At 41.4% G+C, this 72,089-nt stretch overlaps 2 protein-coding genes across 4 annotated transcripts; one reads left to right on the forward strand and one right to left on the reverse strand.

Moving 5' to 3' along the window:
• Positions 1–246: 246 nt before the first annotated feature.
• MDH1B (malate dehydrogenase 1B) lies at positions 247–21,776 on the reverse strand (the record flags this gene model as incomplete). Its single annotated transcript, XM_079783100.1, has 13 exons — positions 21,736–21,776; positions 17,798–17,906; positions 13,601–13,735; positions 13,257–13,399; positions 10,898–11,394; positions 10,102–10,243; positions 8,573–8,736; positions 6,812–6,951; positions 6,453–6,504; positions 4,857–4,919; positions 2,952–3,026; positions 1,648–1,713; positions 247–275 (listed from the first exon to the last, which is right to left on the reverse strand). Exons 1-13 carry the CDS (start codon positions 21,759–21,761, stop codon positions 247–249), a joined length of 1,641 nt encoding a protein of 546 aa, XP_079639226.1. The 5' UTR covers positions 21,762–21,776.
• A 277-nt stretch (positions 21,777–22,053) lies between these two features.
• Positions 22,054–38,908, forward strand: FASTKD2 (FAST kinase domains 2). 3 transcript variants are annotated; one of them, XM_079782508.1, is made up of 12 exons: positions 22,054–22,135; positions 22,798–23,624; positions 26,544–26,647; positions 27,324–27,432; positions 27,717–27,840; positions 28,120–28,259; positions 29,378–29,550; positions 33,204–33,367; positions 34,256–34,468; positions 35,948–36,035; positions 37,682–37,796; positions 38,712–38,908. In XM_079782508.1, exons 2-12 carry the CDS (start codon positions 22,896–22,898, stop codon positions 38,829–38,831), a joined length of 2,079 nt encoding a protein of 692 aa, XP_079638634.1. In that variant the 5' UTR covers positions 22,054–22,135; positions 22,798–22,895; the 3' UTR covers positions 38,832–38,908. The 3 variants fall into 3 exon arrangements, with proteins under 3 accessions (XP_079638634.1, XP_079638636.1, XP_079638635.1); XM_079782509.1 differs by lacking the exon at positions 22,054–22,135 and adding an exon at positions 22,142–22,234; XM_079782510.1 differs by lacking the exons at positions 37,682–37,796; positions 38,712–38,908 and adding an exon at positions 36,534–37,215.
• The last annotated feature ends 33,181 nt before the right edge of the window (positions 38,909–72,089 follow it).

A 72,089-nucleotide genomic window follows, 5' to 3' on the forward strand; every position in this document is an offset into this window, starting at 1 on the left:
AATTGATACCAAAGTATTTATGAGAAATTGATAATAACTATATGAGTGGGTACACAGAATAATTGAACTCTGACTTGTGTGTGTGTGTGTGTGTGTGTGTGTGTGCGCGTGTGCGTGCTATCACTGTTATTTAATTGTCTGGGATAATATTATCTGAGACTGAAGTAAATCTTTCTATTATTCTTCCCTAAGTACTGACATCATGGGTCTTCCTATATTTATTACAATACCAGATACTTTGATCTGCTACTGTTCCAAAGATATGCCTTCAAAGTCTGTAAAAAGAAAAAAGAAAAAAAGGAAAAGATGTAACAATTTTAAAACTACCTTAGTAACATTTGTTTTTATTAGTTTTTCTCTTGTTCCCCTTCCCTTCTGTTTTCTGGATTTCTGTATTCAATTTGATTCAACAGCTGAGGGAGGTGTGTGTGAGGGGGTTCCTATGAGGGAAATTGAACTGTAGGCCATCATTCAATATCTATATATATAAAAGCCTAAGTGACCATTCGACCGTTTGACTGTTTGACCATTTGACTGGTAGCTATGATGCGCCCTGACCACCAGGGGGCAGACGCTCAACGCACAGGCATGGAAACATGGAACAGACTCATGAATCTGAGAGGGAAGGGGAGAGGGGAGAGGGCGGGAAGAGATTAACCAAAGATCTTATATGCATACTAGAGGCCCAGTGCATGACATTCGTGCACTGGGGCAGGGGGTCTCTCAGCCCAGCTTGCGCCCTCTCACAGTACAGGACCCCTCGGCGGACATCCCCTGAGGGGTCCTTGGTGCTGCCACGGAGGCAGGAGAGGCTCCTGCCACCACTGCTGCGCTCACCAGCTGTAAGCCTGGCTTCTATATAGGACTAGAGGCCTGGTGCACGGATTCGTGCACTGGTGGGGTCCCCCAGCCTGACCTGCACCCTCTCACAATCTGGGACCCCTCAGGGGATGTCAGAGAGCCAGTTTTGGCCCGATTCCTGCAGGCCAGGTTGAGGGACCCCACCGGTGCACAAATCCGTGCACCGGGCCTCTAGTTTTCATGTAAGAAAATTAAATCCTGGCCTCTTTGCTGACTTCAACCTATTTCTATGTGCAGTCTCTCTTGGCTCCTTTGCTTGTCAGTCTGAATTTTGTTTGCAGCTATACTGTCAGTTCCATTTCCTCTCTTGGTCCTGCTTCTCCACTATTCACGAATTCTAATTCCCCAGAGTTAGCCCCACTCTAAGCCCATTATACTCTTCATTCTCAGAATGGAAGGTGCAAAAGATTTGTTCATTTTATTGGATATTCAAATAAAAGTCTGGAAGCATGAGTGAATATCCTGGTTGGTCAATCACAAAGAAATCGACATCAACTTGGTTTTCATAAAGTAGCAGGACAGCTCAGTTATATGCTTTGAAAATCTGGACTCGCAGATGCTTCTGGGTCCTTTTCCTTTCCATTCTGAGGGAAGGATTTGGTTGTCACGGTCATGATTCTGGCTGTAAAAGCAGGAAGCCAGGTTCTAGAAGTCAGCAAAGCTAGTCCCTGGGAATATGTGATGGGGAGGGTTGGAAAAGAACCATATCACAGGGACATGATCTCTTCTACCCAGTTCCATTTCTAGAATAAGAAGAGACTAGTGAATACTTTGTCAACCACCTACCATTTGTGAACTCTTGATTGAATGGGCTTTCCGAGTTGATTTTAGGAGTCAGATCTAAATAATCCACTGCAGCACATAGAGAATTGAAAGAATAGAGTTTTAGTATTTAAAGCATGTTGATTTTTTTTTTTTTGCAGTTATTCTCATTTTATCCTCTTGTTCCTTCTAGTCCAGTTCCTCCAGATGCCTTGCTCTCTTTGGAGGGTGTGAGGGGCTAGGTCACTTTTATGTGAAGTTTCAACCCATGACAGTGGCTTCTCCATGGCCCGTGGGCAATATGAGCAAGCAGGTGTCCAACGCAGCAGCTCAGCACAGCGCCTTTCCGCCAAGCTCCCTCTGTAGCCCTGGTCCTCACAGCATACACCCCTGGGCAATGGCTCAGTGTTCGCCAGCTCCCTCCCCTACAGAATTTTAGGTATAGAAGTGGCAAAAACTGAAACAGTCTAGATTATTATTATTTTTTGGAGATATGATTTGTATAGGCAGAGTTAGCCAATATATAATCTTCTACATAATTTTAACTACATAAATATTAACATGTATTTTATAAATATAAATATTTACATAAAATGTACAAATATTTATGTTTTACAAATATATACTTTGAATATGTATATGTGTATATTCATACACACACACACAGAGAGAGAGAGAGAGAGAGAGAAGGGGAGAGAGAGATTCCTAGATTTTCCTGCTAAAGAGAGATTCCTAGATTTTCCTGGCTCTGTGGTTGAGCGTCCACCTATGAACCAGGAGGTCAGGGTTCGATTCCCCATCAAGGCACATGCTGGGGTAGTGGGCTCGATCCCCAGTTTGAGGCCTTCAGGAGGCAGCTGACTGGTGATTCTCTCTCATCATTGATGTTTCGATCTCTCCCTCTCCCTTCCTCTCTGAAATCAATAAAAAATATATATTTTTAAAAAGAGAGACCTCTCCATCTCTTCCTCTCACACACCTTCTGAGGAGGATCCTGATTTGCCATGTCAGCAATTTGGGGCTTTGTAATGAAGAACAAAGAAGAAAAGGGAAAGGTGAGAAGAGTGAACACCACGGGCTGAAGCTGAGGCGAGAGTATTTGGGGAGAGTCTGAGGTAAGTATGACCTGGAAGCAGCTTCAGCATTTAAAAAAAAAAAAATTGTTGACATTTTTATCCCTCCTTCAAAGTGTTTTCTAAGTATAAAGAGAGAAATGGCGTTATTTACAAATGACTTCGGTTGCTGGACTATGTTCTCTGACTCTCAGAAATGAGTCAACATGAGCCAGGCCTCAGCTACAGAGATTGCTTCTAACTAGATTGACTTACCATCTGGAGTAACTTGATCTTTCCCTTCCTCATGGGTTAGATCAGGATTGTCATTTTTATGTTCTGAAACCAAAACTAGATAAAACATACTGGGTTTAGAATATAACTAACAACTTGTGCGATATTTTAACACAGTGTTTTCAAACTTTATTGAACATGACTTACAGTAAAATATACATTTTACATTACAGTCCCGTACATGCACTTATGCACATATAATGAAATGAAAAGTTACAATATTTACCCTTTTCCAAACTTCTTACCTTTTTCTCATCTTTTCTACTCATCTTTTTTCTTTTTATTTAATTCTAGTTCATTGGAAAAAATTCTGGTCTCCTTATCCTTTTATTATCAATTTTATTCTAGTTCAAGAAAAAATGCTAGTTATTAAATTGATTCTCGTGACCCACTAAATATTTTCACAACCCACCTAACCCACAATATGGGAAGTATAATGTTATATTTGATTCTAATGCTCCTTCAACAAATAGCCCCCAAACCAACCTGAAATTAACCCCACTATCTCCACTATATCACCACTCAAGTTCTTTAGTCTGTATAAAATTATCATTTATTAGAGGGTCTAAGAACCTAAAATCCTCTAGAAAGTCCATGATCAAGCAGGTTCATTTGTATGCTTTGTCCCACCTGTCAATTGTATGCTTTGTCCCACCACCCACAAACCATATTGCTGAGCTCCCAACCAACTATTCAACCAAATAGCAGATGCTTCTTACCTACTTTTCCCAGCTCTACTCCCTCTTTCTGGATCCTCTGCTCTTGCTCAGCTACCCTATGTATTGTCTTCTGAATACAGTTTTATACTATCTCAGGTTCATATTTCATGCCTTGATCACTGAAATGTCTCCTTTTCCCATATTTTCCCCTCTGGTGGGGATACCTTTCATATCCTCTTTCCTAGTCAACCCTCCACTTGCACACCTCCTTTGTACTAAATTACATGCGTAATTCCTACTCATTCTTCTAGACTCATAGCTCCCATTATGTCTCTTCCTATAAGCCTTTCATAACACTCCCAGTCTATGTCAGGAGAGCCCCTGTGGCGTCCCATTATACACTGGGCCTCTATCATAACACTTCTCAATAAGGTAGTTTTGCTATTTCCCATGCTAGATGGTGAACACTTTAAGGTCAAGAACAATGTTTGATATATGTTCATGAGCCTAGCACCTAGCACAGTTTGTATGTGTGTATGTGTGTGTGTGTGTGTGTGTGTGTGTGTGTGTGTGTTAACATGAAATATTCCTGTTCAACAACATTTTAAGGGTACAGTAAGTTAACTATACACACATTGTTGTATAGTAGATCACTAGAATTTTTTCATATTGTGTAAATGAACTACAGTTTCTGAATAAGTGCCTATTTGACTATCTTTAGCTATCTTAGATACAACTAGATTTCAAGATATTATTAAATTTTCTCCATACAGTACAAGACTCTTTCCTCTCCTAGTAAGTTTCTAGATTACTTATTATATATATATATATATATATATATATATATATATATATATATTCTTTCCTTTTGACCTGTCTTGACCTTAGTTTTATTGAGCTTTTTAATTCATTGTGTATCTTAGCATTTACCTTTTCATATTCTCATGGCTCCTTTCCCCCAGACGTGTTTGTGTGGCCATAACTCCCTTATTGTGTCCCTCAGTGTCTTTCACAGTGACCAGCACACGGAAGGTGGTCAATGAATGTCTGGTAATTTCCTTCAAAGGTTTTAACAGATTTTAAATGTGATCTTATATTTGAGTATAGGATGAGGGTGATGTAGGACTCAACTCCCATGATATAGCTAACAGGTAATCAAATTCCTTTGAAATGTAGTGTCAAGTCTTGTATGAAAAGGGCATTTCTTTTTTCTAATTGATATACCTACCATCTGAATATTCCTGATTTTCCTCCTTGTCATCTGTGATAGTTAAGGCAGCCCCTTCAGGTTCTAAAAGTTAGAAAATTAAGTATTAACTGAAAAGATTAAACAATTCTCATACATGAATCATCTCACTGATATGTTAATAAGCAGAAATGCCCAAACTCGCAAAGTTCTGATTATTTTCAATGTCCTGATCTTGGAATCTCTAGAACCATGTTTTGGGCAAGGTCCAATGGTGACAGAGTCAAGATCAATCAACTCTATATACACCTTGTCCTTTGTTAATAAAAATTCAGCATAATATCAGGTCATTTTCTTTCGGAAAATCCACTGTAATTCAAGTGTTTTGGGAAATTTAGGACTATCAGTCAATGGAGTCAAATTTAGAATGACTGCTCTATAGGCATTATCATGAAAGGAATTTATAGTTTTAGAGGTCTGTCAAATGCAGGGAAACAAACTGCTCCTCAGACTTTTGTGCCTGCACCCTCCACCTCTGTGCTGCCTCTAAGCTTCATTTGGTTTGGCCACTCCTGGAGACTTGAATTCCCAAAACCCACCCTCTGCTGTAACCTCTTTTCCTTGCAGGCTCTCTGTCTTTCCTCTCACTTCCGGTACTTTGACCTTTAACCTTACTAAACTCTCTCTCCTCTGGATGATCTGAACCAAGGGCAGTCCTGTTCCCAGCCAGGGTTTTTATTTATTTATTTTTTGTTTGTTTGTTTGTTTTTACCAGTTAATCCATTCTGAGAGACAGCAACTGTTTTAATTGATTGAAATCTATACCATACTTGTTAAATATTTTCAATACCACCCCTGCCTCAGCTTTTAATTTTATTTATATTTATTACTTCCTTCTTTAGCTAATCTAGACCCCTATAATCATGTCATCGCTTTCTTGCAATTATTCTCAATTTCTTTGATTCACCTCCTTCCTTCCCAAATGGTAAGTAAAATAACAAAAGTACTAATTTTCCATTCTCATGCTCAATGCCAATGACCAAATTACCTTAGCATCCATTTAGGGTGCCAGAAAACAAGAGAAATATGAGAAAAAATAGAAAAATAAAAACTTTTGGGAAAAAACTTGCTATTCCAAATAAAGTCATCAGGGAAATATTTAGAATTTTGTTGGAATGCAGTATAGTGTTATTTTTATTTTAATTGCATTATTCTAATTGCAGGGGTGGCAGTACACTACAATATTTCAGGACTTAGTACAATCATGCATCTAGGTTCCCACTCCAGCCAGCTGAGCACCTTTGCGAATCACACAACCATACTTTGAGAGAATAAATTTGTTGTTTTAAGCCAATAGTTTATTGTAATTTGCTATGGTGGCCTGAGGAAACTAATATATAGGGTATAGACAAAAGTTATATGGCCATAGTGTGTTTAAAATGTGATTTCTTTAGCATTCTTATGAGATGTTTTATTTCAAAGGACACAGTAAACATGGTAGTTTATTTTGTCAATAGTTGAGTTTAAAGGTGATAATATAAGGATTTTTATTTATCTATATTAAATAGCGATTCAGTTTTAACAGATATTTTAACTCTCTTTTATTGTCCCAATAGGACATCACGTCTAAAAGGTTACCTGGTTGATATGGCTGAAAATGTAACAAATCTCCAAGTGCAACAAGTTTCTCCTGTTGAAAAATTTTACAATGAGAGAATTAAATGACCATAATTATTAATCATTCTTTAATAGAAAAACACTTTGATTCTTGATTTAAAAAAAAACAACCAACAAATATTTTTAACATACCAGAAATTATGTAACCAAATAAGTAGTGTTGGTCTGCTGATTTTTTTTCAAACTTGTGTTGGTTCCTTATTGTTTTTCGAAATAAGATTCAAATTAACCCCAAAGAAAACAAATGTATGCCTTGGCCTCAGAGAATCGGTTTAAGATCATTATCAGAGTCAGTTGCCTTGTATCTATTCTGACCTTACCTGCATTAGATCACTTGCCATTCTGGTCATTATTTGTTCACTTATTTCAGTATCTTTGAGATCTGTGAGAACCACCCAAGTTCCATTCTCAAATTTCACAGGCATAGAAAAGACGATCCCTTCAGGAATGCCAAACTGGCCTGCGGTGAGCAAACGCAAAGCAAAGCAAAGCAAAAACACTCATAAAAATAAGTCTTGCCTACGAAGTATTGTGGAGCGGACATAATACATGGTTTTAATGGTAACGGTGGAACTAAATCTCTGGTAATTCCTCCCCAGGGGGAGGTGAAACACTCTAGAAGTATTGATTGGACACCTGTCCAGGTTCTGGCCATCCCCCCTTCAGTGTCTCTCTTGGAAAGGAGTGCACCACTCTTCCCTCTTCTTCTTCTTCTTCTTTTTTTTTTTTAATATATTTTATTGAATTTTTACAGAGAGGAAGGAAGAGGGATAGAGTTAGAAACATCAATGAGAGAGAAACATTGATCAGCTGCCTCCTGCACACCTCCTACTGGGGATGTGCCCGCAACCAAGGTACATGCCCCATAACTGGAATCGAATCTGGGACCCTTGAGTCTGCAGGCCGACGCTCTATCCACTGAGCCAAACCAGTTAGGGCTCTTCCCTCTTCCTTATCCCTTTGTGCCGGGGTCAGACTCCCTGCCTCTGCCTGGAGGGCTGATGCAGCCTTTCTCCTCCACCTGGTCTGCGTTCCTTTTGTCTACTTTCCAAGGCTTTACCTTGTGCCCCTGGGTAGCCCAGGAGCCCCAAGCCTTGTCCAATCTGGCCTTCTGCTCTTCCAGGGGACTATGGCAGGCATACAGTTCAGGCATGAGGACTAAGAAGGGAACAAGAGGGAGCCGGAATGTTGCTGATTTCCTCTTAGCTCCTAGTTCCCAGTCTGGATGCGCTCCAGACAAAAAGATTGACAATACTTGTTACTAAGTGAGCAACATTCAGATAAAATTGCGCAGCCCCTTCGGCACCTTAGTCAAATCAGAAAATTATGCTTGCCAATCTAGCGATCAAAAATATTGCCACAAGGGCAAAATAAATGCAGATAAGAAACTAGGATCTAAAAAAACTTCCTCAGTGGGTGTCCCAGGTCCTCTGTTCACGCTCTACTGGTTTTCTCTGTAAAGAGACAGCTTTATGGGTGGGCAACATATGAGGTTTACCTATATAGTTTCAGGGAGACAATGACCACAAGCTCCTATTCCCCAATATTGCATTGTTTATTGATGAGTTCCTCTAGCGATTAATTAAAGTTTCTACAAATAAAGGTAAGATTTAAAATAACTATTTCACTAAAAAGGTAATATGCTGATTTGAATTCACACAAAGGGATGTTCATACATCGTAACTGCATTTGAACAAGATTCACTGAGTGTTTACCCATGAAGGAGACCCAGGCAAAGCCCTGTCTGTAGGGGGTACACACTCTAATGCAGGGAACATATGAATCTAACCACACCATGGATAAAGGTAGGATGTAATATGCTTTCTGATGGAGGAACACTATGCTAGGTGAATACAAAAGGCAGACAGAGATTAATCTGACTTGGGGGCTTTGGGGAAATTTTCCTTGAACTGCACAGTAGTCACAGGAAGAAATATAAGGAACACAATTATGAAATTGTGAAAACTCAGACAACTTGTAGATCATGTTAAGAGATAATAAGTGGGGACACAGACGTAGGAGTACGAGGTATACATGGAGGTTTTTTTCAATATTACAAGATATGAAAGACCCAGGCTTACCTTCACTCAATACTCCTAAGGACACTATCTCCCCATACGGTGATCCATGGTACCAGTATTTCAATGTAGTGGCTATACTGTGTGCAGCTAACATGCCTCCAAATTGTTTTCCTGTGGCAGTCAACTCTTTAAGAGTTGTCACAAATTCTCTGTTTATCCACTCACTATATGAAAAGAAAGAAACAATTTTTCAATGAAGGGAGAAGTGGAAATAAAAAAGACTGCTCCCTGGGTCAATGAATCTGAGTACCAAAAAATAAAAAAAATAAAAAATCATCTTCACAAAAGAGAGAAACAACTTCCTTTGTCCTTTCTTTAAGCTTCTTCAATCCCATAAAAAGTTGATTGAAAAATAATAAGATAGAGTAGAAAGGAATCCCACAGCTTCAAACTAAGACATGATAATATAAATATGGAACATAGAAAAGAGGTCAAAGGCTACAAGAACAGTTACTTTCATGATGAAGAATTTATCCTACGTAGATACTATCTTGGAACCGGTGGTATTCATTTTAAATAAAATAACATCATAAAATGTTGAATTATTCACACTGAGAACTAGAGAGATAACTTTGTCTTTATAATCTGCGGTTTCAAGGCGGGGAATACTCCAGCTGGAGAGCAAGCACTAAATGCTGCCCCTGCTGAGCCATCACGCTGCAGTTCCATTAGACACTGCCCCTACCCAGGCAACAGATGCAGAGGGACCTGCTCCGAGAGGGGAAACTGGAGACATATGATTTCTAGGGTGTGAGGAAGGGAAGGAAGGGGAAGGAGGGCCATTGGAAAGGAAAGTGCTGCAAAGCGTTGAAAAATGCTTCAAAGGCTCTCCTCCCCCTTTCTCTCCTGTGCCTGAGCACAATGGTAGGGTTGACTGTGGTGGGTACAGTTCTAAGGACTTTGCCTGTAATATGAACCCAAGTAATCTTCCCAATGACCCTGCAAGGCCCCTACTGTATGACCACTTCCACTTTGTAGATGAAAACTCTGAGGAATAGAGAGGTGAAGTAACTTCTCGAAAGTCATACAGCTAATCATTGGCTGCGTGAGAATTTCAGCTCAGGTGTGTTGGCTCTAGGGCCTGGGCTCCTCACCACTTCTGCACTCTGCCTCTCCTGGGACAGCACCCCCAGCGGGGCCTGGGTGTGCTCATCTTGATCCCTTGCTCTTGAAACTGGTCAACTAATTTCAACCTGGATACCTATCTCTGCCTTTATAGTAAATGAGATTCACATTACATACAGCTGCTTTAGCGATAACTTTAATGGACTATGTGAGCCACTTTAAGGATAATCTGAAATGTAAAAATTTATAATTTCAAAACCAAATAAATTGGGGGTGGGAATTGACTAGTTGAAATCTTATGGAACTTTCTATGTTTCTTCAATAGAGAGCATAAACAAAGATGAGTGTGAACAATGTCAAGTTATTTTTGTCCAAAGATTTCCGAGATGGTTTAAAAGATTACAACAACTATTACACATTTATTCAACACCGTTATGATACTTCACTTAAAAAATAGACAGTACCTATCAAAAACCAAGCTTAAAATAGGGCGAGAAAAGCGAGGAGGTCCCCAAATGGCACTCTCATATTTGTAAATCTTGGCTTTCCTCAGATCAACGTAGCAGTTTCCACTAATATTACCCCAAATTATCACATCTTTGATGTCTGTGAAGAAAAGAAATAAAAATTAACCTAATAATGAACGTCAGTATACAAAATTGCCTGACGCCTATTTTTCCTTTGTGCTTGTTTTAGGGGTGGTCCTTTTGCTATAAAGTAGATCTGAGTTTATGCTGCCTAAAACTGTGCAAATCACGTGGCTCAATCATCTCCTTAATCAGGGTTTGGAGAGCCTTACTAATGCTCTATAAATGGTGTGGGCGTACAACTGAAATCCAGGGATCCTGGCATGCCCCCTGAAGATACTGCTGCTGCTGAAAACGATGTCACTGGCCTTGGTCCTGACTTTCGTTCACCTGCTTACCTTAGAGAACTGTTTTGAAATTATTTTTTTAAAAAAACATTGATGACGTTTTTAACTGTTATCACGGGGGGGGGGGGGGGGGATGGAATATTAGGTTTCAAAGTATTACTTGCAAAGTATAAACCTTATTATATAATGATGGACAAAGTCAGGTGGTCACGAATGCCAGTTTTTTAAAAAAAAGTTTGCACAGTAGTCAAATCACACACTACGAAGTTCTCTGTATGGGCTTCGCACTTGCTACCCAGAAGGCGTCCTAGAGGGTACAGGGTTCCCCCCAGCTGCTCTGAAACCGTGCTGCTTGGAAACTCAAGCAGAGACAGGGGTTCACTCACATGAGGGGGATGTTTTCATCTTTCTGGCCAGCGCCGCCTTGGCCTGCCCTTCCACCCCCAGCGCCACAGCGACAATATTGCGCGCGATGCTCGGCGCGTATCTCGTGAGCAACAACGTTTTCAGGTTGACAAAGGTTTTTCCTCCCACGATGACTCGGACCGAGTCGCGAGCGTTCTTCTCGAGCAGGTAGCCGTAGAGCCTGCACAGAGGCACCCTGCTCCGCAGGCAGTCCTCCACCGTGTACACCTCCTTGGTCCTGGGGTCGTCCAGGATGATGACCACGTGGGCCTGGCGGAAGGCCTCCTCCACTCTGGTGCAGATGGAGATGCTGCGCAGCACGGGCGACACCAGGTCCTGCGCATTCATGGCGAGGTTGTGGAGGGTTTTTTCCGCCCGCTTTTTGTCAAACAGGGCTATGCTGATTTCCGTGTGCATTCCGAACACCTCCCCGCTGGTCAGGATGGGGATGAGGCTGTAGCAGGCAGGGGCAGATGCACTAACAGTGCAAAGCAGGATTAGCAATAGTTAAATTAACGAGCTAAAAGTTACCCAGGATTTCTGATAATATTTATTACAAAAATATTGTCCCTTTTAAGCTTTTATTATATATATGAAGGGGCTTGTCTCTCAGCCCAGCCTGTACCCTCTCCAATCTGGGACTCCTGGAGGGATGTCCGACTGCCCGTTTAGGCCCGATCCTGGTGGGATCGGGCCTAAACGGGCAGTCGGACATCCCTCTCACAATCCAGGACTGCTGGCTCCCAACTGCTTGCCTGCCTGCCTTCCTGATTGCCCCTAACCGCTTCTGCCTGCCAGCCTGATCACCCCCTAACCACTCTGCTGCCAGCCTGGTTGGTGCTTAACTGCTCCCCTGCCAGCCTGTTTCCCCCCAACTTCCCTCCTCTGCTGGCCTGGTCACCCCTAACTGCCCTCTCCTGCAGGGTTGATCACCTCCAACTGCCCTCCCTTGCAAGCCTGGTCCCTCTCAACTGCCCTCCCTTGCAGGCCTGGTCCCTCACAACTGCCCTCCCTTGCAGGCCGGGTGCCTCCCAACTGCCCTCTCCTGCTGGCCATCTTGTAGTGGCCATCTTGTGTCCACATGGGGGCAGGATCTTTGACCACATGGGGGCAGCCATCTTGTGTGTTGGAGTGATCGTCAATCTGCATATTACTCTTTTATTAGATAGGATAGAGGCCTGGTGCACGGGTGGGGGCCAGCTGGTTTGCCCTGAAGGGTGTCCCGGATCAGGGTGGGGTTCCCTTGGGGCATGGGGTGGCCTGAGCGAGGGGCCTTGGTGGTTTGCAGGCCGGCCACGCCCCCTGGCAACCCAAGCAGAGGCCCTGGTATCTGGAATTTATTTTCCTTCTACAATTGAATCTTTGTAGCCTGGAGCAGAGCCAAGCCTGCTGCTCCCTCCGGGGTGGCAGTCATTTCTGTTGCAGTTAATTCACCTTCTACAATTGAAACTTTGTAGCCTTAAGCAGGTGAGCCTGGCCAGGGTGTGCGGAAAGCTTTGCTTCCCCTGTTGCCGCCGGCAACCCTGGCTTGCTCTCTCAAGCTCCATTCTGCCCCCATTTCTGTTTGAATTTGTTTACCTTCTATAATTGAAACTTTGTAGCTTGAGTGGAGGCTTAGGCCTGCACGGCTATCAGAAAGCTTGGTTTGCTCTGTTACCTGGGAAACCTTGCTCTCTGTGGCTGTAGCCATCTTGGCTGAGGTTAATTTGCATACTCGCCCTGATTGGCTGGTGGGCGTGGCATGGCTGGTGGGCGTGGCTTATGTAGCGGAGTGATGGTTAATTTGCATATTACCATTTTATTAGAGAGGATTATATATAGAGGCCTGGTGCACGAAATTCGTGCACTTGTGGGTGGGGGGATCCCTCAGCCCGCCTGTGCCCTCTCACAGCCCAGGAGCCCTTGGGGGATGTCTGACTGACGGCTTAGGCCGGCTCCCTACGAGCACGCCTAAGCTGTCAGTAGGACATCCTTAGCGCTGTGACAGCCCTGAGCCCGGCTTCTGGCTGAGATGTGCTCCCCCTGTGGGAGTACACTGACCACCAGGGGGGCAGCTTTTGTGTTGAGCATCTGCCCTCTGGTGGTCAGTGAGCATCATAGCGACCGGTCATTCTGCCATTCGGTTGATTTGCATATTAGCCTTTTATTATATAGGATTTGCATTGATTTCAGAGAGGAAAGGAAGGGAGAGAGAGATAGGAGCGCACACACACACACACACACACACACACACATCTCAAACTTGACATTCAGATCTTCTATCATGGAGTTAATCCCACACCCTCCTCCTTTCAAATATAAACAGCCAACCTCGAGAATCCTGGGCTTTGACAGTCCCACCTGGTGATCCAGACCTGCAAGGGGTCAACGAGGTCTTTCAGGGATTCTTTCTCCAGCTCTTTTTGTATATGAGCCTCCAGGTTCTCCTGAGCAATTGCCTTCATCAGCTCAGTCGTCATGCTAGAGGTGACACCGTAGTAAAGCTAAAGATGGCAAAAGAAAAAGTCAGCCCCCGAGAGAAGACAATTAGTGGATAATGGCTATCATGGTAAGTTCTTGTGTAAAGCCAGAAGGGAGTAAAAAGAGAGCTGAGAGAAGACTTTAGAAAGCAATGCGTTGGGAAAATGAAACAATGTGAGAGGTTGATAATGTTTTAAACAGATAAATCAACTTAACTTACATACCTGGGCATGCTCTAGGAACTCATTATATCCTCCCAGCAGCAAGCCCTTTCCTCCGCGATCCAGCAGCTCCCTCCAGATGATGGGGGAACTTTTGTGGCTCCATTTATTCTTTTCACACACATCTCTCAGCCACTCCTATTAAATGATATTCCAAGTGCAGTCACACATTAAATATACCTCAGAATTCAATACTTTAGAATTCAAACACTAAAATACTGGCTTTTTTTTTTTTTTGCCATTACTGAATATACATAAAATTTAGATAGCTTAAACTGTCAAATGTAAATATAAAAAATAGTGATGAGTTAAATAACAAATTAAGCAAATAAGAATATTCTTCAAATCCACTGACAACATAAAGGCACAGGAGGTTGCTCTCTTTTACTGAGGAGACCTGGAGTGTTTATGTTAAAGATAAGCCAAGTGTTCCAACTCAACTGATGTATATATATATAAAAAAAGTCTAACTGATTTCCCCCTTATTCTTCTATCTGAGCTATTTCCAGTTGTAGGGAATTTCCAATGTCGTATTAATTTGATATTGCTTTACACATCTGTGGATATAGTGTACATTGCTCAGATTAAATTAATGAGCTAAAAGTTACCCATGATTTCTGATAATATTTATTAGAAAAATATTAAATCATTATTTGGTTTGTGTAAATCAGGCCTTCCAATGACAAGAGCTGAGTAGAGATAGACAGGACTTTCTTATGGGTAAAGTGCATAATAGCATTCTTGTCTTTGGAGGCATGTGTAATGATGCTACCTTAACACATAAAATCTTAGAAACAAATTTCCCTTCTGATGTTGAAATCGCTCTGCCTTTATCCCACCTTAAAGCAAACAGCGCTGCTGTGGAGATTCTACCATGGCCCTCTATTTTACACCACAGCCTGCCCAATGAAGCACCGAGTCTATGGAATAAAGGGACTCTACCCAAAAGGACCTTCAGCGTCAAGGGCATGTTGATATCTTGGCAAGAAATGAGAGAATATGTATGGGACTGGCCCCCAAGGATGCTGAGTCAAGAGTTGGACATAATGTTGGACAAGGGAGAATTTATTAATATTAATCACTCCTCTGCAGTTCAAGAGAATACACCCTGGCAAAGACCTTGGAAGAGAGTGATAACATGTTGCTAGGATGATTTTCCTAAGATTGGGGAAGGTGATGACGCCCATGAAATGCCGGAACTGCCTTGGAAAACAATGGAAGGGATTAAAAAGCTTAAGAAAATGTTCATGCAAGAGTGGATATGCTACTATAGAATGCTGGAAACCCATTAGTCAACTGTGTGCTCTAGAAGGTCTTTGGGGCACTACATTCACAAAGCGATGAGAAATGCACGGATGAAAGGGGTCTCCATATTGCTGAGAAGCCCCGGGTGGCTGTCCTTTCTAGGCCAGGTCTTTAAAGGACATGCTGTTGTAGAGCTGGACTCCAGGCCATTGGGATGATAGAATCTTGAAACAAGAGGCTAGGGAGCAGTGCCTACCAGAGAGTATCTATTGTGAAAGAAATAGTAGCCCTAGCCAGTTTTGCTCAGTGGATAGAGCATTGGCCTGCAGACTGAAGGGTTTTGGGTTCGATTCTGGTCAAGGGCACATGCCTGGGTTGTGGGCTGGAACCCCAGTAAGAGGGTGTGTGTAGGAGGCAGCTGATCAACGATTCTCTCTCGTCATTGATGTTTCTATCTCTCTCCCTTTCCCTTCCTCTCTGAAATCAATTATATATATATATATATATAAATATAAATATAAATATAAATATAAATATAAATATAAATATAAATATAAATATAAATATATATATATAAATATATATATATATATATATATATATATATATATATATATATATATCCAAGCCAGTTTGGGTCATCAGCCTGCAGACCAAAGGCCAAAGCGTCCCAGGTTCAATTCCAATCAAGGGTACGTACCTGGATTGCAGGCTCCTCCCCAGCCTGGGCACTGGCCAGGGCTTGTGCAAGGAGGCAACCAATCGATGTGTTTCTCTCACATCGATATTTCTCTCTGTCTTTCCTTCTCTCTTCCACTCTCTCTAAAAATCAATGGAAAAATATCCTCAGGTGAGGATTAGCAAAAAGAAAGAAAGAAGCACTAAACAACCCAGCAGGAAGATAACTTAGACAGCTGAAGGCACGTGGGCTCATGAAGAGGCAGAGGTTATGCAATGACTCTAGAGATCAAGCTGCCACTCTCCAGAGCTGATGCAGCTATTGCTGCTACTAAATGTTCAATATGCAGCAACAGAGACCAATGCTGACCCCCTCAGAATGGCATTATCCCTTGAACTCACTAACCAGCCCCTTGGTGGGAAGTTGATTATAATTGGACCCCCTTCCACCCTGGACATGACAGTGATTCATCTTGACTTGAATCAACATATATTCTGGGTAAAGAACTGTCTTTTCTCCTTGTAGGGCTTTGCCCAGCACCCTGTTCAAGAGCTTACACAATATGTAACCTGTCAACATGGGATCACATCAAACTAAGGGACCCACGTTAGTGTACAGGATGTGTGGGGTTGGGCACATAGCCAAGGGATTCACTGGCCCTATCATATAGAGCAGCCCGATAGAGGGAAGGCACAGGCACCAGCTTGGGACTGATGCCTTGCAAGGATGGGGCACCATCTTTCAGGATGCAATAAATATCATAAAATCAATATAGTGCTTTGCCCCAATAGTTAGAATGAATAAATCCAGGAACCAAGGGATGAAATTAAGAGTGACCCTGCTTACCATCACTTCCAGTCACTTGCCCTAGACTCTGTGGATCTGCAGGTTCTAAATCCCAGTGTAGGGGTTGCTTCTATCAGGGAGATCCCCATTAAACTTTAGGCTGTGGATGCCACTGGGTCACTTTGAGTTTCTTTGCCCAAAAGACCAGCAGGCAAGGGAAGGAGTTACCATCCTGCAGGGAATAATTGGCCCTGATGACCAGAAACATGTAGGGCAGTTATAACCCAATGTGGGCAGAAGAGAATATTTGTTGTCTAGATGATTTAAGGGGGCATCTTTGGTACTCTCTTGCTCAATTTTGACAGCAAGTGGACAAGTGCACAGTCGCATCCTATAATAGAAATGGAGACTAGGGTGCAGGCCTTGTAAGGATACAGGTATAGGTCACTACACCTAACAAGTCACTTAGAGAGTGAGGGGATTCTAGAAAGGACAGTAGAGAAGAAAGGTGATGAGTGTTAGTTGCAGCCCTGAAATGATGTGTAGTGGAGACCATAGTTCATGTGACTAACCTTCTTGTAAAGTTTTCCTAGGGAGAGAGGCCAACCAGAATCTTGGACAAGCTGTTTCCAGATGGTGTGAACCTATTACACAGAGCATGTGGACCCAAAAGGCACAACGGGTGCACTGTGGCGGGTCCTGTCATGGCAGTCCGGATTTCCCCTTCATGACCCAGGCACTCAATCCCTCAGCCACCGGGACTATTGGCTACCGATTGCTCAGTGCCCAGTCTCCTTCCAGGAACTGGCTTTAGCTGAAGGAAGTTCCTTTGCTTTAAGTTACATGCCTTCTCTGGGCAGCCAGCATCCAGTGACTGTTAGCTGGGGGAGTACAAAAGCCCAGCCTCCTTGCCTATTTGGGGGGGTATCTATGAAAGGCTAACCCAGATTCCCAGTTCCCTGTATGAATGGCCAAGTTGAATTGCAGCTGGGTGGCAATTCAACTCCTTCCATTGCCCAATGCTGCTGCCCTCATTCCTTCCCAGGATGTTGTTCCCAAGAGCACCCCCTGCCCCCAATAAAGGAAATTCCTTCACCTAAATCTCATCTCAGTCTGTTTCTAAGAAAAGCCAATCCCAAAGAAGGGTATTTCAGTAAACAAGCACCTTGTACCATTAGAAATCAATATGAAGGTGAATGAAGAGCTAAGAAGTGCAATAAAAGTTCCTTCGATTCTTGGGTGGCGGGACGGGGGGCGGGGGAGGCAAATTTATTCTACTCATTTGTTAGGGCCTTGTGTGTTCTAATAGGTTTTAGGGAAAAAATAATGCTTTGAGACTGATAAGTGGGGATTTATTTTATTAGTAGTAAAATATCAGTAGTACACGAACATTCATTACTGGAAGCCTATCTGATATACTTGCTAATGTTAATCAAATTAGAAACATTTTTGTGCATGTGTAAGTTTAATAAATTGTAAAGGCTTCTTACCTCCCAAACATGAGGATGTTGGGTAATTTTAAATATATGAAAATCAGGAAGATTCTTCTGTAAATAGTCTGCCAGGAGTTCTGCTTTAGCATAATATGGGTCATCTGCTCTACCTAAAAGAGTTCAAGTTAGCAATGCCTCCTTTTGTCATACAGAAATTATCATGCAGTTTTAAGTATATGCTATGTAATTAATCATATAGTTACATTTTGTAACATAGTTATAGTATAAATTGCCACCACATAAAGTTTTGATTTTTACTATATTGGTAAAAAGGTCAGAATCTTAAGTAATAAAATGTGGAAAGGAAAAAAGACTATTGAATATTCACTCTCCTCCAGTACTGTTAGATTTCACTTCCCCTAAGAGGCTTACATGCTACTAATTAAACATGAACTATTAACAATGAACTATTCATTAGTAGCTATGAAAAGTCAAAGTGTGAAGTGAAGAGTAGTGGTAGAATCACATGTGGATTTGATGTTTGTGGCAGGAGTATTAGGGGGGAGGAGAAGCTGAGGGAGAGAGAAGAGTCTGGAATAACTTCTACTTTCTGGCTTGAGTAGATGATCCTGAGCTTAGCAGAGAGAAATCACAGGTAATAAGTTTATTGATAAGTGCAGTTGGAGGGATCTGTAGTACATCTAAGTGGATGTGAGCAGCAGGCAGCTGCATGTGTAAGTCTGAAGTGCAAGCTCTATGTAAGGGCTTAAGATGTAGCCATCAACACACAGGAAGTTAAAGCCACCAATGTGCATGGGATCGGCTGTCTGATAGGCAGGGGCCACATGCAAAAGTCTCTCTATAGCATTCTTCCCCATTTACTACAATTACCAGTTCTTTGACCTCATGGAGACTTCTAAGTCATCAATCCCTCTCAACCTCCCCCTATCTATTAGGCTCCCTGTCTTGTTCAAATCCATAATTCATGAATCCAAACCACTCTCTGGCTAATTTGCCCCACTGTGCTTTGGCAAATCAGTCTGATAAAAGCCCATATGAATGAACCAAATTACCTGTCTTTCCTATGCCTAGGTCCCATCTGCTAGATACACCTGGAGAAACATGGCAGAATCAAGCCTAGTGGCACCATTACATTCATGGTCATCAGCCTCAACTGGCCCTCAGCTCTGCCTGGAGATCCCTTTTTCCATTAACAGTATTCTCTTCTTTTCTCCACAGCTGCTGTTCCAGATTTTGTCCACTTCCTTCAAAACTCTTCCTTCTCTCCAACATTTTTTCTGGACCACCAAAAGACAATAGATAACCTTGCTCTCTACTTTACAAAATCAAAGCCAAGTCATAGAATAAGGCATCGGTTGGGGAAGACCCCAATCTCCTGCCGTCACAGGTACCAGTCCCTCTGTATTTGGACACATCCTTTTCTTTCTTTCTTCTACTCAGTGGAAGAGGGATCCTACCTCCTGTTTGGGTCTCATCTTACCACTTATGCTCTGAATACTACTCTCTTCTGCCTTCAGAATGTTCATGGATTCTGCTCAGTTTCTTTCTAGCATCTATCTCTGTTTCTAATGAAACTTTTTCTTCATATTTAAATACACTCATTATATTTGTTTCTCCTGTACTAAAAAACAAAAAGTCCATGCCCCCTATAACTATTGTCTTCCACTTGACCTTTTCTATTAACACTTTTTTTTATTATTAATAAAAGAGTTCTCTACACTTGCCATCCCCACTTCTTTACTTCCATTTATTTCTCATCCCACAGCCATCTGGCTTTCCCCATAATTCTCTAGAAGGTGACCAGGATCTCCATGTCACTAAATCCAATGGATATTTTTTTAGTGACCCTTGTTGACCCTTGGCAGCATTTGGCCCCACTGCTACCCTTTTGAAGCACCCACTCTGATTGGGCAGTCTCCAGGATTTCTTTCTACTTCTCTGGTCACTTCTCACTATACACTGTAGGTTCTTATTCCTTTATCAATCCATTAAAAGGTAAACATTCTGCAAGGCTTCTCATCTTCATATCCTACACATTCTTCCTGGCCAATCTCCTCCAGTCTCTTGGGTTCAAGAAGCAATCTGTATTTCCAATTCAGACCTATCTCCTTATCCAGTCTACCTATACCCTTCTGTATTCTTTCATTTCCTTCTTAATGTCCCATAGACACTCAGCATATCTATGACGGATTTTGCTACCACTCCTCTACCAAATCTGCTCCTTCTCATATATTCTTTATGTCCATCTATGGAGTTATCTAAGAGTATCCAGAGTATTAAGCCTGTTTTTTTCAATAACTCATCTACCCAGTTACCCAAAGCACTGCTTAGGAATAATTTTAACTCTTTCTTCTCCTTTACTTGCCTCGCTCCACCCAATTAGACAACTAATTCTATGGCTTCTGCCTTCCTAACATCTCTCCAATCCACCCATTTCTTTTCATTTCTGTTTCCTACCAGCCTAGATTAAGCCAACATTATCTCCTTATAGGACAATAGCAGCTGACTGGGTTCTTGGCATCCAGTCTTTCTCTTCCCACATTGCAGAGATAACACTCAGATAAAATGCAAATTTGACTATGTTCTTCCCTTCCAAAAACCTTCCACGTACTTCGGATAAAGTTTAAAATATTGAATGCAGCTCACAAGAATCTACATCACTAACTCTGGCCTTACGCTAGATACTCCTTTCTTTGTTCTCTTTGCTCCAATCCCACTAAATCTATTTCAATTTTTTATTTATTGTATACTCCCAATCACCATCAAGCTAGTTCTCCTAGTTTCAACCCCACTTCCTACTCCCCATGCCTAAACTGCTCTTTCCCTTCTTACCTCTTCTCTGCTGGTAGGTCCCTTTCAGGTCTCTGCTTAAAAGTCACTGCCTCTAGGAAGCTCCCTTGCCTGACTAAGTGAGGTCCTCTGCCAGGGCCACTGCTCCTATCAACCCTTGCCCTGCCGCTGCCACGCGTGCAGCATTCTTTGTACATTTGTTTACCACTGTCTTTCCAGCATACAGTCTGTCAGTGCTCAAAAATATCCTTCTGGATGAATAAAGAAGCAAAGAAAATAGATTTTCAGGAAGATGGGAGGTGCCAACTGTGTTAGTACATCAAAGAGGCCAAATAAGACGAGAACTGGACAGCTTCTCTAAAGCCATTGGTGATTTTGTGAGGACCATTTCAGAAAGGAGGCAGATGTAGAAGCCAGATTGAGTGGAAGGAGGACCTAGAAATGGAAGAGCAGTCTTACTCTTTTAAGAATCTTGTTGAGAAGAGAAGGAGGCAGGTACAATAGCATGTTGTAGTAAAAGACTCTTCAGTGCTTTTCTGTATGCCAGTCATCATTTCCTATCCTTCCCCTCCATTGCTGACAGGGTGGGCTTCCTAAATTGCAAGCCCATTAAGGATACTCTCCTGCTAAGTTTTTCAGTGGCTCCCTATTGCTTTTGAGGCACAGTTCAAGCACCTTTGCTTGGTGCACTTGAAGATCTGGTTGCAGCTCCCCTTCTAGCCCCAGGTCCAGCCACTTCCTCCATATCCAGATCGTCCATTAGGCCATGAGACTCTTAGCCTCTTTGCCTTTATCTGGAAGGGCCCCCCTATGCCAAACTTTCACAAATCAGCTCCTGTAACAACCCCCAGAACCCATCGCATTAGTTGTCTTCTTCATCGCATTGATCACATTGTGTCAAAATTATTTGTACACCATGAGACTAAACGTTTCTCAAAGGCAAGGACGTGCCCCCTCCCCCAACCTCCTCCCCATATATCCAGTGTCCGGCAGTGCTTTGCATAGGGTCCCTGCCCAATCAACATCCTTGAGTGCATGTACTGTATCAGAAAGCCTGAGGTGGTCCATATAGAGGCTGGAGTTGCTAAAAACAGAAGCCAGCTAAGAAGATCACTGCCAAGCGGCTATAGGAGGCGAGCAGTTGTTGGTGTTTTGAGTGATCTGCGGGCTTACGCAGGGATCACTCACCCGCAAGCACGAATTTGGCCATGGTGAAGCTTTGATCCCTGGGCAGATACCGCGACTCCGCAGTTTCCTGGCAACCACGCTGCCAAGGACGCGGCGCAGGCGCACTCTGTAGCTGAGCGCGGGATCTGGCGCCCCGCAGGGAAGATTAGATATTGGGGCACACGATCATACATAGCCTATAAAAGCTTTGCGATGTCCCCCATTCCTATCATTGGAGCTAAGAACACTAGTCGTTTCCTTTGGCAGGCTTTCTTCTCTAGGCGAATCCTTCTCAACTCGCTGCGAGCGAACACTTTTGGACCTCAGAAGGACCCGTCAAATCTCGCGAGACGAGCAGTTCGCGGGCGTGCTGTTCAGCCGCTCCTGGATGTAGGAGCCACGGGGTTCAGGTCTAAGGTGAGTGGAGGACGCGCACCGGCGGACCAGTTGGCGGGGCTACACTTGACACTTGAGCTTTTCAGGTCTCAGGGACTTCCCGGGCCTTGAGTTTAGGAGGTGGGTGAAGACTGGGACGGGTGGGTGCGCCCGCGAGGACGGGCTCCTGCCTCTGGTTCTGAAACCTGGGAGGCTGGCTGGTGTGTCTCCCTCCCGCACTCAGGCCACACGTGAACATCAATTTAGTTTGCTGCTTTGTCTCCGGAGCCGTTCTCCTTGGATCAAAGCCTTGTTCTTAATAGTCTAGGGTCGGCTGTTTCTAACGCCTCTTGTTATAAAGGTTGGATCGGCGTTAAACCTTAAGTTTCTTTGAAGACATCGCCAAGGCAATGGGAACATATCCGTCCCTGCAGAGGGAGCTTTGTGGGGACACTTTCCATGGGAAATCCACTTCACGTTAAAAAACCTCAGTTACACAAAGAGTACTTCTGAAGTAACCTGGCTCCTCTGAGACTACACGTTGGGTAGAGATGGAGGAGGCACGGGTTGGTAAAAGAGTTTACCATTTTAGTGTAAACCTTTCATGTCTCCGTAGGTCTCCCCTTTAGTCTCTGTTAAATGCATTTCATTTAAGTAAGAGCTGTGTTTTAATTTTTATTCCTTTCATAACCCCTTCCCTACAGGAAAGCAACGGCATGTGCTCTCTTTCCCGGATAGAAGCGATGTTGGTAGCATAGTGACAACTCTCGAGCCTTTGGCAAGTGTCTCAGTGGGTAGCAAGATGAATAACAGAGCAGGTTCCTTTTTATGGAATCTCCGGCAACTCAGTACTTTATCTCCAACAAGCAGAACTGTGAGGCCAAACCCTTTGGGATTTTGCAGACCAAAAATTGTTTATTCAAACTGGAACCCAAGAAACCATCTCTTAAACGACTTTGATAATAAAATGCAATCATCTGTTAGGTATCTCTTTCAGGATGCCTCGATTTTTAAATCAGGAGATGACGTCTTTCCAACAAAGGGCATAAGCCCTGTGACTGTGACAGCCCTTACAGTCAACAGATTATTCTGTCGTAGAAGGCTGTCCTTTGACTCACAACAGTCTCCTGTCTCTGCTGATGGATTGAAGAAAATAAACTTTCATCATGACGCCTCTAATGAAGACGTTCTCACCAAGGAGACAAAACCAACCCCTGTCAACTTTAAAAAACTGTCTCAGGGCAATTCCCTGAGTGACGTGTTAGATACATTTTCAAACGCACCTACATTTCCTAGTAGTAACTATTTCTCAGCAATGTGGACAATTGCCAAAAGGATGTCTGATGACCAGAGACGCTTTGAAAAACAACTGATGTTTAACCACCCTGCATTTACCCAGCTGTGTGAACACATGATGAGAGAAGCCAAGATCATGTACTGTGACCACCTGCTGTTCAGTCTTTACGCTATAGTGAAGCTGGACATTCCTCAGAACACTCTGTTGGTTCAGACTCTGCTGAGGGTGGTTCAGGTAAAATCAAAAGGAGACTTAAACATCCTTTTACTCGGTTTGTATATCTTGCATGAATGAAGGGAAATAGAAGTGTAGTCTTGGCACATCTTGAAATAATGGAGGGAAATAGACTATCCGAGGAACGGTAGGTTCCTTTTTATTTGTTTCTGTATATATGATTTAGAGTCCTTAAATTAGCTAGGTCTGTCTTCCCTTTTTTATGAAATTTATGAAAGCTTGCTCCCTTTTTCTTCTTTAGAGTTGAATAATAGTGATTAATAAGATAAAATGAGGAGAGAGAAAAAAAATATGCAAGGAAGGTTGGGTAGTTTAAGGAAAAAAGGGTATACCTACACCTCATACTTATATAATTGTATTCAATCCTCTTAACAGCTTTGTAAAGTTAATGTTACCTTAGTTTTGCAGATGAGGAAACAGACTGAGTGATGTTAAGGAAGTTGACTAAAGTCACACAGCTAGTGGATTCTTAGTAGATATTGGGTGTCTTTTATGCAGTAGATATTTTGTGTCAACTATGCTTCAGTTACTGAACTTGTCTCTAGGGATATAAAGATATAGAAGACATGATTCCTACTCTTACAATCTGGAGGGAATATGGATATTTTGTGGGCAAGCACAAAAATAACCAACATTCGAGTCATATATTAATTGTGTTACAGGCATTGTACTGAGCACAAGGGGATTTAATTGTGAACAAAATAATGGCTACAAAGAACTTTCAGTGCAATGAAACGAAAGTATAGTCTTATGAGAGTATAATGGGCTTCCATTCTAGTCAGGAGAAGGCCTTCATGATGGGAAGAGGAGATTGGGGAGAAGGATACAGGATTAGTGTTTGCGGCAGAGATATGTTTGAAAACAGAATTGCTGCATGTAATCTTCAGTGTAGCCTTTTAAAATAGGTATTGTTACTCTCATCTTACCAATGTTTAGAAAATTTAGGCTTAGAGAGGTTAAAACACTTACCCAAAGTCACGTATCTGATAATATCACTATTTGTAGGTACTTGATAAATTTGTCCAGAATGAATAAACGCCTACTTAGTCCATTGTAGAACTAGAATTCAAGCTCAATCAGAGATGATGTCTAAGCTGAATCCAAGAAATGCACAGCAATTTGTGAGAGATTGATAGTGAATGGGATGGTTTTTCAAGCAGAGAAGACTGCATGTTCATCCCAGAGCAAAAGTTTGGCTAGTTTGGGAGCTGAAAGTAGTTCAGTATGGCTGAAGTACAGAATACTGGGGTGTATGTTTGAGGGAGTGGGGAGGAAATTGTGTATGTGGTGGTCATTGAGGAGGGCTTAGGAGGAGTGGTAAGACATGAGGCTGGCAAAAAGGGGGAATCAGAAAGAGCCTTTTATGCCTAAATAAGAAGTTTGGATTTAATCTGTAGGCAGTGAGAATCCATTGAAGAATTTTAATCAAAGGGTTGGCATGCTCAAATTTGTATTTTAGATCACTGTATGAGTGGAGAATGGATTGGAAGAAGGATGAAATTAGGTGGGGGAGCCACTTTTTGTTTCAAACAAGGGAGTCTATCCTATTTGATGTCACTGAAATGCCAGATGTTATGAGAGAAGGATAACTTATTAAAGTAATCATTTGTCTTTTGAGAGTGGGCATCTCAGACTTCTAAACTCAGTGATTACAATTAAATAATTTTTAAAAAGACAGGAATTTCCTAAGGATGATCTGACACACTATAGAATTCAAGAATTGGGTTTATAGGTATATGAGAGTTTTTAATTTTAACTTTTTACATTACTGTGATTTCTATATGTCCTCAACCAGGTACTGATTTTTGTTGTGTGTGTGTGTTTAAATCACAGACTATCCAGTTTATTTGGTAGGCTGTGTTCCCTATGTAGTTATTTTAAAGTGATTATAGTAAGTCACTTTACCTGGTCAGTGATGCTCTTACTAGATTTCAGTCAGGCATTCACATCAGCATAGCATCTGCATCAGTGAGCAGTGGATATTTGTACGTACAATTGTGTCTCACTGACCTGTTGGAATGTTGTAAAGACACTTTATCTAGAGATGAAGGGACAGTATGTCATCAATGAATTTGTCCTTCAAACACATGGCCAAGTGGTCTTTCCTTTCACAGTAAATACTGAAATATTGATGGCATGTTGTAAATTGTTATGGAAACCCTCCCATGGTAATGAGACCATTTTTTTTTCCTTCCACGTGTATTTCTTTCAGCCTAAGTTTCCTCGATGTGCTCTTGTAAGGTGTATAGATTAGTTATGATTAAATTGTAGAGCACTAGGTAAGCTGTGTTACTATTCATTTTCCAAATTATGCCCACTGCCATTTCTGGGATCTAAAGTAGTACCAAACGCAAGGGACCTGAAAGAAGGATCTGGGGCCTGGGGCTCCCCTGGAGACCCAGATAATAGTGATAAAATGTAACAGGTGATGTGGATCAGAAGATTACCAACTGCAGTTCGTTTGATACCCAGGAAAGGATACAGGGAAATTATAAGGACACAGGTTCTTTACAGATGGTCAGAATGCCCTCTATACCCTAGTAGCTCTTATATTACAGCACTTGTCTTCCTAGTAGCTCTTATATTAACAGCACTTGAATCCTAGAAGGAGGTAAAAATAATGTTTGATAAAAGGTGTTTCAAAAGCAGAGTAATATAATCAATAATGGATTTTCAGTGATAATAGTAAATGTAAAGGAGTTTTGATGAATAAAATAGTGTGAATTGGGTATTTGGAAAACTCACTACAGACGGCATTTTATTTCCTAAAGATGGTGTTTTTTGAGGACTGACTCCATGTGCATTATTGGTTTCATATTTAATCCTTAATTGAAAGCATTAGTTCAGTGGTTTTGCATGGGTGCAACAGTCTACTATGGGCTCATCAACTGTAATGTTTTTGTAATTATATTTCAATAGGAACGTATCAATGAGTGTGATGAGAAATGTCTTTCAGTTTTGTCAGCTATTTTAGAAGCAATGGAGCCATGCAAGAATGTGGATGTTCTTCGATCAGGATTGCGGTGAGAACTCTATGCTTTCTTCAGGTGGCAGTCTTTGTTTTTTTAATATCTCAAATCGAAAACCAAGATGAAAGCTGAACTGCTTTTTCTGTTTGTTTGGGGAAAACTTTGATGGTAGTTTTAATACCTTATTAAACTTAAAATTCTCACTATGGATCAGGTAAAGGTGGAAATAATGCTGTGAGGGTCCACAATAATAAAGGTATAAGCAGCATTGAAATCTGAGTTTAACATTTAGCACTGATGTGGGCTGGGAGAGAACTGACAGGTATTCAGTTCATTGTGGTTATTTGTGCACTGTGTGGACGTTACCTGACACTGGCCTGGCTTGAAAAGGAGCTTGAGTTTTATAGTTTATCAAATTGATGCAACTGATACAATGTTATAAGCCAGTGAGAATAATGCTTAAGCCCTTTTTTCATTGACTATGCCTTGGGGTATCTTATAATAATCTGATGGATTTGTTCATTCATAAAGATAGAATAATATGAGAGGAAACAGTGCCAGACTGGTCCTGGATCTTTCAGTAACTACTTACACTATCTTCGGCAGGTAGATCATGTCTGTGGGCTTCATATTTCTTGCCTAGAAGTAGGAGCTGGACCAAATGACTTTTAAGATTTCTCTTCTGGTTTTAAGATTCTAGGTCTGTGCTATTTATTCTGTTTGGTTACAGGATACTAGTTGATCAACAAATTTGGAAAATAAAACGTGTCTTCACAATACAAGCTGTGATGAAAAGTATTGGAAAAGATGCACCGATTTCTCTTAAAAGGAAACTGGAGGTAAAGACCGTCTGAATTTTTTCTGGTGGATGAGATTTAAAAAGAAAGATTTCTTGTGATCTGCTGTCACTTCCTATAGTCAATTTTGGGAGGACATTGTTATGCTTTTGTGTTTAACTCTGTCAAAGTAAAATAAAAGAAGTAGGTTTATATTTATCTGTATATATAAGTATGTATATTAACTATATGTCTAATGAGGCATTTTGCTCAAACTTTATCCTTTTTATTTAAAAACAAAAGTTTATTTTATCACAAATGATAAATTTAATCTTGTTTTTCTTTAGATGAAAGCTTTGAGGGAATTAGACAGATTTTCTGTTTTGAATAGCCAGCGCATGTTTGAGGTCCTAGCTGCCATGGATCACCGTTCTGATGTACTTCTGGATGAATGCAGTAAGATGGTCATAGGTAAGGGAAACTTTTCTTTCATGATTTTTAACCTCTGACCTACTGTTCTGGACTATATTTGTTTGGTTTGTTTTAAGAACTTTGCTATTACAAATAAAACATATCTGATGATATGGTTACATCTAAATTTTATTTTTGCCTGCAGTTTTGTTTGTTTTTACAAAATACAGTACTATATTTTTTAAACAGAAACAAAAAATATAGAGTGTAGAGTCTCTTAGGTCTTATATTACAAGCTACCTGGTAATTTTTGTTTGTTTTTTTAACTCATTTTTAAAGGTAATATCAATGGATGTCCTTTGAAAATATTGATCACCATATTGCAGTCTTGCAGAGACCTCCGATACCGTAATTTAGATCTTTTCAAGGGAATAGCAGATTATGTGGTTACAACTTTTGATGTCTGGAAGTTGAAACAAGTAAGTATATTAATAGGTTAGAATAAGCCTCAGAAACAAATCAAGAAGCATATTAATTCATTTAGCATTCTAGGTATTTCTCTATCAGCTTTATAGCAATTAAGGTACCAAAATATTCCAGTGCTAAATTGACTTTTGAAAAATTAGCTCCTTATCATTTCTGTCTGGGAGTTACCTGTTAATGTACCACTCAATTGTTTGACTGTTTTTCTATCTGAAATAAAAATTAGATTGTTCAGTGTTTGCTTTTCTATATGCCATGCAAAATGTTCCATGGTGCTTTGGATAATTAGGATTAATTCTTTTTTTTTTCTTATATTTAGAATAATAAATATAGGTGATGTGACAGGCTTATGTTTTTTGAAGAATAAAATGTCATTACTTAGTGATCATGTCTATTTTCTGTTTATGGAATGTTTGCTTATTTCCTCCAGAATAAAGGCCTTTAAATTCAGGGGCTATGTTAGTAATACAAACATGAATGAAGCAGCCAGTAAAAACTTTTTTTTTTTTTTTTTTGCAATTAAGCATTGGTAACCATTAGATCAATAGGTTCAATTTACTTTGGAGGGTAAGATAAATATTGAGTTTGCCATAGAAATTGATTTTAGAAAGAGAAAGACCAAGAGGGAAAGGATGAGTGAACTGGAAGTGTTAATGTAATCATTTCATCTCCCATTTCTAGAAATTCAGATTGAATACAGAAATTTCTGAGTTACCTCTTATATGTTAGAATCTAGGAATTGTCTAGGTTTGGAAGGGGAGCAGATCAAAATTGAGTTGGTCACTTGAAAAACTTCAGAAAAGGTATATATTTAAAGTAGTTTTCAGGCCTGTTGTGTGAAAAGCCTATAGGATAGGACTTATTTTTAAATGAAATGGAAACCATTGTATACTCTGGTATTCTGCTTATAAAAGGAGGTTGCTCATTAACTTAATGCCTGACTCAAAATTAACTGGAACAGATTTTGTGAGGAAAAGATAATTGTTCCTTTTTAGGGAATATTCTCTTGATCAGGACCGTTCTATTACTATTTAAATTTTTTGAGATCTAAAGAAATTACTCCTAGCATACTGGAATTATTAAAGTGTTTTTCCTCAATTCACTCTTTTTTAAGGTTCTTTTTGTCCTCATTTTATTTGAAAACCTTGCCTTTCGACATGCTGGTCTGATGGATTTATTTATGAAGAAAGTGGTGGATGAACGTGGTTTCCTGACCATGAAAAACATTGTGTCTATTCTTCACGTGTACTCCTCTCTGAATCACCTCCACGGGGGCCCAGCCCGAGAGTATGTACTTGTCCTTTTTTACTTTTTTTATTGCCACATAACATATTTACAGTTGACTAGAAGAGATGAATTAGGTAGGAAGATGGTAGATAATTTGGCTTAACACATTGTATGTCTACATGTTGTACATGAATCATTTTACTTATGTGCTGGCCTCTGGGAAAGATGTGTTACATCCAGAGTATCTTCCTGGGTCTGAAATCTGAGGGAGAAAGCATTTAACATTCAAACTGTGATTTCAGTCCCTTGGTTTCTTCTCCTCTTGGTTGGTCTGTACCGTCACCAGATTTGCATCTCTGATCATTTGTGTGTTCCTGAATCCAGACTCCTATGGATTGGGTATGGTCACTGTAGGTCCCACAGGTGTGTTATGGTCAATTATTCTGCCAAGTCGGCTCATTCTATTCTTTTTTGTTGTTGTTAGTTACTTACTATTTACCAACCAACCACATGCAAAGTGATTTTATAAAACCACTTTATTGAGGTATGACTAACTTATAAAAAGCTGTATGTACTTAATTGAGTACCATTATGCTTGACTCATTCTCCTCCTGTCCTCATCTAAGTTTATTTGTTCATTTAGTCAGAGTGAGTGCCAAGCACTTGGGTTAAGGACAAAGATGAATAAGACATAATCCTTTTTTACTGGACGATTCTATGTAATTGGTAAGGTAGATACATAATCAGCAGTTAAATATAGCATGAAATTGGAGTGATAGAGTTTTTTATAGGACATATGGACATAGAGGAGGGATGTGCCAGGAAGCTAGCCTGGCAAAGTGGAGGGTCGAGGTGGATGCCAAGTAGTGCTGCCTGGTGGAGATGCTACCTGTGCAGATCCTAAAAGATGGAAAAATAGGAGGGAAGATAAACAGAAAAGCACATTCTGAGTAGAACGACTCCGTAGTCAAGTCAGGGAGGAAAGACACAGCAGAGCACGTGCAGAGAACAACAAGTAGTTTGGTGTTGCTGAAGCGTAAGGAGTGGGATGAGAGGACTGGAGAGGTGATTACCACTCAGGCTCCAGACTTAGTCATCTGCAGCCCTGTGATGTCTTAAAGCCTTGAGTTAAAGCCTTTCTTGCTGCAGACTGCAATTCAGTCAGTTATCAGTTAATAAGTGCCACCAGTGAGGCATCTCTAGTACCTCTTACATTGTCCCCATCCATTGTAACTCTGAAGTCCTACTTAGCCTGCCTCTGCCTTCCTCCTTCGCTTCCTCCCTCACCCATTTGTTCCTTTCCATAGACCTCCCAGTTGATCTCAAACATTTTCCTTTATATCCTCACGAGGGCACACTTGCCCCTGTAAGTAAGAATCACTTCTCTGTGCTTTAGCCTCACTGGTTACTTACTATGGCCCCAGTAACGTGCACTTTCAGGTCTCGAGACCATTTCTTTGCTCAGTTTTGCATGACCTTCCCATTTCCTGTCTTTTTAAAGTATTGACAATCTCCTTGTCCCAGAGCTATACATCTACTTTCCGTCCTGTGCACTACCACAGTCTTTTGCAGGTACTTCATGTTTGTCTTGCATAATGATGCATAGCTTTTGCCCTAAGAGTCAGACAGACCTGCTTCAAAGGATTTGTGCCGTTTATTAGCAGTGTCACCCTGGACAAGTGGCCTTCCCTAATTTTGACCTTTCCTCTCCTTGTGTTTAACTGTTTTGTTTTACTGGATGATAGGATTAGGCTTGTTTTTGTTTGTTTTTTAACTAAGAATTATTGATAGCTAGAGAATATTAATCCTAATATATAAAAACCCTGGGTCCGCAGTGACCGGGAGCCTCGACCAACCAGAAGTCAGTCCTGCAATCAGCGCTGGGTTGCCGTGGTGACCCAGCACTGACTGCTATGGCTGCAGGCGTGGTGACCCAGCACTGACTGCTGAGGGGACTGCGAATTAGGCCCAGAGAGAGGCCTGAAGAGAGAAGCAGGGTCTTATCTGTTGATCAGCACTTGCCTCTCTCTTTAGCTCCGGGCCTGGTCAGCAGCCACACCTCCATTTCTCTCCAGGCCTCCACCTGGGCTGCTGATCAGCCCCGCCTTTCTGATCAGGCCCTGTTGATAGGCCCAGAGGCACTGACTGGCATAGAAACCAACCAATCAGAACCAAATTTGGGTCAACTGTGAGGAGCCAATGGCTGCCTAGGAGGTGGAGCTTTTGACGCTGACTGGCATAGAAACTGACCAGTCAGAACCAAATCTGGGTCAACTGTGGGGAGCCAATGGCTGCCTAGGAGGCGAAGCTTTTGACACTGACTGGCGTAGAAACTGACCAATCAGAACCAAATTGGCCAGCAGAGGAGGGCAGTTGGGGGCGAGATCAGGCTGGCAGGGGTGGGCTGTTGGGGGGGAGATCAGGCCAGCAGGGGAGGGCAGTTTGGGGGGGGACCAGGCCTGCAGGGGAGGGCAGTTGGGGGCCATCAGGGTGGCAGGAGAGGGCAGTTGGGGGGGACCAGGCTTGCAGGGAAGGGCAGTTGGGGGCCATCAGGCTGGCAGGAGAGGGCAGTTGGGGGGGACCAGACTTGCAGGAAAGGGCAGTTGGGGGCAACCAGGCTGGCATGGGAGGGCAGTTGGGGGCCATCAGGGTGGCAGGAGAGGGCAATTGGGGGGGACCAGGCTTGCAGGGAAGGGCAGTTGGAGGCCATCAGGCTGGCAGGAGAGGGCAGTTGGGGGGGGACCAGGCTTGCAGGAAAGGGCAGTTGGGGGCAACCAGGCTGGCAGGGGAGGGCAGTTGGGGGCCATCAGGCCAGCAGGGGAGGGCAGTTGGGGGAGAGATCAGGCCGGCAGGAGAGGGCAATTGGGGGTGAGATAGGTTGGCAGGAGAGGGCAGTTGGGTGCAACCAGGCCAGCAGGGGAGGGCAGTTGGGGGCGATCAGGCCGGCAGGGGAGCAGTTAGGTGTTAATCAGGCTGTCAGGGGAGTGGTTAGGGGGTGATCAGGCTGGCAGGCAGAAGCTGTTAGGGACAATCAGGCAGGCAGGCAGGCGAGCGGTTAGAAGCCAACAGTCCAGGATTGTGAGAGGGATGTCTGACTGCCGGTGTGGGATCGGGCCCAAACCGTCAGTCAGACATCCCCTGAGGGGTCCCAGATTGGAGAGGGTGCAGGCTGGGCTGAGGGACACCTCGCCCCCCAGTGCATGAATTTCGTGCACCAGGCCTCTAGTTATTTATAAAACAGCAGTGGTGTTCCAGGCCTTATGGACATACTCATGATAAAAATCTAGCATAATGGTTAAAAGGTTCTGGAGCCTGACAACCTGTGTTCCAATGCTATCTCTGCTGCTTCCTGGCTGTGTGTTCTTGGAGAAGTTACTCAACCTCTCTGAGCCTGTATGCTCATCTTTATTGTGAGAAAAATAATAATATCAACCCTATAGCGTCTTAATAAGAATTAAATGAGTTAAAGCTTGTAAACCATTTATTTGCCCTATGCAAGACATAGTGGTAGCTAACATTTATTGAGCATATGTAGTTATTATGAGATAGCCACCTGAGCTGAAAGATATGTGAATACTTATTTCAAGCCTGATTTCCTTGTCTTTTTTCTTTGAACTCCTTAAAGCCATTGGTCCTGTAGTGCCTCACTAGCTCTACCATGACCTTGTCTTCTCTTTATCTTTGAAAGCTGACTTTTCTTTGTTGCCCTGAAGGTTCCTGGATGCTATGGGCGCTGCTCTGACTGGTTATCTCCACCACATCTCTTCTGAAAACCTGCTGAATGCTGTGTGTTCGTTCTGCTTGATGAACCATTTTCCCTTGGCTCCCATTAACCAGCTTCTCCAAAAAGACATCATCGATGAGCTGCTGATGTCAGGTAGGGTGTCAGTGCCCAGTGGTGACTGAACTGCGGCAGGTCTACTAGCTGCCTGTGACTCTGAGTGGGGTCTTAGCAGGCTCGGGTTAGAATGTACAAAGCAGATGCTGCTGAGGCAAGGACCGGCAGTGGTGAAGTCAGAGGTCATGTAGAAGGCAAGAATGAGAAACACATCATCGTGCCTTTATTTGCACTTTATGCAGCTGTACAAAGGCTCACGTTGTTCTTTATGCCTTGAGCAGAGGTGTTTGCACTTCCTCACCCTTGCGTGTCACCTCTGAAGCCAAATTAAGCCAACTCTGCAGCTCTGAACACCTTGTCTTTCATGGCCGGTGATCAAGGCACATGTTAGATCAAGAAACCAAATAGTTACCAAAGCAGCGAATTTATTTACTCTAGGAACCAAATTAATTGTTGACTTTTGGTCTTTAATATGGAACACAGAAAAGCAATATCAGGTCAGGTATACAAAATTTGATGTGTCTGAGGGGAGAGAAGTTTACATTCTTCTAAAAACAACATTACAAAATTGCAGCGTTGACTTGAGAAGAAGGAACACCGTGTTTAGATTTTTCAAGCAACTTAATGTGCGGGGAACAGCCTGGAACCCAGGAGACCTGGATCCTAGTGTCAGCTTTGCCTTAGTTAATCATGAGGTGTCTTAGCATTTGCTCATCTCTTTAATGAAGAGTTCAGATTAAATCACCTTGAAAGAGATTTTGAACCTTAAAACATTATGAAATACAGGGTATTGATCTGGACACTGAGGGAATAGGGAGCATAGATTCCTCCTGATATGAAACAGATCAAAGAAATGTGGGTGCATTAATACACATTCTTAATTGTGGCATTAATATTTTTTCTTACATATTTTCTCTCTTCTTTTAGATAACAAGGAGAGGAATGCTTACAAGCTTCAGATTTTGGCTGCCTGTCTGAAACTTGATGATGTTCCTTGTCACAAGGCCTTAGACTTAGTACTGCCATCGCAGCCACCTGCACCATTGTATCCAAATGCAAAGGTGGCCGAGTTGCTGAGCAGCCTCCTGGGAGAGGGGTACTTCTTGGAAAATGTACAGTTGCCACATAATTATCATATCGGTATGAGACTTGATATGATTTACATCTACTTTATTTTGTTTATGTTTCACTAGCGTTCCCGTTGCAGGAAAAATCCTGCAATAGGGTTTCCTGCTGCACTCTACCCCACCCTGCCTGCTCTCCTCCCTTGTCCCCCGCCCCGAGATCTCCACCAGCCCCCCTGTTTTTCTAACTTCTCCGCCAGCCCGCTCTCCTTCCTTCTTCCCTGGCCCCGCCTCCGCTCCTCCCTTCTCCCCCGCCCCGCCTTCTCCGCCAGCCCGCTCTCCTTCCTTCTCCCCCGCCCCGCCTTCTCCGCCAGCCCGCTCTCCTTCCTTCTTCCCTGGCCCCGCCTCCGCTCCTCCCTTCTCCCCCGCGCCGCCTTCTCCGCCAGCCCGCTCTCCTTCCTTCTCCCCTGGCCCCGCCTCCGCTCCTCCCTTCTCCCCTGGCCCCGCCTCCGCTCCTCCCTTCTCCCCCGGCCCCGCCCCTTCTCCTCCGGCCCCGCCTCCGCTCCTCCCTTCTCCCCCGGCCCCGCCTGCTCAACTTCCTTCTCCCCCGGCCCCGCCTCCGCTCCTCCCTTCTCCTCCCCCCAGCTTGCTTGCTTCTCTGCAGCTTTGCTCCCTTCTGCAGCTCTTGGCTTCTTTCTACGCTGTCGCGATATGCAAATTAGCCGCCATCTTTGTTGGGATAATTTGCATATTCACCCTGATTGGTTGGTGGGCGTGGCTTGGCTGGTGGGCATGGCTTGGGCGTAGCGAAGGTGCGGTCAATTTGCATATTTGTCTATTATTAGATTAGATTCTTTCTTTCTCCTGATTTTTTTAGAGAGAGAGGAAGGGAGAGGGATAGAGAAATAGGAACATCAGTGAGAGAACATTGATCGACTGACTCCTGTAAACCCCTACTGGGGATCAAGCCTGCAACCCAGGCATGTGCTATGACTGGGAATCGAACCAGTGACCTCTTGGTTCATGGTTCAATGCTCAACCACTGAGCCACACCAGCCGGGCTATTTTCCTTCCTTTCTGACTAGGAGTTGACATGGCAATTTACTGTAGTGTACGCTGGCTCTGGAGCTGGACGCCTGGGTTGGGTTTCTCGCTCTGCTCCTCACTGGTGCTGTGACTTCAGGCACTTACCAATCTCCCTTTCCCAGTGTGTAAAATGGCAATAATAATCTGTTCACTTCTTAGGATTCCAGTGGTGAGTAAATGAGATTGCACTTGTAAAGTCCAGACCAGTGTCTGGCACATAGTAAGCTCATTATCTAGGGTGTCCCCCCAAAATGTATACACACACTTTGAATAATTATAAAGGCAGTTTTATTAAAATACATTTCATTTTCAAAATTGAACTATCAGCTGTTAAAGTGTCATCACATTTTTTTGGAACACCCTGTATTTTAGCTGCTGCCTTTATCATCGTTGGTAGTAGTAAGGTACGTTTTGAAACAGAAAATCACTTTGAGCAATGTTTGAAAAATTATCAATTCTTTTCTTTCAGATTTTGAAATCAGAATGGATTCTAACAGGAGTGAAGTGCTTCCACTTTCCGACGCGAATGCAGTAACTTCTGCCACAGATATTCAAAGGTTGCTTACATCTGTTCATACGCCCAGCTTTCTGATTTTAAATCTTAAGTCTCAAAGACTTCCTGTTAAATATTAGTAGCAATCCTAAGACCTTCTATTTGTAGGGAGCTTGTAATGCACCAAGGGACTTCTCAACTGCTAATCTCCTCGGGTCTTAAGTGTGGGCACTGTGGCCTTCAACTGTGCACTGGAGTTGGGCCATTTAGTGAAATAGGCAATTTTTAAAAATTAAGTTTTAAAGCTAAACAGTTCAAGAAAACAGTGTTAATGAGATTGAAACTATTAGTGCAGTGTGAACTTTTGACAAGATAATGTAATAGTGATTAAAAAGAGTTAAGGTCTCTAAAAAAATCAAATACCCAATAAATATTTTGTTCTACCACGAAGACCTTTATAAAGGTGGAGAAACTAGCTTCTTTATTAAGCTATATTGTATGTGGGTCAGACCATATCGGAGTTAATCCTAAGTTGTTTCCTTGACCCACACACTAACAATAGGTGTCTCCGGGAGAAACGTGATGCTACACCCTCAGAGAATGTCCTGCCTGTTTCACTAGATGATGAGATGGTGCTGTACTCGGCCTTGCTTAGTCAGCCTTTGTAGAAAGGTCTGCTGGGCCCTGTGGGGCACACAAACATGAGTCAGACATGGATCCCGACCCCACGGAACTTCTATCCCATATTGCTCATACATAAGGTAGGGAGAGGTACAGAAAAACATTTGTAAGGATTCACATACAACTCTTACCCATTTCTGCATTCATGAAGCTTATTCCTTGGGCATCTTTTTCAGCTGCTGTCTTCCCTGTGCATGTTGCCCATCTCCTCTCAACCAAAGACTTTCTGATCTTGTTAGAAAGTTATTTTTCTTTTTTAAGTACTCTATTGTTCTGGCATAACATTATAACATAGGAGCTCTCAGCCTAAGGTATGAGAAGAATTGAGGAATTTGAGCATTCCTTTAAAAATATAAATTTTTTTCTCTGATTTGTTATGTCAGATAACAGCCAGAAGACAGTAGGGATACAAATGTCTTTTCACCAAAGGCCAAGAGCAATGAAAAAATCAAATTCCATGTTCCACATTTTTGTTACACATACGGATTTTATGTTTTTAACAGTCTTGGTGTTTCTTTTAGTTTTTTCTTCTTTGTATTTGGCCTCCCCATTCAGGTTTTTAAATTCTCTCTCTCTCTCTCTCTCTCTCTCTCTCTCTCTCTCTCTCTCTCTCTCTCTCTCTCTCTCTGAGGCACTCACTCTGTACTAGAAGAACTTTACCATTTGGTAGTATCTACATTAGTACTTCTAGTAGCGTAAATAATTATCTTTAGGTCAGAGATTAGCCTTAAAAGGGGTGCTTTGATATTTGAAATTTTTCCTTATCAGGAATGTAGCCACCCTTAAAGATGATTGAGGAGTAACTTTATCTAAAGCATTTTTATAAGTTTTTGGTTGTTAATGTAGCCTTTATATACTGGATTATCTGCAGAGGCCAAGTAACAAGGAAGCTGCGGAACAAGACAGTAGGGAATGGTGAGGGTCAGTGGGGAGCTCAGCTTTGAAATCTCCAAAGAACAGGAATACAGCAGGATTGTACCTGGTAATCTCATTAGTAAGTACTCTCATATTGTGTATTTTCATTTTCAGAGTAGCTGTACTCTGTGTTCCTAGATCTACGTACTGTTTGGATTTAACCCACCCCAGAGGATTCCTTGCTATGAAAATGCGTCATTTGAAAGTAATGGGTTTTCATGTGATCTTGGTAAGAAAAAAAACGCAGATGATGTGTTCTTTAGTTACTGATGTCCATTCTGCCAGGGGTATTATAGTTGAAGTTAGTTACTAGGATTCTGGAGGAATTGTCAGCAGTACAGAAATAAGTGTTTTAATGATTGGTTTGGCTTCTTCTTAGGTGATTACTATCATTTACTAGGGGTTTTATAAGTGCTACATTTGGTGAACTTTACTCCTTTTTGTTAATGTTTTGTTTTCATGGGTCAGTGTGAGGCTGTTGTAGGATGTTTGTCACCATAAAAGCTGGATGGTTATAAGGAGATGGTTCTTCTTCCCTCTTGTGCTTCATTTTGGTTCTGAGTACCACAGCTTTTCTTGAACAGCCTCTCCAGATGTATGGAGCAAGAACTTGACAAATAAAGTTATATTTATGTTAACTTTCGCATCTATCTAAATGCCACTCATTGGTCCTGCACACAATATGAAATGCAAACATTCTAATCTTCATTATGATACTTAAGTATCCAAAAATGGATTATACATGGATACTGATGTTAGGATGGCCCCTTCTCTTAGTGGGCTACTATTTAAGACTTTTTTTTCATATTGGCTATTATATATATATATATATATATATATATATATATATATATATATATATATATATATATATATATATTCTAGGGAAGAGTATTCCTAGAAGGGAATTTTTGCACCCTTTAGAAGACCTTTAAAGTTTTTATAATTTTCAGCTTAGCCACTTTCTTCAACCCTAGCACAGTCTTACTAAAGCCTTTAAAATGTGAGTAAGTATAAGATAACATTTGTTTTTAAAAAGCAGTTGGCTTGATGTTACTTTACTATGTTTGGATCAAGAAAATAGCTTTTATTTTATGTGGCATCATTTTCTTGCAAACCGATTATTTTCCTCTTTCTTCGTAAGGTCAACAATTGGGAGATGGAGAAACTAGAGATGAAGGAGGCGGTCACATTTTTGAAGTCTCAAATCTATTCAACTGAAAACCCTCCTACTGCTGATGTTAATTTTCAAAGCACATGTTAAAGTAAATAACTTTTCGTATTAGGAGACAGACATAAATTTGTAAAATAGCTTTAATAAAGACTGCAATTCAACTGTCAGTGGCATTCTTTTGACTGCTCACCATAACAAAAAGTTCCTTCAGTTCACTGTTATAATTTTAAAAATAGAAGAAATGTTACTGGTATTTTAGAAAATGCTGAGAAAATTCCAGAAGGGTAATTTTTCCAACCATGACTATTCCCTCTAGTGCCCAGATATTTGACAAATTCATGAGCTGTATGTTTCACTGTTTCTCGGTAGCTTTGATGAACTGAAAACTGGTTTCTTGGTTGTGATGGGTTGCAGGTAAGTTGGTGTGGGCTGTCCTTGTGTTTGGATCTGCTTATTTAGACTCTTGTTACAGCTGTCTGAGGGCTCAGACATTGCCCACATTTCAAGCATTGGCCACCAGGTTTTTGGTAGATGGTAAGAATGAATGAGGTAACTGGTTACAAATGGGTGAGGACCGGGCAACTGCATTTGTCACATTCTAGGTACAGGTGGTTTGTGGGCCATACTAAGAAACACAGGTAAGATAACAGAGATGTCAAGGAGTCCAAGTTTATTAAAATGGAGAGGCTGTGGGTGGTAAGCCCTTAACTCTTGCCATCATTGAGGCCATTCCTTTCTCTTTCTTCCTCTTTCCCCTCCCCACTACTTTGTAAAGTCTTGTAATTACATATATATGAACTGTGTTGTGAGTCAGACTACTTTTCAGTTATGCTTGTTCATTCTTCTGAAATATTTGTTCAAGTTTGCTGACACCTATTTACCTAACATTTGACTCACTGAGGAGGATACAGTGAGTTTCACCTGTGAAACCTGAGTGCCACGTAAGTTGGTATTATTTTACCCCCACACGAAAGACTAAATGGTTATATTCCCCCAGAGTTCATATGTTGAAACCTGACCCCCAATGTGATGGTGTTTGGAGATACAGCTTTGGGAGAAGATTAGGTCATGAGGGTAGAGCCCTCCTGAATTGGATTAAAAGAGGCCTCAGAGAGTCCCCTCTTTGCTTCTGCCATGTGAGGACACAGTGAGAAAATGACCATCTATGAATTAGGCAGGGGCCCTCACCAGACACCACATCTGCCGGAACCTTGCTCTTGGACTTCCTAGTCTCCAGGACTGTAGAAGTAAATTTGTGCCATTCATAAGCCACCCAATCTATGGTATTCTGTCACTATCAGCCTGGATGGGCAAAGATACCCCAAACATACAGACATGCAATTACTGGACACCTTACTCTATGCAGCACTGCTAAGTAGTCACGTGTATTCTCTTTTCATGGTCTTAATAATAATGAATTCTCTTTGAGCTGCGGCTGCTCTAATGATTCTCTTAGGTCCCTTGATTTCTCATCTCTAATACGAGGATAGATTATTTGCCAATGATACACAGATAGGGCAGGGCTAGAGTTGGAACCTGAGCTGACATGGGCTTCTGAGGAAAATGGTCCAGGAACCCCAGTAAAAATACTCCAGCAGGGTAACTGCCGCTGTCAGAGGTTTTATCAGTGTATCCAGCTTGCGTTTAGAAAAGGTTAGGGCTGAAAGGAAGTTTAGCCATCATTGAATCCACCTCCCTCATTTTATGGATGAGGAAGCTAACTCAAAGGATTTGATTTTTCTGGAGGCTCAGCCACATATAACTGATTTCCACGTCATTTCATCCTCTGCTGCTCTTCAGCTTGTGTCTCAAGGAATCTGGTTTCTGGTTCCAGACTGGGTATCATCTGGTTTTGTGTATGTGGCCAAATGATTTAACCCTTACAAACTTCAGAATAAGAGTTGAAAATGCTTTATTAAAAAAGAAATGAAGATTGATTCTTTAAACGTTAAGTATGTATCTGTTTCTTCTAACGACTAATATGATTCATATTCAAAAGTTGGACCAATTTATGAATACTTGCAACTACCTTTTGGGGGAGTAGTTTTCCTGAATTTGTAACAACTGTTGTGGACAATTAAAAGGCATTCTTTTACTGGTATTGCTAGTATCAGCATTCTTCATTGCTTTGTGGTCTAAGAAAATCCTGTGAGACTCAAGGTTCAGAGTCAAGAAAAAAGTGTAAATAATAGTACATGTCTCTTCAGGATTATTAATATAAATAGGGATTTACTCCTCACTTCAGTAGAATATTTAAACATTCTCCTTTTCTGGTATTTATTCAATTGACAAAAAAAAAAAAAATCCCAAACCACACGACCCATTTTAATTTTGATTTTATGTGCTTGTTTCTCACACAATGACACAGTAAGTAACAAAAAGTAGGAGTTTATAAACCCAAATTCTGACTGCTCTTGATGAAATCACAAAATATTTTATAGTACTATGTCCATTTTAATAAGGATGAAACTGCTTATTTTACTGTTAACCAACCAAAAGAGTGAAGATGAAAGCAATTAATTATGTATGTGGCTTGCTTCTGATGTAGTCTTATGCCAAGTCAGCCAACCTGGGAAAGAAATTAAGTGACCAGAAGAGTTTGATTCTTTGGTCTAATTCTATCTTTTTGTTGTTAATTCTCACTAGAGGATATATTTTCCATTGCTTTTCAGAAGGAGTGGAAGGGAGAAGGAGGAAGGGAGAGAGAGAGAAAGGAACACTGATGTGAGAGAGACACATTGACTGGTTGCCTCCCACATGCGCCCCAACCTGGGGACAGGGAGCAAACCTGCAACACTGGCTCATGCCCTTGACTGGCTATCGAACCCGAGACCCTTTGGAGCTCGGGGCTCCATTCTAACCGCTGAGCACACCAGCCAGAGCCTACAAACTTTAAAGGACTAAGATGTTAGGGGAGGATCTCTAGAATATTCATCCGCTTTCCAGGTTGGTCCTTTCAGGATTGTGATCTCCACTGATGGGTGGGTGCCGGGGAAAGAGGACCAGTCAGTGCAGCGGGTCCTGAGGTCAGCCATGTAGTTGCTTGTCTGGTTTTGCTGCCTCTCTGGGCCTGGAGCTGAAATACAACGGAGGCCTAGATGTTCTCTCTAGGGAGGAAAGGTCAGGGGCTCCAAACCACATGACCAGCAGTATGCTAGGGAGGCAAGGTTACCCTGGAGTCGAGGTGTCTGTTCTAGTTTTGCCCATTGCTAGGCACCCAGGGCTTTGTGCCCTGGTGACCTTTCTGTACCTGGCCCATTGTCCTTGCCCTGCTGATCTCTAACTGCCTACCACAGTTCCATATATTTAAGCTTTTATGGCTCTCAGAGGTAACCCTAAGCTATATGCTCTTTGTAAATTAGAAAAATGTTGAGGTATTCTAATTCTATCTTTTTTACTTTAATAAGCTTTTTTGTTTGTTTACACATGTTTAGAGCAGTATTAAGATTAGGGTTTTTTTTTTATTCTTGAAATTCTTTAAAATGTCAATTTACATTATAATTACATCAAGTACACACAAAGATAAATATCAGGTCAAGGGAAAAATAGGTGATATAGCTATGACACATCTATAATAATAAAAAGGTAATATGTTAATTAGATCAGACGACGTTCCGGATGGCATTCTGGGTGCCTGCGGGCACCAGAGGAGGGAAGTTCGGATCCCGGGTGCCGGAGATAAGCCGGTGCCGGCAGCTGGGAGAAGGAAGGCCTACTGTTGCATGAATTTCCATGCATTGGGCCTCTAGTATCTAAATAAAGAGCTCCTATAATTTGATAAGAAATACACATTACAAAAGACAAATGAGCAAAGAGCTGAGCAACATGAAAAAATTTCAAAAAGAAAAAAATTTCAGTCTACTAGTAATCAAAGATGTGCACATTCAAACGAGATATTTTTGCCTTTCCAATTAGCAGGTGTGTTTTTTTCCTTTAAGAATTACAGTGCTGACACAGGTGTATTGAGGCGGGCACTTGCATATGCTGCTGGTAATTAAATTAATATGACCCTTCTGAAATGCACTTTTGCCCCCCCCTTTAAAATATCTTTATTGAAGTATAACTGACAACTACATAGATTTAAAATACACAAGTTGATAAGTTTTAACAGGTTTTACACACACACACACACACACACACACACACACACACGAAAACCACCACAATCAAGATAATGAACAAATCTACCATCCCTAAAAGTTTCCTCCCTCTTTGCCTTTCCCTTTGTTCCCATGAAACCACCCGTCTGCTTTCTGTCACTATGGAATGCTGTTTATCTATATGCATCCAGAGTCTTGAAAATATTGATATCTGTTGACAGCCCTTGTGGAGATCATGGGTAAATCTCAACGTGGGTAAGTTTCAGAGCTTTGGTTTCTTCATCTGTAAAATGGGATGCCAATGCCCAGTTTGAAGGACTATTATGTATATTGGAAATAAATATCTGCGCCTTGTTATGTAGTAGATGTTTAATAAAAAGTGTGTGCAGAGAAGCTCCTATACCTTTCTCATGTAGGTATAGGGAGGTAGTTGTGTGTTGTTTTTTGAGGCGGGGGGGGGTGGGGGGGAGAGCGGCACTATTCCAATATTGGAAAAGGAATTTTACAGTGGAAATAGCGAGAAATTAATGCAAATGTCCCCTAGGTGGCGCTACTTCATCGTGAAAATGCAAGCGGGAACCAGTCTTTTTAGAGGTGACTTCCCCTGATTTGAATTTCAAATAAGAGCAGGAGAGCTCCCCAGCATGTCTGGAAAAAAGTGATCAGGAAGAAAGAGTCTTTTGAGTACCACCGAGTATACAATACTCTTGCCCGTGAGGCCCCGTCGGGTACTGGGTTTGCTGCAGTTGGAACCAGGAAGTGGGTGCAGGCCAACTCTTACTCGTTCGCTGTTGGATCCATGACTGATTTTGACAGATCGCATACCATTTATAACTGCTGTGGGGGACAGGGTAGCCTGAGATGTCCGTGCTAGCCCCCCCAGGGACTGAGTATGGGATTTGAGGGATGTAAGACCCCCTGGAATATTCAAATATATATGCTAATGAATTGAACAAGAATAGCCCTTTATTGTTCTGTGTGTCACTGTGCATTTCTCAGCTACACTCGTCCTTTCCAACCTCCGTTTCTGGGCAACCTATTTTTCTTTCGGCATCAGAAGCGATAGCATCTGGGAAGTGAATCTGATGAATTCTGTCTGGCAACCAGCATCCTTCAGACTGCCAGATCCTCCTGCGGCAGGAAGCTGAGATGCGCAGGAGTTGACTCGGGGCCAGCTCTACCTGTCTTTGAGATCCTGGTGATGGGGGACCGAGGCTGGCCAAGAGCGGAACTTCTGAAACTCTGTGTCCTGAGTTCATTTCCATTTTGGCAAAATGTGACTTTGGTTTCCAAGGGGAAGAGTTCACATGTATTTAAATGTCTCCGTCGCCGGAGTTGCTTTGTGTCCTCCGCTCAAGCCTTCTGCCATCAATCCCCATCTCCCAACACATTTTCAAATGTGGTGTCTTTGGAAGGTAACCATAGCAACTAAGCTTATTCAGAAATGACTGAGTGTAGGCAATAAAGGGAGAGGTAACCCCATGGTATTTTCCCCTGGAAACTCACAGGACACTTGACTTTAACAATTGCATCTAGTCTGAGGACTGTTATCTGTGTACGAGGCAGTGTCCCACTTTAAGACATCTGGTTCTCACAAACACCCCACCAGGTGACCACCATCCTTTTATACGGTTGAGAGAACTGTAGCACAGAGGTTTTGGTGTGGACAGGGTTGTGCAGCTGGTTGGGTATGCTAAGCCTTGAAACCAAAGGCCCTCCGATATACCCTGTATACACGGCCTTCTAAGGAAAGCGGGAGAGAAGTCTTTCAGTGTCCATTTTGCAGGTAGTAAAGGAAAGATGGAAATTATTCAAGGCAGCAGAGGACGGCAGAACCTCTGCCTCCCTCCCACTGACACCTTCCTGCTACAGGTAGCGGTAGCGCTCCAAGATGATCTCATCTGATGCTCTGAGCTATTTACAGATGAGGAAATAGAGACCCAAAGAGGTTAAATGACATTTCCCAAGGTCACAGCTAGTCTATTGAACAAGAAACAAAACCCATCTCTAATTCCATGCCCCCCTCCTGGAGTTGGTACTTTAAAAAGATTTCATCCCTCCATCTATCCATCCATCCACCTGCTCATCCATTTCCTAAGAATTTATGAATGTATTGGGTACCATATATCATGTGTGGTTGACAAGGTTTTCAGGATTAACTTTAATTCATCAGAGATGAATTTTACTATAGATACAAGGACCATCTTTGACTTGAGTACTGTGGAAATACTGTTTATGAGTACAAACTTGTGTATGTGAGAATTATATATTCAAATTAGCCTTAAAATTCCATGCTAAATGTACTATAGATATAATACCATAAATGTATCTCCATACGTTGCCTAAAATGATGACAGAGAAGGATGTTATGCTTGAAATTTTTAGTTAAGCCAAAGGCTGATAGAGTCTCAAGAGAAAGATGATCTGTAATCTGAGCTAGAGCCACTTGCCATACAGGGAGCCCAGTGTATGGAGAGGAAGTGTAGGGGGATGGGCCACATCCCTGGGGAGAGGGTGTCTGCTGACTTGGACTCCATGTTCACTCCGTGAGGTAGAACCAGGATTCATGGCGTGACACGCAGAAACCTCAACTCAGAAGTCTTTTGAGAGCTTGATGTGAGCCCTTTGATCCCTGGGGGCCTGGAGACAGGATCCTGACTCCTGTCTGGAAGAGCCCAAAGACAGGAGGCTGCCTGGAGCTGCTTCTATGGCAGAGCAAGAGCAGAGGGCACAGGGGAAGGGCTAAAGAGAGGGAGGCATGGATGCACAAGCGTCTGTCGTGGTAAATGGATGCCGAAGAAGTTGGCAGGTTGAGCTGTCCTGAACAGCATCTCCCCAGAGGATGTCCTCCTACCAAAACCCCCAAAGGAGGCTGTGTGGGGTCTTCTCTGGGGGGGGGGGCGCTGGGTTGGGTCAGGGCAGAGACACTGTGGTGTCAGAGGTGCAGCCAGTAGAAGCGGGTGGTGGTGGGTGGTTGGGTGTCTCTGAAGAACCCTCTAATGTCCTTCACGCGAGGAGGAATCAGCGTTTGCGCATCTAATACCTAAAAGGTGTCTTCACAGCATACAAGGTCGCCGGTGAATAGACCTCACCCCGTGTCCCTTGTCCCTCCCCCCCCCCCCTCCTGACCTTGCGGGGCCAGAGGCAGCACAGGGAGTGGGGCTGGAGAAGTGACAAGAAGAACAAGGTGGACAAACAGCGAAAGAAGAGGCTGCTGCTCATGACTGAGCCTGGAGAAGAGGACCTTAAACGGGGTGAGGGATGAATGCTTTGAGGTCAGCAGATGGACTTTTAAGACCTGGAAATGAGGCTGTTCCAATAGCCAAGTGGGGCCCGAAATGCTCCCGCAGATGCCTGAGAGATCTCCGCGGGGTGAGGAGGGGTGGGCGCGCTGCTGTGAAAAGGTTTTCACGCGCACAGCCTATTTTCGGAGGGACCCTGGGGTTTCCTGTCCTGGCTCCTTTACCCCCAGCAGCGAGGCTCACTCTAGAATCATATCCTCCGTGTGTGTTTTTCTCTTTACACTTCTGGTTAGAGAAACGTCCCTGCCCTCTTCTGCTCGGTTTCTCGTTTTCACTTTAGGGTTATTACCAAGGAGAAGGGACACCTTTTCCCATACACTCAGGCAAGTGCTGCAAACTCCCTGCCCTGACTTTGTGGGACCTTCAGGATGAGGGTGGAATCCGAAGGGAGTAGGCGTTACGATTAGAAAAGTTATCTCTTGCAATAAAACACCCTCTAATACTGCTTATACTAGCATATAGAGTTACTTGGTGAGGGGCCCCCACAAGATGTATTCATCTGCAATTATTTATGCTCACCAGGGAAAGGAGGTTTTTCTTTGTTTATTGTTTTATTCATGATTAACCAGCATGGTAATGGTAGGGTTATAATGATAACAACAAGAGGAATGAAAATGTTTGAGGTGCACATTGTAGGCAAGATGCTAATCCTAGATTGACAATTTCAGAGGCAGGGAGTCTGTTCTGTGTGTGTGTGTGTGTGTGTGTGTGTGTGTGTGTGTGTGTGGCTTAAGGGCAAAGGAAGGGAAGAGGGGATAAATGAACCCTGAGCAAGGATGGGCTTGGGGGGGGGGGTGGGTTCAGGTGCTCTTCTTATGTTTTCCACAAGCTGTTTTGCATTCGAGGTCACGGACGCTTAGGGCTCTCACAAGCCACCTCCTCCTATCCCTCCCACAGAATGAGAATTAATCATTACCAGAACTACCGTGATCTTTCCTGCTTATGAAAATCCACATGTACTAGTAATTGTTCCTGAGGGGCAGTCTTTCTCTCGCAAAAGTTGCAGAAAATTTTAGCTTCCCCAGGGCTGACCTTGCGTCATTAACACCCCTGTTTTCGGTCTTCTCAACTCGTGAACAGTGTTCGGTTCTGTGACCTACGACTTTCCCAAGGTTTCTGGGCCTGACCCAACGGGTAGAAAATATGTCCCCTCCACTTGAGCCAGCGAATTCTTTTAAATGTCCTCATCCTGGCAAAACTTTATCTTTTGTCTCTGGTTTTCGCACACAAAGTGCTGCATAGCTAACCTTGGTGACGTTGATAACAATGAGTTACACCCTTTTTGGCCAAAATATAGGCATAAAGGAATAATTTTCTCCTAAAATGTAAAAACTAGTTCTGAAGGCAGAGCCAAAAGAAAAAAAAGGCACGAAATATTTTGAACAATGACATCATTAGGGGAACAAATATATGGTGAGTCTCCCAGGGAAATTATTTTAAGCCCAAACCCAAATATGTAAAATACTAGAGGTCTGGTGCATGAATTCCTGCATGGGTGGAGTCCCTAGGCCTGGCTGGTGATCAAGGCGATCAGGGCTGGGCCGATTGGGGCCTGCCAGCTGGGGGGGAATGAAGAGGGGGGAGGTTGGCCACTGGCCTGAGGAGGGAGCTGGCCCTTGGCCCCCCTGGGAAAGGGGCCATTTCCGCCACCCACCTCTGGTTCCCTATCTGGAGGCCCCAGTGGGGTCAGGAGAGGAGGTGATGGTTGCCAGGTGCGGAAGGAACAGCCACCGCTGCCACCAGCTGGCCACGGGAGGTTGGCTGTAGGAATGCACTGACCACCAGGGGGCAGCTCTTGCGCTGAGCATCTGCCCCCTGGTGGTCAGTGTGAGTCATAGCAACTGGTCGACAGGTCATTCCGGTCATTTGGTCGTAATGGTCGCTTAGGCTTTTATATATATAGACTATTATAATAGCCACTGTCTTTTAAGCATTTTTTCCTCAATGGTTAATTAAATAAAATACTCCAACTCGGAGGTATATATTATTATGATCATTTTACAGATGAAGGAACCCAGACAGACTTCCCAGCCATGGGACTTTGAGCAAGTTATTGAATCTTTCATATCTGATTCCAGAGCCATATATGGACGCATAACTTTATCCTAATCAAACAGAAGGCAAGTGATATTCAAACACATGTCATCCATTTTTCTGTCATTTTTATGTGAGGAGATAAAGGTGCTAATACATTATACATGGGTAAATTTCCCCCCACTTTTGAATGAATTTCATCATGGATGAGAAAGGCCCTTCCTCTTTTTTTTCTATTTTGTATTTTGAACTTTAGGGAGGAAAGGGAAAGAGGTAAAAGGTCATCGGACTGAGCATCAGGAGACCCAGGTTTAAGCCTCTCACTTAACTTCTCTGAATCTTGGTTTCCTTATCTGTATAACAACGGTGGTCAGATGGACCTTCTCTAACATGCAAGGCCCAGATTGTCAGTGCCAGCTTCTGGTCAAAGGTCCTCCTTATTGCCCCAAACTATGTTTTAAGCTCATAGAGGAGCAGTCTGTCATCCCAGGACTAAAAATACGCAGTGCTTTGTGAATCAAATTGAACATTAAATTGCATTGAAAACATAAAGTTTTACACAAACTGTTGGTGCATGGGACTTAATGAGCTCCATATGCCCGACCTCTGGAAAGAAACGGCTTTGGGAACTGTCGCTGTGGAAGAGGCTGGGGCATCAGCATCTGGTGTGAGTTACGCGGAGGGAAGGGAACCGACCACATTTTTGTACCATCGCCAAGCTGGGGAAGGTAGAAATACTGTGTAATGTGTGCTCACCTTCTGAGAGAATGCTGACCATTTTCCAAACGTTTCCTCACTCTTCAGGAAGCTGTGGAGTTGAATGGATCCTGACTTCTTCTTCCATGCTTCTTGTGCCTCTGAGGCCACAAGGTTTCAGGTCTGCTCTGTTGAAACGAAGCTCTCTTGTTGGATGTGTCAGTGACTTTGACCACTTGTACTTGTTTTAGTCGACTCTGCTACTCCTAAAAGGATCTGCCTGAAACCTCTTATTTAAAGTAGTCAGGCCTCCCCATTGCTTATGCACTTACTGCATGTAGGTGAGTTGAACATTGAACCCATTTTTTGAGATTCCTTGGTCATTAGTCCCCATCCTTGGCATGCTGGGCTGTAAGCCATTCAGAGCTCATCATCAACATCCCAATCTCATCTTTCTGAGCCATCCACGAGCTTTCTACTCTGAATTCCCATCACCTCTTCTTCATCTTGGAATCTCCTAATCAACGCAGCTCAAACAACAATCCCCTGGGATGACACTCTTTGCCATTTCTATGTTCCCATAGCCCTTAGATGCAGTTAGGAATAGAGAGGAGGGGTATAAACCCCCTTCCCCCCGCCCCCCAGTAAATCAGAGAGCTCTTCATGAGTGAACAAATGTCTGATTCTTCCCTTTATTTTCCTGAGCAGAGTACAGTTGGCTTTCATGAAATATTTATTGAGTAAATAAAGGAACTAATGAAAAAAAAACAGAAAGTTCTTGGAAACCAAGCAGGGTTTTAGTCTTTTGTAGCTTTGCCACCACACTTCTCTGACTATCCTGCATATGATAATTTTATGTCTATCAGGGCTCATGCCATACTTACATCCTTGTTGAAGGCTACTGTTCGAGGATAGAAAAACACCCAATGTTCCTCTGACCACAGGAATTTGCTATGAAAAAGCACAGAAAGGAACAAACCAGGAGACTCTCTTAGACAAGACTCTCTACACAAAACGCTGTTGCTCCCTGAGCTCGTTAAGCATATGGATGGACACTCGCTTTGGAGAGGTGCTTTGAATGCAATCATTTCCTGTGTACAGTTTTGCAAATAAATAGGTCTCCCAAATGGAAACTGAACAGAGGAAGCAATTTAGGTCTTCTATTATAAAATAGAATTTAATTCTAATCTTTTTGTTCCTATCTTCATTTCAATTTATTTTCTAAACCCTGAGACACACAAACCATGAATTGTCACCTATCTTTTTTATACCAAGTTTTGACTATTCATATTTTGGAGATCCTTAGTGTTGATAATCGGAAATAAATATTTAGAAGAATTCATAGTCATATTTTAATAGGACATGGTAACTTTCCAATTCATTGTCTCATGATCCTTGCAACAGTCTTGTGAAATGGACGGGCAAAAATGCTTTATAGATGAGAAAGTTGAAGCTCATAGAGCATCAGTGAATCATCCAAAGTCACGTGGCTAGGAAAGGACCATGCCAACACCTGAATCAGTTCTGATTACGAGGGTAACTTCATCTCTCATTCCAAGCATTTGTAAATGAAGAGGCACACACATTGTCCCATGATGATTTGGGTCACTTATGCAAGTTTCTGTCCTCCCAAGGCATGCAATCCATGTTGGAGAAACTGGTTACTCAAGGACCTCCTCTGGCTCATTATCATGCTCTAATGAGATCATGAAAGAAGTGACTCTGAGAGAAGATGGGATTGAGAAAGGAAAACACTGAAAATTGACGTTTAAGGCTTGATGCAAATGCAACTGAAGTTACTTGGAGAAAGATGCAGATTGTAGGATTGAGGGGTTTTGTTTGGTATTGTTTTTAAACTGGGGCTATCTCCTTTCTCCATTCTCAGAGAGATTCAGACAATGATGAAGAAAATAGTGATCTCATTTACTCACTAGCTGGCTCCTCTTCAGTGAAGGTGCAGGTGGTAAACGTGTTAAGACTCAGTTAAAAACAATGGACGATTTAAAATTCAGGAAATCGGGTGTTCCCGTTTAGCCTGATCTTGTTAGAATAATGGAATTTGAGGGTTTAAAACATAACTTGTTTCAGAATGATGCATGAGTTCTCAAAAACCTTGTTTAACATATTGCTGGAATAATGCATATGAGATGGTTAAAAATGGAAGTAGAAAAAAAATCCCCAACACCCTTAAAGGAATTTGCAATTCATAAAGTTACTGACAATTTTGCATTATAGTTGCCATGGTAACCGTGCTAAGCTTCTGCTAAAATGTTTCTTAAAAGGAGAAGGAATAGTATATAATAAGCTCTTCAAGTGTAATTTTTTTTGTTGTAGTTGAATTAATGTGTAATTCTTATGTGAGTATTTTAGTAATGCATGAACGTGCACTCTAGTTATGGTTCAGATTTCTTATCTCTCTGTTTTTAAGCAATGTATGAGAAGTTGCTGGCTACTAGCAATGCTTAGTGATTAATTATAAAAAATATCAACAAAAAGCATTATCCACAGTAATTAATTATAAAAGTGAAAACAGAAAGCATTTCAAACCCGACTGTAGTAAATTTCCCAGACCAAAGCACTGACTTGCTTATTGATTCAAAGTGCTTTTAGCCAAGCTTTTAGGCTATATTCACAAGTCACCCCTTGCCCCCTCTCTCCTTTTTGTTAGAAGAGTCCTGTGTACTGAATAGATGAGGACCAATTAGACCAAAATAATACTTTAATTTGGCCATTTGAATAGAGAGCTATTTTTAAATGGTAATTGACTCTGTGTGAGTGTGTGTGTGTGTGTGTGTGTGTGTGTGTGTGTGTGTGTGTGTTGTTCAGCTTCTATGGAGCTAGTCTAACAGCTGAGTCAGAACAGTGCATATCTGGACAAGGAGTTGAGGTTGTTTAGGGTTTGATTTCACATGGTCTGTCTTGAATAGAGAAGAGATAGGGGCTTTGGAGTGAAACAGACCTGGAATGAATTTCAGCCCCTCATTTTACTTGCTGAGGGCTTAGCAAGTCACTTATTATCTGGAGCCTCAGTTTCTTCACTTGTATGAATGGGGTGATTATACCTTTCTTGCAGTGTTTGTCAGGATGAGAGATTATATTGGACATAAAACACTTTACCCAAAGTTTGGCAGTGTATTAATTGCCTATTGTTGCTGTAACAAATCACCACAAATTTAGTGGCTTAAAACAGCACATATTTATTATCTTAGGGCACTGGAAGTCAGAAGTCCAAAGTGTGTCTTGGGATAAAACCAAGGTGTCAGCAGGACTGCCTTTCTCTCTGCCTCTTCCAGCTCCCAGAGGCTGCCTGCATTCCGTGGCTCCTGTCCCCATCCCTCCATCTTCAAAGCCTGCAATGGCCAGTTGATCTTTTTCACATCTCCTCACTCTGATGATGACTTTTCTATCTCTTTCTACTGCCTTTAAGGATCTTTGTGATTATGTTATGCCCCCTCAGAAAATCAGGATTATCTCCATATTTTAAAGTCAGTGGATTAGAAACCTTAATTCCATCTGCAGCCTTAATTCTACCTTGTCGTGTTAACGTAGCAAATTTATGGTTTCTGAGGATTAGGACACTTTTGGAAATGGGGATGGAGGGTCATTATCCCACCTACCATGCACAGAAAGTACAAATAAATGGTAACTACTACATATTTTTCTATCATTCTTATTATTTGTTATATTAGTAATAATAATACTTACCCCATCTAAAAGAGGGCCCAATGAGGAGTCTCTAGAACAGAGAGAACTGTCGAAATCCAGAGCATCTGAATCAAATGTTGGCCTGCCTGAAGGCTTTGTTGACTTTCTGTTTTCTGACTATCACGCTTTAGTAGATTTGGGTGGGTCCTTATATTTGGAACCCATACCTGGAGAGCTGCCATTGGGACTGAGTTTCATTTCCCAAAGGCTTTGCTTTAATGTGTTCTCAATTATGAAAAGCTTTATTTCATTAGCATTGTTTTTTTCCAAAACTGTTTTCTCAAAATGCAATAATTTCTAAAGCCTAGGAATCACCTCTTAGGAGTCAAGGCTTCAAGGATTTGGAGATGACAATAGGAGTTCTTGGTAATATTCTTCCAGGAGACGGCATTTCCACCCTCTAAAGTAATGCCACTGCCTATCAGCCCTATAAGAAAACAAGGTGGTGAGGGGCTCATCATAAAACTTGCTGTGGCCAATGAGTTGTTGGTAAGCATAACATAACCAAAGGCTTGAAAGCATCAGGCTTATTCTCATTCTTAACTTCTTCATGACCATAAGAATCTCTGTACTGGCCTATTGGGTGATTAGAGACATTTGGGACAGAGATGAATCAACCCAGTAATTGCAGCCAAGGACATCCTATAGCAGCTGAAAGCCAGCTGACCCCCATCTGTCAATTCATCTTGTACATGTGAGATTGTCCAACTGAGACCAGAAGAACCACCCAGCCCAGCCCATCCAAAATCAGTGGAGTTTCTTAATCAACCACTTCAGAGACATGAACAAACATTGCTTGTTGTTGTATTCCATTGAAGTGTCATAATTAGTTGGAAGTCAAAATTGCTGGGGAAACATTTATTTCCCAATATAGTTTTAAAGACTCTCATCCTCATATTTTTTTTCTCCTTAACAACCACACTTTCATTTTTCCTAAGGCATGGTATATATCTGCCCACATGATGTTCTCACATATTCTACGGCAATTTCTTTGGAAGAATGCAATAATTGGGGTTCCAAGATGGTGGTGGATTAAGTAGAAGCTACACTGACATTCCCTCCGGACCAAACTGGAATTACAACTAAAATATAGAAAGATCATCCTGAATAAGCAACTGAAGACTAACTGGAGAGAACCCTCATAACCAAGAACATAAAGAGGAGACCACATCCAGACTGGCAAAAACATCTAAATAATTTTCTTCTTCAACTCATAGAAACAAGCAAAATACTATGTAATATCACAACAACAATGTGTGTTTTAAATAAAATGTTTGAACTTATAAAATAAAAAAATGCAATAACTGAGTCATTTGCTTCTGGTGGGTTCATGTTTCTGAAAGAACTGGATTAAAACTGCAAAAATCTAATGGGTGTCTATGAAATTGAGGAGGCTATTCATTTAGTTACCTGCCATTTATTGGGTCCTTGAGTATTGGCTCCATATTAGGCATGGCACTGGGCTTTGGGGAAGGGAAAGAAGCAAATGTGAAAAGCTTACTTGTGCAGACTTTGTGTTTTACTAGAGGACACTCTAAATTGATAAATAGACAAAAAGCCAGCCCAGTGTGGAAAGTACTAATACAGAAAGAGGAGCAACATTTTGTCTATTTTCAAGACTAGAGAGACACACATTTTGATGAAAACACTAGAATTAAAGAAATACTTAGATACTATTAGATTATTTATTCATTAATAAGTACATGTCAGACACCTACTATAGACAAAATAGTAAACTAGATTCCTGGAGGCTATAAAAATAAGTCCTTAAAGGGTTTATAATCTAGAATGGGACACCAGCGTGCAGAATTAATATAAATCAAAAGGAATAATTCTCATTAGGAAAATCATAAAGTGCCTTAAGGATACTATGGACTTTAAGCTGGAATTTGAAATCGGATATAAACCTCTGATTTATATCTACCCAATACAAATAGATCTACACAATAAAGAGTATCAAGGTGTGGCAGAGAACATAAACCTCTGGCTATAAGATTTGAGAAAGAGAGAGCTGACGGATGCTGCAGAAGACGAGAACCTAGAAATAATGAGGGTAGAGGCTGGGGATCTCTCGTGGGTGGTATAACATACTGGTTGTGTGACTCTCACCAATTCACTTAGCCAGTTTGGTTTTCTCATCTCCAAAATGAGCAAAGCGATTCTAGACAATCTATACAGACCCCCTTCTAGCTCAAAGATCCCGAGTAACCTAGTTAATTACTCATCGTGTGCTAAAACACTTAAACACATAAAATGCCCAATATTTTCCATTAAGGATAAATTAGCATGGACTCAGCTACTGGCTGTCATGTGTAAATGGATACAATTTGAAGACTTCATACATTTCAATTATTCAATCTTAATGTAACAAACACAATGTGGTGGAAATTCTATTCTTGGAGTGACAGACTCATTAGTCCGAGTGAAGGGGAGGCTAGTGAAGTTGTATCACAGAGTAGAGGGAGCAGCAGGCAGACCGGGTGCCGATGCTGGTGCTGTCACCAGCAAAGCGATGGTTGCAGAAGCCACTTAACCACTGTATGCCTCAGTGTTTTCATCTACAAAGTGAGGCTAATAAGCCTGCTTCATGAAGTGAGGCGCACATAAGGTAACCTATTTAATGTTACTCATCAATAGTTCATTATGGATAATATGCGAGTAACTAAGCGAGTTCTCTGCAGGAGGGTATCCTTCTCTCTGCACCGGAGATGTATTCCTGAAAGGTTCCGTGTGATTTGAGATTTTTTTTATGCCTCCTTTGTCTTTGAAGTGTGCTGTTTTAAAGGTTCCTGCTGTGACTCTTTTGACTAAACAATTACTTGATATTTAGATTACATGAAATTTGAATTTATGAAGCAGGACCATTATTTTCTTGAAGAGTGGATTATAAAACTACGCTGAGTGAGGAATAAATGGCTAGTTTATTTAAACCCAGGATTCACTTCCCCTTTCTTTCTATTTAAGATGTTCTTTGCAGCACCAGTGTCCTCGACCAGAAGACTTCATTTTACATGCTTTTTGTGCCGAGGAGTGGCCAGTGTGATATTAGCTGAAGGCAATAGGCAAGGCTTCAGGAAGAGACCTCTTTAGCCCTTTACTTTACCTCTTTTCTCATTTGGAATGAAGGTTGGATGTCTAGAGACCCAGAGATACTTTGCAGCTTTGAGAACAGAAGTCACACACTGAAGACAACGGAGGAGCTAAACAGAATTTTGCTGCAGTGTCAGCCCCTGACTGTCTGTCTTTTGACTTTTCTTTCAGTGAGAAAGCAATAGCCCTCTATTTTCATTTAAGCGTCTATTATTTCTGTTCTCTGATAGGAGCAGCTTATTGCAGTTCCTAACAAATGCACCCAGCAATATTGGTGGCGTTGTCAAGTTCAATGGGCTTGCGGGGGGAGGCAGAATCAGAAATCAGAGTAGTAATTATGCCTGATACCATCTTCCCCCTTACCCCAGCTAATAATCTGTGCAGGATTCCATAAGACTAACCAGTTAGTATGGACAATGTTACTGATTGTAACATCAAAGTTTATCAAAATTCACTTAGATGCAGGGGACGCATATAGGAAGGGTGTCTAGTTTAGTCTTGAAGGATCAGGAAAATCTTCCTTAGGAAGAGAATGTGTGTGCTTAAAACTGAAAGACAGCAGCAGCTAGCTACCACGGTAGAGCAGAGGTAGGAGGGCAGAGGGAAAGGCGTCTGGCAAATGAGCAGTGTTAGCCACGACACAGAGGTAGAAGTGGACTTGGTCTATTTGAGCGAGCTGTAAGTAGTTAGCATGTAAATGGAGCCTAGTGTCCGAGGTAAGGGAACGGACCGTGGAGGACCATAGCAAGTGAGGCAGGAAACCAGGCAGGGGAGCAGGCCAAGCAGAATTTAAACATTTTGTTCTACCTTAAACGGAATGAGCTTCCATTTTGATTGACCATTGTGATGGCAAGGAGAAAGAAGGATGGGACAGGCATGATTTGGTTGTTTCTGTAAACCAGGTACGAGACGATAGGACTAAACTGTGGTGTGGTACTGGAAATAGGAAGAGGAGACAAATTCAGGTAATAACATGGGTTAGAACCAATAGGACTTAATGAATGATTGACTCAATGCCAAGAAAGATGCCTGGGTTTCTGGCTTGGGATCTGCATTAGTGCAAATTTGAGAATCTCATGGATGGCATATCTGCTGCTTCTTATATGAATCTTAAATGCCTGCTTCCTATTTAGAAATAAGCTGGGTCAGAATTGGCTTAGGGAAAATTAAATTTTATTGATAAGAAGAGTAAGCCATCTGGCTCTTCTCTGACTAGTTGATATCTATTTCCCTGGGTATAATAAAGATGTAACCCCTGCTACAGGAAGCTATTACCTGATATTATTTATTTCCTGATAAAAAGGAGCAAATCATGGCTGGACATTTGCAGAAAATGAGTTTCTAATAAAGCTACGGTAGTTAATGTCTAAATGGGAGTTTCTTTTGCGATGATAAATGTCTACTCTGTTGAAGTAGTTTCCATAAAAGTCAGTAGGTAAGAGAGTAGAGATACTGTGTAATTGCCAATGAGGCAATAAAGAGATGCTTGTTTATTGGATTTATAACCAACAACGAACCCCAACTCTTATGAAAAATGAAAATGCTTGGGTGTACCAGTTTAGCAACAGGAGCTTTTTTTTTTTTCCTTCTTTTAAATGGTATCTCAATATATATTTAGTGCAACATTCAGTGGATAATAGCAAAGACCATGGTGGATGCCATTGGGAAAAATAACAAACTGTGGCCATGTGTGGGAGTACAGTGCTAATAGCTCTTAGAACAAATAATAGCATATTGCTGACCGTGCGGTGTACACGAAGGGCTCTTTTCCCTAATTGCTCTGTGTAATTTTTGCTTATATCCACTGCTCGATTTCAGTCTGTACTGGTGGGTTGCTGGAATGGGGCAGCAGGAGACAATACCCATCTTTACCTTGACTATCTGTTTCTTTTTCTCCCTTAAACACCTGGTTGAAAAACAATCAATTGCTTCTCTGGCGTTGACTGTCACAGAAACTCACAAGACCAGCATGTCACACACAATTGCTGTCCTTGTCTCAGGTGCTTTCTCGAGACTCAGGTTGGGTGTTGTTGCTCCTCTAGAAGTTTCCGTAGTCACTGGGTTCTTCTGCCTTGTAGCTTTGCCTCCCCGTGGACTGTTGCCCTGAGCTGCCTGGTCAAAGCCCGGTCATGAGCATAGTATCCTCTTTCCAGCACAGGGAACAGGGAAAGAGGGCAATCAGCTTCCCTTTCAGAAACTTCCCAGAAGTTTCTCATCTCATTGGCCAGAACGTCATCACCTAACTCCACCTACTTTCAAGGAAATCTGGAACATTAAGTCTCTAGTTGGATAGCTGAGTGCCCAGCTAAAACTCAACGTTTTCTAGTACTAAAAGGAAAATGAAGACAATAGCGATACTGGAGGGCCAGTGATAATCTCTGCCACACCGTCCTTTTGATCTGTTTTAGTGACAGCTCTCTTTCTCTAGAGTGAGTTTCATTTTATGGGGTGTTTGGTGAGGGGTCCCTGTATCATATAGATCAGCGATTTTTAACCTTTTTAATCTCATGGCACACATAAAGTGATTACTAAAATTCTGTGGCTCCCCAAAAAATATTTTTTGCTGATCTGACAAAATATAGATATAATTTTGATTCATTCACATTGGATGGCAATTGTTGTGTTGGCTGTTGTCATCTTTTATTTGACTATCTAAGGGAAAAAAGGCCAGTGCCCCTGACTAAATAGTCAGGTTCTGCATGTTTAAAAATTCTAGCGGCACACTGGTTGAAAATTGCTGTTATAGATGATGCCCAGATGGTGCCTGTTCATTGCTGAGAGAGAAGCCATTGGAAACTACCTATCTCTAATGTCATGTTTTAACTGATACAATTTGAATATTTCATACATTTCAGTTATTCATACATGAATACACTTCAGTCTCAATATAGCAAAGTCAATATGCTGGTAATTATATTATCTATCATATTTACCAAGGGAAGCCTGAATATATGTTGAGGATTTTCCTGTATTGTTCCACAACCTTGTTGCTGGAACATGGCAATTAAGATTAGCTACCAAGAAATAAATAGCAACACTTGAAATTGAATGGGGGTGCTTTGTTTATTTAACACTTAAAAATATCTTGAGTGCATTTGTATTTCAAAATAGAAAGTTTTGTCTCCATTAAGTCAAATGCCCCTCAGAGAATTTGGGGTTCTGTTTCCTTCTATAATGTTAAATAGTATTTTTTCTGTAGGGCTACCCATGATTTTACTTGATGGGTTGGGGCTGGTGAATCGAGAGGGCCTAGTTTTGGGACATTTAGGAGACACCAGGATTTCCTATCTGAGAAACCAAAAGAACCATTTGGAGGCATTCAGGACTCTCTTCACACTTCTACCACAGCACTAACAATATTATGCATTTTATAGTATGGTTACCTTTCTTTCTCAACAAGAGACCCTGAACTTCTTGGGGGGAAGGATTATATCTTCTCCAACTTTGCGTCTCTTGTGCACAAAATGGGGGCTATTTGAAATGTTAAGTGAATGGATGAAGGAGAAGGCGAGTGGGGCAATAGCCCTAAATAGGAGTTGGAAAACCTCTTTCAATCTATCAGGACGAGAGGATGAAAATATGGGCATGGACACAAAAAATCCAGGGAGCTCCTGCCGGATCACCCTGTCATCTCAATAAGGTTGATAATGAGTTGGGGCAGGGAGCTCAAGAATTTGGGGAGAGTAGAAAACTTTGAAATGGTTACTTGGAAAACATGAGAGATAGGCTTATAATCATTCATGATCTCACAACTCTTACTTTATCTTTAGGCATTTCCTCTCTGGCTCTCTAGGTCACATGCACACTGACATACATTTATTTATTTCTTTTCTTTTCTTTTTTTTAACTTACCATGTTGCTTTTTATGTCTGGAACTCTTTCTCCTTTCCTCCTTTGCCTGGCTAACATTCATTCACTTAACAAAAATTTTGCTAATGTATTGCATTGGTGAGGCATTGTATTAGCATTAAGGACATGGCAATGAATAAAATAGAAAAGTCTCTGTTCGCTAACATCTGGACTGGTGATGTTCTGATCCAGTTTTGTGTCACCTGTCATGGCAACCATCCAACTAGAGCTCATTCATGGATTTTTCAGGGGCCCCCAAGGGAAACTTTTCGTTGCGCCCTTCCCTAGGGAAGTATACTGTTTCTAGCAACCAAAGGAACTGTAATTTCTGTTATAGTATTCTACAGAGGAGATTATGGTAATTTGGATTACTGCAATTCACTCCATGGGCTTTAAGAAGGATTTGAAGGATGCTAAGCATTCTTATAATGCCAACCCCTCATTTTTAAGATGAGGAAGCTGAGGCCTAGAAGTGATCATCCTGTCCAAAAGGATGTGATGCTGATATTTTCACATCTCTACTAGGCTGACCAAGGAGCTAGTTAATTATTTTGCATATCCTAAATATAAATCCATAAATATCAGAGACCAGAAGGCATAACTGTCTGGGAGAGAGGCAAGGTAAGGTGTTTGTATAATGAAAATGCTGACACTAGTTCTGCCCCTTTAATGGTTTTATCATTACACTCCATGAATAATATTGTAAAAGTTCATGATAAACAATAAGTGCAATACAAATGTGAGGTTATACTTCTTTCTCCAGACAAGCCAGGATGGATGACAAGATTAGTCCAGGGGCAAGCTCTGGAATGTAGCAGGGCCATTGTAAGCTCTCTAGGAGACACAAGAATATGAGACAACCCCAGTGAATGACTGATAGAACATACCGTTAAATAAATAGAGGCAAATAACACAGACTCTTGAAATGAAGACAAATGCATTTTAGCTTGATTTTATTTTCTCATTTTTCCTTAGGGGGCCAAGTGGCCCAGAAGTCTCACAAGTAGAATTGCTATTAATCATGATCATTTACTTTCCAGAGAGGAAAAAAAAAAAGTTCAATGTATGTAAGCTGTATTTCTAAAATTCTGATACATAAAAAATGAAGCTCTATTCTTCCAAGTAATTATTAACTACAGAAGGAGAGTAAAAGCTTATAATGAGGGACATAATGTCAGACTTTTTGGCACTTTCATTTAGGACATTTATCCAGCCTGGAAAAAAAAAATCATTATTAGGTTTCCATTTCAGATTTGTTCCAGAGAAAGCTTTTCACTTTCCCTTCCATGACACAGAATCTTAATATAGAACACAGAGGGGCTACTGGATAGAAAGAGAACAGAATCGAATGGGAATTTAGGGATCTACAATTATAATAAACTAGAGGCCTGATGCACAAAATTCGTGCACTGGGGGGGGGGGGGGGAGGGTGATCCCTCAGCCTGGCCTGCGCCCTCTCACAGTCCGAGACCCCTCGAGGGATGTCTACCTGCCAGCTTAGGCCCACTCCCCATGGAAATTGGGCCTAAGCCAGCAGTTGGACATCCCTCTCACAGTCCGGGACCTCTCGCTCCATACTGCCTGCCTGCTTGATGCTCCTTAGCTGCTGCACTCCCCAGATGTGAGCCTGGCTTCTGGCTGAGTAGCATTCCCCCTGTGGGAGTGCACTGACCACCAGGGGGCAGCTCCTGCGTTGAACATCTGCCCCCTGATGGTCAGTGCGCATCATAGCAACTGGTCAACCAGTTGTTCTGGTTGTTCCGCTGTTTGGTTGCTGGGCTTTTATTATATAGGATATCATTCTGTGGACAAGGTAAGAATGACTTCTAAACATATCCCTCAGCCCTGCTCCCACACCTTCTTTACCTGACTGGCTGCCTGTGTGCAGGTGCTGTGAATGCTCTGGGTCTGAAGGAGCAATGTCGGCAGGGGGACCTGGTCGCATCAAAGGGCAATCACTGAAACTTGAATCTTCAGGTAGAGGTAACAGGGCCCAGACCAACCATAGCCATATTCATCCTCGCCTCTTCTTACCCTTTCACCTTGGTATACATATTGCAAATGCAACTGTCCAATTTTTAGAAAAAAAAATGCTCAGTGGTAATTTCTCATTCTAAAATAATGGTCTGATAAAAGCAGTCGTGGTAACCTATATCCTAAGGAATTCCAGCCCTGCATATCCACCACTGCCTGTACTTCTAGTACTAACAAGATGCCTCTCCTCTTTCCCTTTGGTTTTCCACCCTCTCTCTCCTTCATTTAATTGATTCTCCACTTGTTCCCCACAATCACCAAAAAATGGGTGTGAAGTGCCTACAGTAATATGTGAAATACAAAATATACCGAGAAATAGATGAGGAAATATGGGGTGAAAAGGAAATTGGATTGCAAAAATGAGAGACAGCCAAGGATGAGGTTAACATTTGGAACTAAAAAATGATAAAGTTCTCTGGAAAGCCAGAGGTTGGCTGCAAACCGTGTTCTGAGCTTCTTGAGTAAAGGAGGACGTGGGAGGAGTTGCAATAGTCATAGTATCTAAGGGCTGGCTCCCCTTGACTGCCCTTCTGTCCTTGCTGCTCATTGTGATCATTGCACCCACTTTGCCTCAGGTAACTAAATGCCACTCCCTCCACCTCCTTCATCTTTCTGGGATCCAGTGATCCCCTTTGCTTCCAGGGAGCTCACTACTATAATGACATCTCCTACTGTCAGGTGTGATCTACAGAAGTTGGCTACCCCTGAGCTTCCCATCAAGCCAGCTGCCTCTTGCACCCGTGTGTTGCTTATTCTTTGGTTAAATAGTATGCTTTCTGGGCCTTCTTGTGGACCAGTCACCTGGTGGATTTTCCAACTTTGTCTGGTATACCCGTTATTGCCTACTTTTCTGATCCTTTTGAACTTTCCTTCAACCATATAGCACAGTTTTTCTACATTACTTAGTGTGGGCCATTGCTTTTTCTAAGTTCCTAAAAACCCTTATAGAGACATATAATCACTGTCTAACTGAGTCCTAGCCAAGTGTTAAATTCTATATTGCTCTCATACATATGAATTCTTCTTTATCTGTCTTTATGCTCCACCCATCCCCTTAATCCTTAAAATTCAGTTCCGTACCTACTACACTCTTCTGACCCCTGTCAGTACATGCCACCTAGAGGGACAGCTCCTCTGCCCTATGATTCCTTTCCTCCCTCAGCATGCTCCGCACTTCCCAGGCCGAATTTTGTTGTGACTTAAATCTAGTTACTTGAGTGATGAGAAGGGGAGGTCAGAGCAGATCCTAAGTAGAGTTCATGTTGTTTTACAAAGGCAGAGTCCCTTCTATCAAGGGGGAGACATTAGCCTTCAATGGGAGTGGGTCTTTCCACAGAGGGTTTAGGGAAATCTGCAGACTCAAGACTGTTGAGTATATCAACCCAGATAACCCATCTTGTGTCTCAAGGTCCCATTTCTTCCTAATCGGAGCCTTGACCTTGGCATATCAGACCTGACAGGGATTTGAATTATTGGGAATTATGCTTCTGTTGTTCTTATAAGTCTTGGGCTTGATTCTAAATGTTATCTGTCCTCCAGTGGCAGGAGACAAGGGCTACTGGATATGCCGCAAAACAGGCTTAGGCTTTCAAACTTAGTCTTTAATTGGTGATGAATTACCCTTGTTACCATATCCTCCATATTTCTCAAGCACCTCACACATCATACCTGTAGAACAACCCATTTCACTAGTGTACCATCCCAGGTCACCATCAAGGACAGTTTTGCCACATGTTACGGTCCACCATCAGTGACAAGGGTTAATTATTATTATTATTATTATTATTATTAACTGGCTTGTGGATGATCCAGCTCCAAAATCTTATATTTAAGTCATGTTTTGGACCATTCCTAACACACCAACTGTCACAGATCGGGCTCTCTGGGAGGTAGTCATCTCTGATAGACTCTCATAGGAAGAAGAAAAAAGCGGGGCCATCAGAGGAAGAAATTGGGCTGTGATGCTTTCATGACCAAGACCCCAGCCAGTCCATGGTTTGTTCTGGAGCTGGAGTGGCTCTGCATTGTGATCCCAAATCAGGGCAAGGGGCCTGGCCTTTAGATCTCTGACCAGTCATTGGATGTAGGCTGCTCCCAGGAAGGGGATGTGAGCTTAGGTTAGGAAGTGCTCTTTAACAGAAGAGCCGTCTCTGGGGCAGGACTCAATTATGGCTGCCAGCTACCAACACTCCCAGCAGCCTGGGAAATGCACGCCTCGGGTTCTGAGAGGGCAGACGCCTCTGGATGGCTCAGCACAGTCCATTAGGGAGAGAAAAACAAGTTAGGGCTTTGAACTTTAAGTCACGTACATAAAATAGGTAAAGCCTGATTTGCTTGCTGCTATATAGACAAATACAATATCATAGAATCAGCTGAGATCGAGACTTAGAACACTAATGTAAATTTGGAGAGATGAGGAAAAACCGCTGGATGACATTCCAATTATATCAACCCAAAAAATCCCTCCTAATGGTGGACACCTTTTAAAAATTCTTCTTTTCTCTCAGTCTAAGAGAGCCCGAGGTTATTATTTCCAGCTCCCCCAGGCTTCCGTCCTGTAAGGACTATCATCTATATTTTTAGAGGATGTAAGAGTGAACAGATGTGCTGCCTGTCCTCCAGGTAGGTGGATGGCAAGGCTGTTCCCAGGCTTAATCAATTGATTTACTGAGAGCTGACTGTGGTGAGGGGGGGGGGGGTGTGCAGAAGGGAAATAAGAATGGAAAACAGCACCACATTAAATATGCATATAAATTATATCAATTTCCAAATTGTTAAAATGTTCATAATTGTATGACTCAGTGAGGGGGACAATATAGTGTGAGGCAGTGCTGAGTGTTATACTAAAAGACACAAATGATGGAAAACTTCAGCAAGGAGAGAATATTCTAGAAATAACAGGAACAACCTCAGGGGAGAGGTAAAATTTGAATAACACCTTGAAGAAAAAAATGTGACATACTTATAAGAATAAGTGTGCATTTATGATTATCGACCTTTAAAACCTGTAGATTTATGTATTCAGCCTGGTCTAATCTAGTAGATAAAATCACATTTTACTGTTCCATTCTTTATTTTAGCTGTCTCATAGTATATTAAATTTGTGGAGATCTAATTATCGGTCCACTTACATTATATTGTTATTTAACTACTTCAGTGCTATTTGCATATATATCTTGTTATGGTGTCAAGAGGCCTTAGAGCAAAGGAAACCTATGAAAATATCAGTAGAGCAAATGGTGTTTACATTTGCTTTGCAGCTTGTTAACATTGGCCAGTTGAGTGTTGTAATCTCCTAGTAACAACAGGGACAGAGTAATAAATTGGTAGCTAGTATGACATAGTTACATCAAATTTGCTGCAAAGCAATCCCCAGTTACTATCATATTTCACATCTGTGAGTGGTAGAACCCAATGAGAAAGAAATAAAATTATTTGATGGAATCATAATACTTTGGCAAACCCTAAAACATTTATTAATTCAAGTACCTCTTTCTTCTGCTTATAGAACTAATATGTGCTCACTGTAAAACACAGACACATCAGAAAACACAGACACGTGAAAATTGGGATGAATTATTCACCCATAATTCTTGGTAGGCAATATGGCAATTGAAAATAAGAATAATGCCACCATGAAGTGATTTCCGATGCTACAATGGAAAACCAAGTCTCAGAAGAACAAATATACACACACAGACACACACACACTCATTCACTGTATTCTCTAGCCCAGATCTCACACACACACACTGCATTCTCTAGTTCAAATCTTCTGGAAAATAATACGACTCTCTCTTCCTCCCTCACTTCCCACTTCCCCCTTTCTTATTTGGTCTTTTTCAATAAACTAACCCCTTTCGAATATCATGAAAATGCACTTTAACTAGGCCTATAGAATGAGGAGGCAGAAAGGCTGCTATACTAGCACACGCAAGGCAACTTTGAACATAAAAGGAAATTCAAGATGATTTCAAAGCTGGTATCTCTATGCCGAAAACTATTGTTCTTCCCCAAAAGAAATGCGAGACATTGACGGTGACATTTCAGACTTGTTTTAGACCCGTGCTCTTCATTGTCATTGGTAAGGTGACGAATAACGTGTAATAAGATTTATTGATTTAGGAAAACCACGTCACATATAAAAACATCCATTTGTAACCATCTGACCAGTCTATCTTTAAAGGGATTTGATTGCATCTACTAAATCTCTCTAAAATGAAATCTCCCTTGTGTTAGTTGTGGGTCTGGTCTGTAAATCTTATTGGAAAGAGTTAAGATACAAATGATCAGAAAGTAGAGGTGGAACTCTGGGTGACACCTCTGCCGTGAATACGGATGGTATGACACAGAACAAGAGCCATGTCCTGAAAGTGAGCTATGTTACGGAGGCAGATGGTCAACTGTATGTCATTCACCACAAGATGGTCTAAACTAATTATCTAATGCAAGAAACAGATGTCTGGGAGCCTCATAAATGATACATGGGTGACTTTACAGTGTAGCCAAAATTATGGCAGCTATTAAAATGCCACTGATATCCAAAAATAGAAAGAAAGGTATATTAAATAATATTTTACAATCATTTTCCCCCTCAGGAATTCAAAGCATCCTACCAGCAGTAATGTGACACATGCATATTAGTAACCATAAAATAGGACTATTTGTGAGATTGCTTACACTGCCTAGGTCATTGGGTGCTTTTATTTAAATTTTTGCTTCTGTGTATTCTTGTGACCTGCAAGCATAAATGCATTTCTGAAGGTTTTTCAGGATCTGTTCTTACAAACATTGTAGTGTTTGCTATGTCCATAAAAGGAAGCCAGTGGGAAAATGAATACTTAGTCTCAGAGAGATGAACTCAAGCTTCTTACTCCCAATTTAGTTGAGTCTCTGATAGATGAAGATAGTGTCTGGGAATATGTGTGGATATAGTGTCTACACATTCATCCTGACTAATTAGGGACTCTGTTTTGATTAAATAGAATACATTTGGACAAATGTCTTCTGAGTGCTTTCTGCTTTTATGTCCCTTATTATTGAGAAATATATCTAACATACAGAAAAGCATAGAGAGCAAAATAACAGTTACCAACTTCCAAGGTGTAATAAATGCTTTAATATTTATTAAATTTAATATTTTGCCATGTTTGCTTCAAATCTTTTATGGGGAAGTGATGGGGGGAAGTCCTCAAGGGAAACCCCTATCTTGCAGTTAATGTGTATCTTTCCTTTCCATGATTTGATATTCACAATATATAGAATAGATAGATATATCTATTCAGAATAAACAGAATAAGTGATGTCATTACTATACATAGTCTATAACTTGCTTTTTTATTCAACATCATGTTTTCTAACTCCTATCCATATCAATACAAGTGGATCTAGACCTTCATATTTTAACTGGTTTAGAATTTCATTCTATGAGCTATACCATAGTCTATTCATCCATTTCTCTAACCTGGAACATCCTGGTTGTTTTTAATTTTTCTCTAATACCAACAATATCTGATAAACATCTTTGTACACAGAAGTAGAATTGCTCATTCATATAATTCACTTTTTTGTGTGCTTTGTTTTATTTTTCTTATTCATTTGAGGGAATTATTTAATACAATCTATTGTTATATAATGCAAATTTCTTCTTCTAGTCTATGGTTTATTTTTAAACATCGCTTCTGTTCTCTATTGTTCCAAGTCAAATTTATCAACCCTTGTCTTTATAATAGATGCTTTTTTGTTTTGCTAAAGAAACCCATTCTTAGTAGATTTAATAAAGAAGTGACTTCTGAGTTACACTAAAAACATTAGAGTTTTGTTTTCATATGTAAATCTTTAATAGATTTGGAATGCGTGGGAATAGTGTGAGATAGGAATCTAATTAAATATATATTTTTCTACATGGAAACCAATCATCCATTGCCAGTTTTTGCATTTTATTTATTTGCCCATCTGCAATGTCACTTCGTTCATATGTCAGGTTCTGGATAAAGTAGACATTACAAACGCTCACCAGTGTCTGGTTATCCCTCCTTCCAGGATACACAGGACTTTACCTCCCTGCTCTTCTCCAGCTCAGCAGGGCCTCATCGCTAGTAAAGGGCAATGACCCGTGAGTAGAAGCCATGTGTGTCAATTCTGGGACGAGACTATGGAAAATCCCTGATCAGTCTTTCCGCTTTCCTGAAGAATGTGTGCTGCGATGGCAGAACCACAAGTTAGAGCTGTCTGGGTTGTTCAATCACCAGCTGCCTGGGTTGGAATGAAACTGCTGGACTGCAGGGTTTCACTGTATTGGAAATTTGGATGCTCCAATGACATTCCCATCAGCTGTGTGCAAGTGTTGCTGATGTTCCCCGTTCTTGCCATATGACTTTACATTGTCCGGTAATCTGATAAGTATAAATGGCTTATTTTTGTGGTTCCAATCTGCATTTCCTCGATTTCTAAGACGGGGGCAACATTTCATATGTTTATGACTGTGTTTCCTCTTCAGTGAAATGCTCTTTTGTGCCTTTGCTCATTAGCGTGTCTGCCTTTTTTACTTTTAGGAGTTCTGAGTATTCTGCATACTAATCCCCTGTTTACTGTATAAATTGTAAATATCTTCTACCAATGAGTGGACTATTTTCACAAGTTAAATAATGACCTTTAATGCCAGAAGTTTTTTACTTCGGTGTAGTAAAAAATAACAATATTTTCATTTATTGTGTCTTTGTTTATTTGGTCATTTTTGAAGCAAATTTTTTTCTAAGTCTATAAATAAAAATGTACTTAAAATTTTAACCTGAGTTAAATAGATTTTGGGGTTATATTGTGAGAGAACTAGTTCCATATTTTCAATATACTTAGCTAATTGTTCAAGCACCAGTTACTCAAAAACCCATCTTTTCCTCACTACTGTGATACTTTTATGATGTGTCAATTTTGCATGTATGTGTGGGTCAGTTTCTGGACTCTGTTTTTTGTTTGTTTAATTTATTTATCCTACACCAATACCATGCTATCATGTGATTTTCATAACCAGAGCTTAGTACCTGCTAGGGCAAGTCATCCAACCTTTTTTTCCTTCTTTTTTTATTTATTTAGAAGTTTGTTTGTTCATTTTTTTTATATTATTGGAAACCTTGGTCTTCAATACATATTTTGGAATCAGCTTTTCAATATACATAAAAAAATCTGATTGATATTTTTATTGGAATTACATTAAGTCTATATATAGATTTGAAGAGAATTGATATCTTTACAATAGTTTTCCCATGCAGAAATGTAATATATTTCTCCATTTGCCCAGTTTTTCTTATATGTTCTAGCAGTGCATTAAAATTCATTTTATCCACTGAGTCTAATATCAGCTTTTATTTTGGATATCTATGTAAACCCAACTGTACTCCCCTAGACTTTAAAATGACATTAATGCTTTCTTTTCCAATATACCAAATGCTCAAAAGCAAGACTGTTTCCCTCCAAATTTTTATTTTAAAATTCTTATTTTTAAAATAATTTTTTATTGACTTCAGAGAGGAAGGGAGAGGGATAAAGAAACATCAATGATGAGAGAGAATCATTGATTGGCTGCCTCTTGCATGCTCCCCACTGGGGATGGGATCTGCAACCCGGGTATGTGACCTGACTGAGAATTGAACCATGACCTCCTGGTTCATAGGTCAATGCTCAATGGCAGCTGGGCTTAATAGAAATTTTAAACAGTCATAAAATACTGTAAAATATAAACCATATATCTACCACCTGGTTTCTACCATTGTTGATATTTCCAATATTTAATCTATCTACTCTATCTTTCTATCTACCTGCCTATCTATCTGACTCATCTTAGTCTGCTAGAACTGCCATAACGAAATGCAATGGTGTGGGTAACTAAACAACAGAAATTTATGTTCTCACATTTCTGGAAATCCAAGGTCAAAGTGGTCAGGTTTGGTTTCTCCTGAGGCCTCTCTCCTTGCTTGCAGCGTGCTGCCATCTCACTGTGTCCTCACGCGGTCTTTAATTTGTGCTCGCACACTTCTCCTGTCTCTTCCTATGAAGACACCAGTCCGATTTGATTAAGGCCCCATTCTTATGACATCATTTAATCTTAACTTCTTCTTTAAAAGTCATCTCTCAATATAGTAACATTGGTGATTAAAGTTTCAGCATATAGGTTTGAGGGAGGAAACAATTCAGTCCAAAATGTATGTATGTATATATGTATGCATCATAGGTCTATCTTGTAAAACCTCTTCAATGTAAATCCTAGTTATCATGACCCTTTTTCCTTAAATACTTTAGCAACCCCCCGCCCCAAAATAAGCACCTTCTCCTGCATAATAAATGCTACTATGTCACCTAAGAAAGGAAATAATAACATCCTAAAACTAAATAATATCAACTCCATATTCAAATATTTCCAGTAGTGAGTTTTCGACTTCTGTTCTCCCTTGTACACTTATTAGTCAGCATTCTTCTTCAAAGAAGGGCTTATAATATCATCAACTAGGGATACACTTTAATTGCTTCTAAACAGTCAAGTTAAAGTAAAGCACAAATTCTTATCCTATTGAGCCAAGGATATACTTCAAGAGTTTTGTGTACGTCTTGCCATTGTGTGTGTGTACATTTTTCTTGGGAGGAGGTCCATAGTGTGCTCAGATTCTCCAGGTATCTGTCAGACCTCAAAAGATAGAGAATAACTTTTCTAAGTTTTCCTTGTCATCCAGTGTCATATGGTACCCCTATGTTGACTTAGATTGAAGAATTATACCACCTTAGAAATAATGATATTCTCTGGTTAGAAAAGTATATTGTTATTTAAAGGCCAAATAAGAGATATAATATTCGGAAAAGTGAAGGAAAATAAAAGCAACTACTAATTAGGATCCCGTGTATGATGCCATTGTGAAGGACAATGATTTCTTGACTTAAATAATATTCAATATCTTGATCGTAAGTACTTGATCAAGGGAAAATCATCACTAAGCTGGGTTCCGTGTTAGTCTGTAAAATTAAAAATACCCTAAAAATTAAAGCATCATCATTTGCAGACAGGCACTAATGACTCTGGGGCTGACAGGTTAGTTTAGTTCAAGCATTTCATAGATGATTAAAGTTAATGAGTAAAATGTAAGCAGGACTCTACTTAATGAATGTGCTAATTGTTTTTCTTGCTGCAAATATTAGTGCTGCTTTTAACTACAATATACAGAAGATTAGGAGCCAATTCATTATGCTTTGTTTAATGAGCTATATTTATAAAATGTAACTGCACTGTTAAATTCACATAGTACCCTTCTTAATATTCAAAGACTCTACTAGAGCATACATACTATTTTAAGCTCAAAGCCGCCCTTTGTCAGGAGAAAAGGCAGGAAGAATATGCCTACTTTTACATGGTGGTTATGAGCCCAGATTCCGAATCCAGGCTGTCTGGGTTTGAGTTCTGGCTCTGCCACTTACCAGCTGTCCGATTTCAAGAAAGTGATTGACCACTCTGTCTCAGTGGTCTCATTCAAAAAGTAGGGCGACAGTATTTACCTCACAGGGTATTACAGGATTTGGTGAGTAACTGCTTACGAAAGCTTTAAAGCAGTACTGACTACACCACACACCTCATACGTGTGTTCTTAATATTGTCAATTACACCTGTACCCTCATGGTCCATTCTCCACACAGCATCCACAGTGGTCTTCCAAAACTGAGAGAGAGAAATGTTGATTGGTGGCCTGGGCTAGACACCTGACCGGGGATCGAACTCACAACTTAGGTATGTGCCCTGATCTGGAATCAAGCCTACAGCCTTTCAGGGTATGGGATGCTGCTCCAACCAACCGAGCCACACCAGCCAGGGCACCAAAACCAAGAATCCCTTCATGTCACCTGACTGCTTCAAGGACTCTGGGTACCACATTGCAAGGGGGATGCCATCCAAACTGTTCACCATGGTCGTGTGTGGTCTGGCTCATACCTCATTCTCCACACTCATCTTTCTCCCTCGCCCCTGGACCTGTGCTGTAGACACACTGGTCTCCTTTCCGTTTCTCAGACACGCCAAGGTCTTTTCTGCTCCAGGGCCTTTTCTTGGACCGCTCTTCCCCCAGGTCCTCAGACACTTCCTGATTCACATCTCAACTCAAGGCAGTTTCTGAGCATCTTATCTCAATTACACTCTGCCACTGTCGCTGCTCTGTTTAATAAAGAAAGAAAAAGTGTTTGTGAACCTTGGGGTTCATTGCATCCGATCTCCTTTATAGCACTTAGCTTATAAACAATGCGTTAGTATACACATAGGATCCTTATTTATCTGAATAAATGTGTTGTGGTGTGAAAGTCCTTTGGAACGCTGAATCTCTCTGGTATGTTCTATAATTCTTTCCATATGTTCCTTTAGTTCTCAAAGTTCAGTGAGTGCTGTGCCCATCCCCAGGGTTTATTTATTTTTATTTTTTTATTTTTATTGATTTCAGAGAGGAAGGAAGAGGGAAGGAGAGTTAGAAACATCAATTATGAGAGAAAATCATTGATTGGCTGCCTCCTGC

This window comes from Cnephaeus nilssonii, assembly GCF_951640355.1.
Source record: "Cnephaeus nilssonii genome assembly, chromosome: 10".
NCBI classification, from domain to species: domain Eukaryota; kingdom Metazoa; phylum Chordata; class Mammalia; order Chiroptera; family Vespertilionidae; genus Cnephaeus; species Cnephaeus nilssonii.

Excerpts from the sequence above, each read along its gene's own strand:
- FASTKD2 (XM_079782508.1), top strand. The coding sequence starts at position 22,896 with ATGAATAACAGAGCAGGTTCCTTTTTATGGAATCTCCGGCAACTCAGT. Across the intron at positions 29,551-33,203 it reads CACGGGGGCCCAGCCCGAGA|GTTCCTGGATGCTATGGGCG; the intron begins GTATGTACTTGT and ends GTTGCCCTGAAG. Across the intron at positions 34,469-35,947 it reads GCCACATAATTATCATATCG|ATTTTGAAATCAGAATGGAT; the intron begins GTATGAGACTTG and ends CTTTTCTTTCAG.